Source organism: Pleurodeles waltl, chromosome 5, assembly GCF_031143425.1.
Source record: "Pleurodeles waltl isolate 20211129_DDA chromosome 5, aPleWal1.hap1.20221129, whole genome shotgun sequence".
NCBI lineage: Eukaryota > Metazoa > Chordata > Amphibia > Caudata > Salamandridae > Pleurodeles > Pleurodeles waltl.
This window is the reverse complement of record NC_090444.1, coordinates 1,851,595,407-1,851,667,495: the sequence shown is the minus strand read 5'-3', so window position 1 is coordinate 1,851,667,495 and position 72,089 is coordinate 1,851,595,407. Positions and strand designations below refer to the sequence as shown.

Below are 72,089 nucleotides of genomic sequence, written 5' to 3'. Positions count from 1 at the left end.
GTTTATGGCTTGGTAAGTACTTTTAAATGCCAAGTCGAAGTGGCAGTGAAACTGCACACACTGGCACTGCAGAGGCAGGCCTGAGACATGGTTAGAGGGCTACTTATGTGGGTGGCACAACCAGTGCTGTAGCCCACTAGTAGCATTTAATTTACAGGCCCAGGGCACATGTAGTGCACTTGACTAGGGACTTACAAGTAAACTAAATAAGCCAATTGGGTATGAACCGATGTCACCATGTTTTAAGGAGAGAGCATATGCACTTTAGCACTGGTTAGCAGTGGCAAAGTGCGCAGAATCTTAAAGCCAGCAAAAATGAGGTCAGAAAACAGAAGGAGGAAGGCAAAGAGTTTGGGGGTGACTCTGCAGAAAGGCCATTTCCACCAGTAAGCGTGTTCCATAATTTCTGCAGGCCTACTGCTGTATGATCTTGAAGCAAAATGTTGTTTGCGTAAGACAGCTCTTGAATTTTGCTTTCTTCAAGCCTCAGCTAATTTTTGATAAAAGGCTTCAAATGGAAGATCACTAATGAAATCATTAAATAAATCAGTAACTAAAAAGCAACCATAACTGACTCCCAGGCGTTGAGATGTAATTGTGAATAGAATATAACCAAATACTGCGGGGTCAAAAATCTAGTAACTTATCTCACAATTATGCCCTTGGCACACCCATTGCAGCCCTTGACGACATCTATAAAGCACAGTGCATTGGCACAGCAAGCTGGACATTTACCCCTCTTACCATCAGTGCTATTGCTCGTGCATTGTGCACTGCTGAACAGCTCTCCTTGAAACCATTCTTGTTCAGAGAAATGTAGTCATGCAAAAATGTTTGCTGGGGTATGTATTGTTTATAAAAGTCAGCAAATTTTGGAAACATCCCCTAGACTCTTTTTATGTATTATTAGCATTCTAAATCATTTCCAGCTAGCTAGACTACACTCTCAGTTTAGCACCATTGCAGGATGCTATATAAAGGAGAAACTTGCCTACTGACATCAAAAAATCTATGGGCTACATTTAATCCTAAAGACCAGAGGCACTAAATGTATGGCCTACTGCAAAGAGGTGCATTTGAAAACCCAGAATGTATTTTCAAGTTTAATCAAATTAGGATGCCACTGCACCAAAAGTGCCTTGTCCAACACCACTTTCGAAAACATTTGTCTTCAGAAATCTGAAAGGAATGTGAACAACTATAGCAAAGCAGTGCAAAAAGAGAACGCCTGGGACCTATAACTTTACATTAGTCTAATTGAGATAATGACCAGTCAAAAGAATGTGATACAGCCTTAATTTGATTAGTTTTACTGCCAGTTCAGTTCATAAGATATGTTTATTTAGACCATAGTTTGTTAAACAACTTTGTCGTAGTTTGGACTCTTGCTCTGAGCAAGACTGCTGGTTTAAGGATGACAGTACTTTTGTTTGTAGGCGACTACGTCTTTCCTACAGCAAGTCGCAACTGTTATCCCAACCTTACCGGCTCACTAGCAGCACCTCACCAGAAACACAATAGTAAAAGGTGATTTATGGCAGCCGTTTATGCATGGACTCAAAATAAGACATCTCAGGGAGTGTCGTGGTTAAACGGAGATTACCCTTTTCTCACAGATATATTATGTCTCATACAAACACAGGCAATGACACAGATGCAGTAAAGTTATAATAGCTTTTTATTTAACATAACTGCAATTTGCGATAAGTTGCATGGACTGCAATGATTAGGATAATGAATATAGCAAGTAACAGTATTGTGAAGACGAGAGTCATTGTTACGAAGACCCCCACCATTTTGCAATACATAGAAAAGATATATTAGATGTAATATGCCCTAATACCCTAATAAAGAAGGCCTGACCTTCTACCTAAAGGAGAGCTGGGTTTGTTAAACCTAATCTGCCAATGCCGTGTCCATGAGAGGAGCCCCCAACCGTCGTTACCTTGGAATGAGATCTCTATCTCAGACTCCGCAGGGACACGAAGACTGGGTCAGCCTCAAGACGACTGCAGCATCAGTATCAGCGATGGTGGCGATGCCCTCTGGTCGGAATCCCTCTGATTATCTGTCTAATGTGTGATGTATTTATACAGATCTACAAGGTCCCCTGACGTAGGTGTATTCCTAAACAATAGATAACAGGCATGCTTCGGACGGCAATTAATATCAACAATCCCTCGAAAGTATAGAGAGGGAAAATTCCTAAGTGTGAACACCTACTGTTTGTTTGTCTTTGGTGCTTGATCTTGACGCCTTGGCGCGGTGACACTGATAATGGAACTCATAACAAGTGGCCTAACTATAAACAGGGCAGCCATCTTAGAAGAAATAAATAATTAAATGGGCTAAGACAGAGCAAGCTAAGTAGGTTAAAAGTCACTAGGTGACGGGGGCACGAGTCTACAAGCCAGAGGCTAAGCTAACTCCTGTTATCCCATTAAAATGAACTAGGATTCACTACACCCTCCCCATTGCCGTAACAGGTATGATGAAGGTACAGGAACCCAAATGCTAAAAGTTGCTTCTGAACTAAAAGCTAAAAACAAAAAGAAGCTAAAAAAGCATTCACATGTGTTAAAAATATGTTAAAACAAATCTGTTTAAAATATATACAGAGATGTTAATGTCAACTATGACAAGTACAGCGTGCAACATCAATATGTCAATTTGAATGCATAATTTGGAATCGGGAATGGCAAGTCAATTCATCAAATTATTTGTTATACGCATGATCTTGAAGAATGTCATCGAAGTCACCAGTCAAGGATCTCAAAAATGAGTCAACATTGTCCGAAGTTAAGTCAAGTGCTGGACGGACAAACGGATCCACAGAGCAGAAGTGAGCCGTATTTCCTGGTGTATCGTTACTCGTTGCAGTGTCCTCATCCATGGTAGATCTCACAACGGAAGGCTCATAGATGGCCTCGCGGAGCAACCTCAGTCTCAAGGGGCAAGATCGTGTATGAACCCTCATCGGGGACATCAGCAGTTGGTGGTCCACAGGAGATGTCGGTGCAACAGCAAGACAGACCATAGGCAGATGTTCAAAGAGACACCATATGCAGAGGAAGACTGTCCACAACACGTAACGACCTTCGTGACCGAGATTGCGTAGGCAATTCCAGGTCACATGCCGCAACAGCTTTGATCGTTCAGTACCACATAACTTCCATTGGAAAGTACATGAAACACTGGCCGAATCAAGGGGACGGGAGTACCCTTCAGAAAACAGGCCAAATTCGCGACCCCCGCATTGCAAAGACCGTGAAGAGACACCTGTTTGCATATCATAGAATGACGAACAGCAGTCTCACATTCGCTTCCGCTAAGAAAGACCTCCCTTTCACTGTTCAGACATCTATAGTCAAAGGGCAACTCCCACTCTTCCTTAATAAAGCTTTCTCCTAGTTGCTCATATCGTCCCACTGCAAGATGTTTCAGGCAGCTCGAGAAACGAAAGGTCGAAATCTGTAAATGAATAATGCCGTGTAAGAGCCAGATAGTTGAAGGACTCTCCGGTACCGTGAAGGGCAACTTATCCAATTTCTCTACTTGAAGCAGGGTGAAACTAGCCTCCCTTTTAGCCATTGTCTCTTGTTCCCTGGAAAAATTAAAGCAGTGAAGAATTCACTCCCATTAATATACTTCCATGGAATGTGGCCACTTTTCAGTGTCTGTAATGTCCAACCTAGCTGCATGATGGAACGTAGCTATGTTTGCCCATGATATAACCGGGACAAGTCTGTCTGAGTGATATCAATAGCAGACTACACTATATTTGATAGTGAATAAATCCTGTTGGACAGTGTATTCATGCCATTGTCGACAACAGCTAATGTTTTTTCCAAATTTTCCTTATCTAGTTGCCTTAAACGCGCAGCAGCCTCAATCTGGGAAAGTTTCCAAATTTCATTGTACATAGCATATAAAAACCTTTTTGAGCGCTGTTTTCCAGGACCCAGCAGAAAATCCTGCAAGTCTATACTGTCAGAAAGAGTGTTCAGGTGTTTCTTAACTGCTGTTAACGTGTTTGTTTGCACCCATTGCTGGCACAGCTTACCCACACTGTATGTTGTAACTATACCTGTATGTTGACCCGATACAAAGCGAGGGTCTGGCCTGTTAATTGAAAAAACCCCTGAAGAGTTCAAGAAACGCTTTTGACACTCATTAGTGTCGGTGGGCCATACCAACCACCAGCCGGGATTGGAAAGTGAAGAATTATAGGTACCAGCCTTGACCATTGCATCTAGCCTGTTCTCTGTAACATTAAGAAAGTGTTGCCAATCTTTAAATTTTGCCGGAGTAGGGATACTGGGCGTGTTCAGATCTTTAATTTTTGCTAACCCCAGACAGGATGTCTGCTCAATAGTGTCATTTAAGAAAATCATTTGCACAGGAATCAGGCATGCTCGAAACAAAGCCTCCCTACCCTGTATCTGCCAATCTTGTGTTCCGCATACACTTTTCAAGTCAATAGTGCTCTTCCAATATTCGTATCCCTCAATCGAGAGCCGGGAAACAAAGTGATCTGAATAAATCAGTTTCGTATCTGTTAGCAAAATTTTCCTAATTTGTGCCGGAGGTATTTTAAAATAATACGACTCTGCTTTTTTTGTATCATACCCAGAAAAGTATGTAAACTTATCGCTATAATACTTTGGACTCCCCACCTGTGGTGTAGAACAGTGTTCCCACTGTGTGTAGTTCAAGAGAGGCCTATATCTAGTGGCACGGTGTAGGCAGTGATGTCCCCAATTGTTATAGCAGAACATTTCCCCATAATTCATTGTATAATCATATACATCATCACTTTCAAAAGCAGAATAGTCCTTCATTTCAGTTAGCATGGAATCAACTGTTTGGACATCCCAATCATCAGAGACAACATTGGGTGTAATAACATTAGACATTGAAATTTTGAACACGTATGGTATTTGAATAATCTCTGTAGGCCCGTATATATCGAATGGAACTTTGTCCCACACAATCCCATCAGTAATTGGTATTGCTGTAATATTTACAGGGGACAAATCTCTTCGGACCTTATGTGAAGAATGATGTGGTGTTAAAATTTAATCAACAGGCTCCACTGAAGAGTGATCAGGAATATAGTGACCATTTATGAGCAAAAAGAAAACAGTCACAAAACCAATCCATAAAAATAATGCAATAAATGTCAAACAGAACCACAGGTAGTTCCATGGATAGATCAAATAGATCTTTTTAAGCCATCGATACAGCTTACTACTTTTTGAAATATTGTCAATCACTGTAGAGGATGAATCCGAAGAAAAATCATCAATGTCAATGAAATAGCCAGAGGTAGTCTCTGCAAACACAGGAGCCGCTGTATTCTGATCCACCCCACGTGGAGGCTCTTGATAGACAACGTCATTAGTCGTAGAAGTGTTCGTGTAAAATACAGCCAAATCTTGAAGCAGGGTGGTCACTGAAGATGTGACTGAAATCAAAAAAAGTTCATTTTCCGCTCTCCCCATGGTCGAGGAAGTGTCTGGAACAGCAGTTGACATAGTTGCATAGTCAGTAGTAGTGATGTTCATCCTACTATGTAGATGGATGTCCTGTTGGGTAGTGAGAGGGGATCGGGAACCACCCAAGGGACCTCCTGGTCTACTGTGAAGGATCGGCCACATGGTGTAATTTGATGTCATCAATGGAGATGAATCTGTTCTACTTAGAACCAGACAGTGGTGGTAAGATGACAGTCCTGGTGCCTTGTATTCCCAAGACTGGTACAGGTGCTCAGTATGATGGACCGAACTCCTTTTTCACAGCGATCTTTTCACGAACCAGATCCCCAAGTTAGGAATCCAGCCAGTCGAAGTTTTCGCCAATTCCCTTATTCCTAAAGTGGCAGCACTTGCAGATGATTTATCATCACAAAATTGTTGAAGCTCCTGTAAAACAGTGAGACGTTCTTTTATGTCAAACGGTGTTTCTGCTGCCACCATACCAGGGGCATCAAGATCTGGGACATACATAGGTATCCCAAAGAGAACCTCATATGGAGAGCGTCCCCCCAAAGACCGTCTTGGCAGATTATTCAGTGCTCGCTGGACCTCATATAGGTGATGCAACCAACTGCGGCCTGAACCTAATACTCGAGCTGTTAAGGACTGCTTTAGATCACGATTCCGCCTCTCCACAACCGAATTTCCCTCGGGATGGTATGGTGAGGAGTAATGGAGTTCAACACCCATCGTCCCCATGGTGTCCCTGAATGCCTTAGAGGCAAATGCAGGGCCCTGGTCCGAATGGAATGCTGCAACGGCATTTGTACCGATAAAGATCAGCAAATCTTTTAGAACAGTCCGGGCGTCAGCCGACCGCTGTGGCCATACCCACAGGAATCTAGAACAGGAATCCACAGCCACTAAAATGTATTTGTATGCACCATCAGGCTGTAAGGGACCACAATGGTCTAGGTACACACACTGAAGTGGCTTGTCAGATACTAAGAGGGATGTCTGCGGAGGGCGTTTGATATTAGAGCCATTAATCTGCTGGCAAATGTCACAGCAAAGGACATACTGCTTAGTTCGTCTGCATAGACCAGGCCACCAGTAGCGTTGCTGCAGAATTGTTATTGTGGCCTGTATACCAGCATGTGCAGAAGCGACACCCTCATGTGCTGCTGTAATCAGCTCTAATCTCTGGTCTTCATTGGGGATCACTCAATCTCCAACCCCAGGAATCGTTGTATAAGCAACATTCTGTGCACTGATATGGTAAGTATAGTTTGTAGGATATCCTTTCGGAAGGGGCTTGCCTGAAGCCGAAGTTTTAACGGCAATTAGTATTTCATTATCCAATCTCATCCGAGAACGAGTCACTGCAGCCACAGAAGCCGTAGCTACTGATGCTTTGGCCGCTTCATCAGCCAATGTATTACCGGCAACGTGTATTCCTACACGTTGGTGTCCTAATGTATGAACTACATGGACACATGGTAGCTTATCCTTAAGATCAGCCACCCTCCCCCACAATATTTTGTGTTTAATGGTGTTCCCCCTTGAATCTCTAAACCCGTTCAGTTTCCAATGATTGAGATATTCATTGTATGACTGGGCGCAGTAATATGAGTCACAGACTATCAAAGTCTGGCTTCCTGTCTCAGTGTGTTCAAGCGCTAGAATAAGAGCTTTAAGCTCAGCCAACTGTGCCGTACAGTCCCCTAAGGTCTGCGTGTAGGTATTGTGAGGGTGGAAAACTCAATCTTCCATCACTCCGCACACGGCTGCGCAAGCTGCTGAGTATTGATGTTTAGTACCTACAGCCAGTTGTGCTGATCCGTCAGTATATATGATAGTATTGTAACTGTCTAGTGGCAAAATATTTAGAGGAGCGGGGTACTCTTGTTCATACTGGAGAAATTCTTGTGTTTGAAGTCTTGGATCGAATATATAATCGACATCAGTTGCGGTCAGAGACGTTGCCCATTGAATCCACCGTGGATGTAATGCCTTAGCGTTCGGAACGCTCGCTTTAGTGACAGCCTCTAAGGCCGGGACCGGGGAGACAACAATAATGTGCTTCCCCTGGGCAAGTGGACTCTCTTTTATGACGGCCATCTGAACTGCTGTCAGAATCTTTTCTGTAGGTGCAAAACGTTGTTCAGCATTTGAATATAAATGTGATTTATATGCTATTGGTATCGTGTCATCCTCATTAAAGGTGACATAAGTAAATCCAAGGGCACCAGCAATTATTCTGATGACCAAGTTTGTTTTATTGTCACGTGTGTGTAAGTGTTTAGCTTCTAGCATGTCCTGTTGCATGTCCCTAAGGATGTGTGTGTGTTCAATCGTCCATCGTCTACTAGAAAAATTTGGCTGAACTAAGTCATAAAGTGGCTTGATGCGTTCTGCATAATCTGGAATGTATGTTCTGCCAAAATTGAAGAAACCCAGTAATGACTGCAATTTCTTAAGTGTGTTTGGAGGCTGTAGTTGAGCACACTTCTCTAGAAAGTGCGGGCCAGGCTCTTCCCCTCGTTTGATAGATCAGATCCCAGGAATAATACACTAAGAAAGGCTATCTTGCTTTTCTTAAAATTAAATTTATAACCGAGGTCTGCAAATCCCAAAATGATCCAATCGACCCTCGTAAGATGAATGTCAAGGGGTCGTCTGTGAGATATATGTCATCCACATAGGACAATGCCTCGGAATCAATCTCATGCAATATTGATGTTACATGGGCTGAAAACAGGCCCGGGCTATTTTTATAGCCTTGAGGTAAACGACAAAAGCGTTTCTGAGAGCCAAATGAAAATGCACTTAGGTCCCTACTTTCATGTGCTAAATTCTGGCAGAAAAATCCATTAGATATATCTAATGTAGTTTTATATTTTTTACGCACTATATTGTTTATCAGTGCTGTGCTGTGTGAATTTTGTATAGCATACGTGCGTGTATGACTATTTGAGTGCCTATAATCAACTACTATTCTATATGAATGATCTGGCTTTACAACGGGGAATAATGGATTATTCTTTGCAGACGTACAGGGCTCAATTACTCCCTGGTACTCAAGTTGTGATAGGATCTCCTTTACCGCAGCTTTCGCTTCATGTTTAACAGGGTATTGTGGCTGCGGTTGGGGTGTAGACCTAACGGGAATAACATGACAAGGAGACTCCTTGTCCCAACCTACATGATTGCGGTATAGTGCAGGTGCCTGCGCTAAAGCCTATTCAGTAGCATAGGCTCCTTTTTCTGCTACCGGAACAAGATCGGAGAAAGAAGGCAAAATGACATCTTCCCCATGCGGGAGCTTGCGGACGTGTTCAGGTGGCCAGTCTCTCTCGGCCAATAGGATATCACTAGTAAGTTCATCCCAAAATATTACACTAATAGTGCGCTTCATGTCTCCCTCTATCTGAATTGTTAAATCATAAACCCTATCGGGGGAAGAACGCGGCCATCCGCTGTTTCAACCGCAATGTAATCGCTAGTTGCTGTCGCATCCAGTTGATCTTTCAGACTCTGGCGACATATCGTGACCTCTGCCGCGCTCTCTAACAGAGTCACTGCTCACCTCTTGTTCCTCAACAGAGTTTTCAATATTACTGGCATTTTTAACTGTCAGTGCTGCCACCTTCTTCTTTTTAAACTGTGGCTTTTGCTGAGGAGTCTTTTCTTCTTTTTTAATGGTAGACTGTTGTGAGTCTTTCTTTTCTTTCACGTATTCCGGACGTCGATCCTGACGGCCCCCTCTCTCGCTGCGTCTATCCGGTGCGTCCTGAAAGGAACGAGAGGGACGCGAATCAGTATATCTGTCTGGAGTTTTAATGTTCTCCCTATATCTGAGATTATACCTCCTTTCGGAGTTCTCCGGGTGTGGAGAATCAGCTCTCTTATTTCTTCTTTCTTTGAAATCTTTTTGTTTGTCCCAGCGCTTCTTAGAGCCCTCTTGTGCCTGCTTCATACCCTCCTTATAGGTGGTACTTTGTAACTCAAATTTTTTAGGTATGGCTCCCAAACTATCCCGTCCTATACTAGTATAGGTATCGGAAATTATTTTCGGTAGCTGTCTCTCCTGTTCCTGGTTTGGAGTTTCCCGGAGACGCTGGCGAATTGCCAGTGCTAACGCTTCCCCTTTAATATTACTCAGTATGATTGAGGATACGGCGTCAAAGTTACGCATTAATTTCATCCCCAGATCCAGGGCTGGTGCAGCCCCATGCACATTTTGTATTTGTTTTAACACTTCCGGTAAATTGGCAAGTGTCGGGGTACCATGTGTGGTAGTATATATGGCAGCGAAGACTGTACCCCATGTGGCACATTCATCCACCGAGGGAACCATCCCAAACAGCAAGCACATAGTGAGCAATCTATGTTTCTCCTGTGGTCCCATATGGGGAAACACAGCTTCCAGCTGATTCGTTTTCTGGGCAATCCAGAACGGTATTTTTTCCCATTCCGTGGGCACTTTACCCATAATAGTATGCACTGTTTGTGGATTAATCCCAGTAGCCAATTGATAACCACCAGCTACTGGCGGTGCTGGACGCGCAGCTGTTGTGTTCAATGTTCGCATTACGAACTGAACTAATCGTCTATATAATGCCACTAATTCATTATATAAAATTCGTAAATCTGCTATCAGCATATTCTGTATGCCTGGGTGAGGTGTATATGTGGCGAAGATAGGCCAGGTAGGTCCCTCATTACTTAAGGGACCTAACCTCACTCTTCGTAGTACATGTGGTAGGGCGCCTTCAAACCAGTTCTGATGCTCTTGGTATGTGAGCGATATTTCATGATACTGGTATGCTTGGTACCGTAAAGGTACGTTCGCAACGTCATATGTGTGAAATGTATGCGTTCTTTGGTCAACCTCAGGAAAGGTGACCCAACAGTAAAATGTTTCTGTTTGGTATGCTTCAGTAGCTTCTATTATCAGAGTAACATCCCCGCCCTCATCTGTAAGGCCATGCGTTAATAAATGTTGTGTTAATGCATGTCTAGCATTTTCAGGAATGTCTATGGTATCAGCCATAGCTGTTTAGAGAAATGGAACACCATATAGGGGAAGTATTTTCCTTTTATGAGTTCGAGCTCGAACAACCTACAGCTTAATTAGGTGTTACCTTTTCAGCTGAGGAGGATTCTCCCAAAGACCACAGACGTCTCCGTATAATGGTACTTAGGGTACCTGTTGTCTGTGAGACAGTGATAGGCAGGGCATCCGTAAATTAGTGCCTAAACACCATCGTTGGTGGCGCCATGTCGTAGTTTGGACTCTTGCTCTGAGCAAGACTGCTGGTTTAAGGATGACAGTACTTTTGTTTGTAGGCGACTACGTCTTTCCTACAACAAGTCGCAACTGTTATCCCAACCTTACCGGCTCACTTGTAGCACCTCATCAGAAATACAATAGTAAAAGGTGATTTATGGCAGCCGTTTACGCATGGACTCAAAATAAGACATCTCAGGGAGTGTTGTGGTTAAACGGAGATTACCCTTTTCTCACAGATATATTATGTCTCATACAAACACAGGCAATGACACAGATGCAGTAAAGTTATATCTTTTTATTTAACATAACTGCAATTTGCGATAAGTTGCATGGACTGCAATGCTTAGGATAATGAATATAGCAAGTAACAGTATTGTGAAGACGAGAGTCATTGTTACGAAGACCCCCACCATTTTGCAATACATAGAAAAGATATATTAGATGTAATATGCCCTAATAGTCTAATAAAGAAGGCCTGACCTTCTACCTAAAGGAGAGCTGGGTTTGTTAAACCTAATCTGCCAATGCCGTGTCCATGAGAGGAGCCCCCCAACCCTTGTTACCTTGGAATGAGGTCTCTATCTCAGACTCCGCAGGGACACGAAGACTGGGTCAGCGTCAAGACGACTGCAGCATCGGTATCAGCGATGGTGGCGATGCCCTCTGGTCGTAATCCCTCTGATTATCTGTCTAAAGTGTGATGTATTTATACAGATCTACAAGGTCCCCTGACGTAGGTGTATTCCTAAACAATAGATAACAGGCATGCTTGGGACGGCAATTAATATCAACAATCCCTCGAACGTATAGAGAGGGAAAATCCCTAAGTGTGAACACCTACTGTTTGTTTGTCTTTGGTGCTTGATCTTGACGCCTTGGCGCGGTGACACTGATAATGGAACTCATAACAAGTGGCCTAACTATAAACAAGGCAGCCATCTTAGAAGAAATAAATAATTAAATGGGCTAAGACAGAGCAAGCTAAGTAGCTTAAAAGTCACTGGGTGACGGGGGCACGAGTCTACAAGCCAGAGGCTTAGCTAACTCCTGTTATCCCATTAAAACGAACTAGGATTCACTACAACTTTAAGCAATTATTTCATTAAAACCATGCAATAATTTATCATACAATATGATTCTTCCTTACTTAATACCTATTGAGTATTATAAAACTATGCAATTATAACATTTGTCAAACTTTCCTTAATTGCAATTAAGAAGAACCCTAGTGCGCAAGCCACATAAAAAACTCTATCTTGGGTAAAAACGTCAATCTTTTTGTTGATCCACAACACCATATTTCAATAAAACAGGTTGTAAAACTCTACAACGCTCTACTCTAAAAAGGGAACAATCCAATAAAATATACGTATTCAAGCATTTCATTCCCGGCCCACAATTACAGAGGCCTTTGGATTCCTTCAACCAGCTTAGCCACCTCATTACATGAATACACCCAGTTCTAATTTTAAGAATTTCCTGCCTCAATGACATATTTGCCAACGCTGAAAGGTAAGGGAAAGAGGCACAGTCTTGCCAAGCATCCCAACTTAGGGAGATAGACTTCTTTTTACAAATATTTTTTACAAATATATGTAAGATATCTGATTCTGGACATAGGCCCTCATTACGAATCTACTCGCGGTGGCGGTTGGACCGCCACATTACGACCGTGACGGAGCCGCCACAGTCCGACTGCCTACACCGCAAGGTTGCCGCCAGTCGACAGCCTGGCGGTCTCGGCGGTTGTAATCCGCCATGGTGGCGCTGTATGCTGCGCCACCCTGGGGATTACAACTCTCCAATCCGCCAGCCTTTTCATGGCGGTTGGACCGCCATGGAAAGGTTGACAGAATAAAGGTGTTGGAGGCCCCCTGGGGGCCCCTGCACTGAACATGCACTTGGCATGGGTAGTGCAGGGCCCCTATGGATAGCCCTGTCGCGCTTTTCACCTCCCGAATTACGGGCATTGGAAAGTGCGGCGGGTGCTATTGCACCCGCCGTACCACCACATTGCCGCCTGCTCGATCATGAGCCGATGTCAATATAAAGGTAGTTTCCCGCAGGGCTGAAACACTGTTTTCGCCCACCGGCCCAGCAGGAAACTTGTAATAGGGCCGCACTGCTGGTCAGATGGTGGTACAAGTTTGGCAGGCGGCTTCCACCGCCCATCAAACTCGTAATGAGGGCCATAGTTTCCATTTCGGTATGCATTTCTTTTTTCAACAGATTAAGTTGCAAGTTCCTACCTGGAATGGTGCAGATAATACAGACCTTCTATCCTTAATAAAGTGCGTTGTAAACTAACCACCTAGTTCTGCTCGCTCACCAAAATCTCATCCCTACACAATGATATCTTAGCTTCACTAGATACTAATAGCTTATCCCAAATTCTCAATGCTACCCTTTTCAAGAAGCAGTACCATAATAGCAATCCAGTTTCCAACCTTATAGCCTGAACAATGGCGGTTCTACCTTTGTTCAGTTTCAATGTCAGTAAAAAAGTAAAATACATCTGCTAGACTTCAGGAATCTAGAGACAGATGTATGAACCTATTTTATGGTCACAGAGACTCTGAATCAGAGATTGTGACTGCAAATTAAGTTTTTGCTATGCAACAACCACAATTTTGGAGTCGGTAAACTTGTACTAACTCTTAAAATCTAATTGCAACCCCCATATCTATTTTGCTTTTTGTAAGGGATGTGTTATATGCCTGGGTAGGTAGTTTTTTTCCTGTGAGCATCAAGTGTCTCTGTACACTTGTAATACTATCTGTATTTAACATCAGTGACGCAGGGCTTTTCCACACTGAGCTTGTTTTCCACATAGAACGTGTTTGCACTTCTTCCCACCAACACTGGGGTGCACTGTGCAGGAACATAACATGGGAGATGTGGACAGTAGACCTGATAAGACAGTCTCACCATGGGAATGATTTCAATGTTTTCATTATAGAAAAGTACTGCTCCTCTGTCTCTGGAATGGGCATTGGGGCAGGGCCCGTTCCTTAGCGTGTTTTCAACGCAGACCGAGTACAGCCAGGGCTTGAATTTCATAACTTACTCGAAGCAAGGGGGAGGTTGCCAGAATCATCCTCTTGGGTTTCCTTAAGGTATATAAGGTGGGGAAGCTTGGTGCTGAGGCAGAAGGAGCTAATTTGGGGGTGGACACACTTCCCAAATCAAATCTCATTGGGTAAGGTTCTCATGTCTAGGCTGTTCAGGGTTCCTCAACTTGGTGTTGGCAAGGATGATGCTGGATTCGATCCCCATGGTGATGCATTTTTATTCTTAATTATCTAGCTTGGCTTTGCATATATATGTATATACATATCTATATATTCACTGCATATATTCAATGTTGATGAATTGCACTTTTATGCCTGTCATTGTTTAACTGCTGTATTTTGGCATTTGCACGTCTTTTACTCCATCCAAGTTAAATGTTCCTGTTTATATTGTTGTGTGCTTTTTTTTTTATATATGGAAAGTGTCTTAAATAATTCATTACTCAATCAATAAGTGCTGCATTCCTTGGCATAGTTTTCCTCATAGCTTGAAGCAAAGCAGAACTGCACTACAGCCAAGGCCATGTGTGTTGAGGACATTACAAATCACTATGCAAGTGAGCTCATACCACCATTGTTTTTCTTGCACCCGCCCTCCACCCGCTGTCCAATATGTTGCTGCACTCCACAATCCCACCTTCCCCCTTCAACCTCCCACCCTCCACAAAAACATCAAAGCCAAACAGCACTTGCATACCTGAGAGCTATTTAGCTTTGTCAATGCTTTTTTTAGTAAACTGCACAGCAGCGATGGCTGCTGTGCCACATGGCTTAAAGGGAAAAAAAGCGATATAACACAGTCAGTGGTGGTCATGTCATAACAAGTTTGTTCATTACTTTAAGTATTTTCTACTGTACAAAATGTCAAAGAAAACATTGACAAAGCCAATAGATCTTCCATAGGTGCAACCATTTATATTTGCCAATGTTTCCTACTGTAGCTATATATGCATCTTCAGGTTCGAACCGGGCAGCAAGTGCCCACCATTAATGAGAAAGGTAGCAAAAAAAAGATCCACATTTGATAATCAGGGCAGTTTTTACCATTTAAAGTTATGCTGTATAAGTGTTTTATAAGGTGTAGCAGACTGCATGCATTTGTGGTTGCTGTCGACAGTGCTTGTGATATTTTCAGGGAAATCAATAGAAAAAACATCCAAAAAACTGACCCAAACACTGGCCTGTGAGATCAGCCCATTGGGCACTACCTAATGTACCTCTAGACAGGACCAGTGTAATCATGTGGCAAGGGAGCACCAAATTATGCAGCAGGGTTGACTAAATTATGCAGCAAGGAAAGACAAATTCTATGTCAGGACCAGAGTCTTTGGATTATGCTTTCTCTCGCTTTACTTCAAACAAACATCAGCCAATTAAAACACTTAAAAACAAAAACTACATTTCCCATGAAACCTGTAGCCCACAATATACACCAATCACAGGCCTGAGACTTGTATATCTAACTCTGCAAACATAGTCCTTCCTCTTTCTTTGCTGCTCGCAGCCCTAAGGTAAGTGGTTCCTCCTTTGAATTTTTTGTTGTGACACAGTGATTTATCCCATTTCTTATATATTTAATATTTTGCAGCGTGGAGCGGGAGCGGGGCTTCTAACGCATTGTGGTGGTTCTTGCCCCTTTCGGCGTTGCGCGCGCGATCACTATTTTTATTTCAAATGTTCTTAATTATAGTTGCGGTGTAGCGCTCGACAGGGGGTTTCCCTTTCGGGCTTTTCGGACGCTTAGGGAAGCGCGCTAGTCCCAGGAGTCCCTCCGACTCCGAGACCACGCATGCAGAACGAGAGGACTAGTCCTCTCTCTATTCCTATCATTGCGCGTGCGTTTTTCCTCCTCATTAACGTGTGGTCGATCGGAGGAAACACAGCGCACTAGCTCGTTTTTGTGGCACAGGACAAGACAAAGTCTATTTTTAGCCCCTGAACGCCCGACGGGGCAAATAAACGTGATTAAGGCTCTGCCTTGGGGTTATAGCAGAATCTCCCTCCACACTCTAGCCTGCAATAAATATTGGAATTATATTCTATATATATTTTGATTGACTCTTACGAGTTTTTTCCTGCTGGACACTGGTGCCCCCATTGAACTTCTTCACTCATCCTCAAGGAAATTATGGCGTACTACGCCGAAGAGGATGAATATGAACAGGATCTTCCTGAATTAGCTGAAGAACAGCATATGGAGGAGAGATTAGTGGAAGCCTTGGATTACCATGTCCAGGATTCTGTAAATCAGGCACTTATAAAGTCATTAAAGCCCTTTACTAAATCACTGACTAGATTTGGGCAACGTGAACTGCAAGGATGTTCACTACCTGACACTGGTTCCCAACAGGGCCAGAATACGAATATGGGTTTTCCCAGACGACCCTCAAAAGGACCAGCCTCATCCGCAGAGATCCTAGCACATATGGCTGCGTCTGTTTTACAAGACCACGGATATGGTTCTCTTCCGACCCCGGAGATCCCAGAGATCGGTGTGGAACCCTCTATTCATACAGAGGGCAATCCATCATCAAATTCATTATCTTCTGATTCTGATCATGACCAAATGGAGCCCAAACCTTCTGGTAAAAGCAAACGCAAGTCACGTACCCCAGGGTAGGTCGCTCCCCTGTCCTCACAGCGCCACCAGATCCAGATCCCCTGTTCTGCCTTCTCTTTTGCCTGCATCGCTGCCTGTGCCCTGAGTGTCTGTGTTGCCGTGTGTCTGCGTTCGCGCTCCCCTTTTTTTCCTTCTGTATCCCCGAGTGCCTGTGCTGTGTGATCGCGCTCCCCTTTTTTCCTTCTGTATCCCCGAGTGCCTGTGTTGTGTGATCGCGCTCCCCTGGTTTTCTTCTGTATCCCCGAGTGCCTGCATCTTCTGAGTGCCGTCCCCCTTGCCCTCCCGCCGTCTACCCCTTGTTTTTCCTGTTTTTCTGCGCCTTTCGGCACTTCGCCATTTTTCTAGGCCTCCTCGCCTTCGGAGCCTTTTTCCCGCCGCTTTTTTGCCGCTTTTTTCGCCCTACTCGCTCTCCTCCCGCCTCCCAGCTGACCCCGCCTCCCAGGCTACCCCTTAAATGGCGGCCGCTGCGAGGCAGTAGTAGCGACCCTTGACCCCAGGGTAGGTCGCTCCCCTGTCCTCACAGCGCCACCAGATCCAGATCCCCTGTTCTGCCTTCTCTTTTGCCTGCATCGCTGCCTGTGCCCCGAGTGTCTGTGTTGCCGTGTGTCTGCGTTCGCGCTCCCCTTTTTTTCCTTCTGTATCCCCGAGTGTCTGTGCTGTGTGATCGCGCTCCCCTTTTTTCCTTCTGTATCCCCGAGTGCCTGTGTTGTGTGATCGCGCTCCCCTGGTTTTCTTCTGTATCCCCGAGTGCCTGCATCTTCTGAGTGCCGTCCCCCTTGCCCTCCCGCCGTCTCCCCCTTGTTTTTCCTGTTTTTCTGCGCCTTTCGGCACTTCGCCATTTTTCTAGGCCTCCTCGCCTTCGGAGCCTTTTTCCCGCCGCTTTTTTCGCCCTACCCGCCCTCCTCCCGCCTCCCAGCTGACCCCGCCTCCCCGGCTACCCCTTAAATGGCGGCCGCTGCGAGGCAGTAGTAGCGACCCTTGACCCCAGGGTAGGTCGCTCCCCTGTCCTCACAGCGCCACCAGATCCAGATCCCCTGTTCTGCCTTCTCTTTTGCCTGCATCGCTGCCTGTGCCCCGAGTGTCTGTGTTGCCGTGTGTCTGCGTTCGCGCTCCCCTTTTTTTCCTTCTGTATCCCCGAGTGCCTGTGCTGTGTGATCGCGCTCCCCTTTTTTCCTTCTGTATCCCCGAGTGCCTGTGTTGTGTGATCGCGCTCCCCTGGTTTTCTTCTGTATCCCCTAATGCCTGCATCTTCTGAGTGCCGTCCCCCTTGCCCTCCCGCCGTCTCCCCCTTGTTTTTTTCCTGTTTTTCTGCGCCTTTCGGCACTTCGCCATTTTTCTAGGCCTCCTCGTCTTCGGAGCCTTTTTCCCGCCGCTTTTTTGCCGCTTTTTTCGCCCTACCCGCCCTCCTCCCGCCTCCCAGCTGACCCGCCTCCCCGGCTACCCCTTAAATGGCGGCCGCTGCGAGGCCGCGCAGCGGACACGCGCAGCGGGCGCGCCTAAGGCAAGCCCGTCTGCGCCCGTCCGCGCCTGGACCGCGCACAGCGCCCGAACCCCTGGCCCCCGCGCCCCCCGCCTGACCTACGACTCCGCCACCCTCGTCAACCTCAACCCCGGCCGCACTCCGGGCTGCTACCGCGCCCCCCCCAAACGGACCCACGGACCCTTCACCTGCAGCAACTGTCACTTCACCTGCCTACGGACCAACACCGCTCCCGTCAAGAACGACTCCCCCGGAAGCAATCTCCACTGCATCCTGGTCAACACCCGATCCGTCCACAGGCACGCCATCGAACTGTGGAACCTCATCAACTCTACGAACCCGGACATCGCCTTCCTCACCGAGACCTGGATGAATCCCTCCTCGGCACCCGACATCGCCATAGCCATCCCCGACGGCTACAAAATCATCCGGAAAGACCGCACCAACCGCATCGGAGGAGGCATCGCCATCGCACACAAAAACTCCATCCGCATCTCAACCGACACCGACAACTCACTCCCCGACGCCGAACATCTCCACTTCACGATCCACAGCGACCCCAAGACCACCCTCAGAGGCACCCTCATGTACAGACCACCAGGACCCCGCACCAAGTTCAGCGAAGACATCGCAGACTTCGTCAACCCTCACGCACTCTCGTCCACCGACTACATCCTCCTAGGAGACCTCAACTTTCACCTGGAGAACCTCACCGACAACAACACCACCGCCTTACTGGACAATCTCACCAACCTGGGACTGAATCAGCTAGTCAACACCCCCACCCACTACGCCGGACACACGCTCGACCCCATCTTCTCCTCCAGCAAACACATCACCTTCAGCCACACCACCGAACTCACCTGGTCGGACCACAGCTGCGTCCACTTCATCTTCAAGAAGACCACTGTGCACCACCACACCCAGCAACCACCAAGAAGACACTGGAATCGTATCACCACGGATCAGCTCGCATCAACCCTCTCCCAGAACCGACCCACCAGCACCACCGACCCAAACGAAGCCGCCAACAACCTCACCAACTGGATCTCCGACTGCGCCAACCTCCTGGCCCCCCTGAAAACTCAAGCCAGCACCAACAACCACAAGAAAAACTCCTGGTTCACCCCCGACCTCAAGGACTCCAAGAAAGAATGCCGCGCCCGCGAGAAGACGTGGCGCCTCAACCAGACCGAAGAGAACATGTCAGCTCTCAAGGACGCCACCCGCCAACACCACCAACGCCTCCGCGCCGCACGAAAAACAGCCTACCGGATCAGACTTGACAACAACGCCCACAACAGCAAGGAACTATTTGGCATCGTCAAAGAGCTCTCCAACCCGGACGCAGAAAACAACTCCATCCCTCCATCACAGGACCTCTGCGACTCCCTCTCGACCTTCTTCCACCACAAGATCACCGACATATACAACAGCTTCCCGACCACCGACGCGAACCCCCCCCCGGAACCCGCTACCGACATCGCCACCATCCTCACCTGAAGCCCAACCACCACCGAGGAGACCACCCGCGTCATGAACTCGATCCACTCCGGATCCCCATCGGACCCCTGCCCGCACCACATCTACAACAAAGCCGACGACATCATCGCACCGCACCTCCGAGATGTCATCAACGCCTCCCTCAGCACCGCCACCTTCCCGGAGAGCTGGAAACACGCAGAGCTCAACGCCCTCTTAAAGAAACCCACAGCAGACCCCACTGAACTCAAAAACTTCCGGCCCATCTCTCTCCTGCCGTTCCCCGCCAAAGTGATTGAGAAAATTGTCAACACTCAACTCACCAACGCCCTGGAAACCAACGACTCCCTCGACCCCACACAGTTCGGTTTCAGGACCAACCACAGCACCGAAACCGCCCTCATCGCAGCCACGGACAACATCAGAGCCCTGACCGACAAGGGTGAGACCGTGGCCCTCGTACTCCTGGACCTCTCCGCAGCCTTCGACACGGTCTGCCACCGCACCCTGATACGACGCCTCAGCAACTCCGGCATCAGAGGCAAGGCCCTCGAATGGATCATCTCCTTCCTCTCCGGAAGGACTCAGAGAGTCCGCCTGCCCCCCTTCAGATCCACAGCCACGGAGATCATCTGCGGCGTACCTCAAGGATCCTCCCTCAGCCCCACTCTCTTCAACATCTACATGACCCCCCTGGCGAACATCGCACGCAAACACGGACTCGACCTAATATCATACGCCGACGACACCCAGCTCATCTTATCCCTCACAAACAACCCCACCTCAGCTAGGACCAGATTTCATGAAGGAATGAAGGAAGTGGCGAACTGGATGACAGACAGCCGCCTGAAACTGAACGCCGACAAGACGGAGGTCCTCATCCTCGGCCCCACCCCCACCGCATGGGACGACTCCTGGTGGCCCCCCGCCCTAGGCAGCACTCCCCAGCCCACCGACCACGCACGCAACCTCGGCTTCATCCTGGACTCATCCCTCACCATGACCAGACAGGTGAACTCGGTGACCTCAGCATGCTTCAACACCCTACGCATGCTCCGCAAGATCTTCCGCTGGATCCCCACCGACACCAGGAAGACTGTCACCCACGCCCTCGTCACCAGTCGCTTGGACTACGGGAACACCCTGTACGCGGGCATCACCACCAAGCTGCTGAGGAAACTCCAACGGATCCAGAACGCTGCCGCAAGACTCATCCTGGACATCCCTCGCCACCACCACATCTCAGGACACTTGAAAAAACTCCATTGGCTCCCCGTCAACAAGAGGATCACCTTCCGACTCCTCACCCACGCACACAAAGCCCTTCACAACCTCGGACCCAAACTCATCAACAACCGCGTCTCCTTCTACACTCCTCCGCGCACTCTACGATCCGCCGGACAGGCCCTGGCAGCCGTACCCCGCATCCGCAAAGCCACCGCCGGAGGAAGATCCTTCTCTTTCCTGGCAGCGAAGACCTGGAACTCTCTGCCCAGCCACCTTCGCGCCATACCTGAACACCTCTCCTTCAGAAGGCAGCTCAAGACCTGGCTCTTCAAGCACTGACCCCCCCCCAGCGCCTTGAGACCCTTTATGGGTGAGTAGCGCGCTTTATAAATGCGAATGATTGATTGATTGATTGGTAATACACAAGAGAGGGATCAGACTCTCTGTACTTTTGGCTGCTGTTGGTTTGCAGAAAAGAACAATCCTCGCCTCTGTGTCCTTAATAGAATTGAAAATTCTTGACGCCTAAGCTCGAATTTTTTTTATTGTTCAGCATAATGAAGCACATTTATTGATAGTATTACTTCATTATTTTGGCCTTTTTACACAGGGTAATACTGTCAGGGGGAAGCGATCACCTCATCAGTGCCATGACCAAATACAAAAATAAGCAACTGAAAGACGACCATTTAACCTTTGCGAAGGGCCTTTCACAGGTGAAGTACGTATAAATAAAAGCAATATACAGAATAAACTCAAGCAAGCAATGTCGGAAAGAGCTGCCCCTGGAGGGGCCCCAGCAGGATCTCGTGTGCACCGGAGCCCCTTCTCCTACACCGCACGCACAGACAGGTTCCTTCCACACTGATGAGTTATTTTCAAGCGCGCAGCTGAGGGAGTCCTATGCCAGGGTGCTCAAAACAGAGAAAAATAAAATGCATCGAGGAAAGTCCCCAGAAAAGCCTAGCTGTGTTTTTAATTATTGCTTGGACGAAAATGCACCGACAAACTAATCCTTTGCTTCTCTACTGCGCAGGCACACCCAGGCTCTATCGCTATATTTAATGAAAAATGTCCTAGCTATCGTGAAGGAAACTTTCAATTCTATTAAGGACACGTAGACGAGGATTATGCAGTCCTTTCTTCACTTTTATTAATGACAGCAAGTTCAAAGTAGAAAAAAATCAATATCAAAACTTCAACTCCCATGATGCCCACAAGTAACCATGACAACTCATAACCAATCCACAGTCCATAACGAGGAGTATATATATATAACTGACGGGCGCAGCCCTTCCTCTTCTTCACTGAAGGAAGTTAAGGAACTTGCAACTTCAATCTCCTTTAGAATCACCTCCTACAAGACAAGGAAGAGATCAGACACAGCAATAGACATACCTCAAACACAATGCTCAAATTAGAGTGATCATGTAGTAAGTAAGAAATACATACAGGAACATAATGCATATTAAGTACAGCCAAAATGAAGTATCAGAAGTGCATAAGTAATCAAACATCACAAAAGAAAAATTACCATAGACCTGCAAAAAAGGACTCCATAGTCACAATTGGAAGCTCAATCTCGGGTGGCAATACTGTTATAGTATATGGGCGGGATAATCCTCGCCTCCGTGTCCTTAATAGAATTGAAAGTTTCCTTCACGGTAGCTAGGAAATGTTTCATTCTATAGCAGGACCGGAGGCGAGGATTATGCAGGTTCAAAGCTTACTTACCACCAGCGAAGCGGCTTCATGGAGTGGTTTAAAATAAAACTTCTTAAAAACCGACTCTGAAGACCAATCAGCCGAACTCATAATGTCCTCCAAACGCCCACCGACCAAAATGGCCTTGTAGGCCATAGCACCTCTAGTAGATTGAGCCCCAAAATGTCTAATGTCAATGCCAGATTCCGACATAACCCAACAAACCCACCTAGCAATGGTGGGAGAAGACACTGCCTTAAACGGTTTCTTGACAGCAATCAAAAGCTGCCTCTTTCCGGGAGGTCTAACCTCCTCCGTGACCGCTTCATAGGTCTGTAAACATCTCACCACGCATAACTTGGGATGAGAATCAAAACTGGGATAAGATACAAACCTGGTACCTGTTTTAGTCCGTCGGGAAACAGTGAAAGTAACCTCGTCTGGGGTGAAGACCCTGGCGGACACATCCAAAGCCCGCATGTCGGAGACACATTTGCAAGAAACCAGGCACCAAAGCATCGCCAGTTTAGCGGAAAGTTGCTTCCTGGATAGATAACAATTATCTGGCCAAGAGGATAGAAAATTAAGAACCTTGTTCACGTCCCATAACCCCGAGTGACAAGGTTCAGGAGGTCGGGACAAACTAACCCCTTTCAAGAGTTTACTCACCCAGGGGTGTTCCCCCACCGGAACATCATCGATAGTATTATGTCCCGCCGAGATCGCAGAACAGAAAGAGTTAATAGTACAGTAACTCAGACCTGATGAAAAAAGTTCCGCCAAAAAACTGACTACCAACTCAATGGGGGCCCCCACGGGATCCACCTCCCTCTCCAAACACCAACAGGCCCATCTGTTCCAAGCCGATCTATATCGCTTGATAGTACCTGGGGCCCACACCTGTACGATAAGGGCTGTAGCTTCCTGTGAAAGGCAGACGTTTTCCCAATGTCCCCTGAAATCCTCCACGCCATGAGATCGAGGTGACCCTGAAGCACCAGAGGATGATGGCGACCCTGTGGGTCCTGGAGGACTCCCGGAACACAAGGGAGTCTGAGAGGAGCCATCCAAGACAACTCCAGAAGAGTGGGGAACCACGGCTGAGCCTTCCAGATCGGAGATATCAGGGATGCCCGCTGGCGACGCACCTGAGCCACCACTCTGGGGATCAACAAAAACGTAGGGGAAGCATAGCACTGATCGTTCGACCAATCCTGCAAGAAAGCATCCTCTGCGCTCGCCCCCGGATCGGGTTTCCAACTGAAATAAGTCGGAAGCTGAGCATTCCACCGGGTTGCAAACAGGTCCACAGAACAAGGACCCCAACGGTCCATCAAAGACAGAAATATCCCCGGATCCAGACGCCAATCGCTGGAATCCTTGAGGTACTGGGAATTCCAATCCGCCACCTGATTTTGAGTCCCCGGAAGATATTCCGCTTTGACCGAAATCTGTCTCTGAAGACAATAATTCCAGAAATCCTTTGCCAAGTCCACTAAGACCTTGGAGCGAGTGCCCCCCAGTCTGTTGATATACGGAACAGCTGATATATTGTCCACCTGAAGGAGGACACAACAGGAGATCCTGTCTCGTGTCAAAGATCGGATCGCAAACGACCCCGCCAGAAGCTCCAGGCAGTTGATGTGTAGGTTCAACTCCTCCGAGGTCCACCGACTTCCCATGGAGATCTGACCACACCTGGCTCCCCAGCCCAGTCTGCTGGCATCCGATTCGATCACCAGGTCTGGGAGAGAACCGAAAATGGCCTTGCCATTCCATGCATCCATGTGGTTCAACCACCACTGCATCTCTAGGCGAGCCTCCAAAGAGAGCTCCACCAGAGCTGAATAGGTATGCCCTTTCCGGAGGTGAGAAGCTTTCAGCCGCTGCAGGGCCCTGTAATGGAGAGGACCCGGAAATATAGCCTGGATCGACGACGACAGGAGTCCAACAATCCTGGCAATCTGCCGGAGGGAGGTCCCGTCCCTGTGTAGCACCTTGGCAATCTCATTCTTTATCTTGGAGACCTTGTGCTCCGGAAGACGCAGCGTTGCTGACATCGTGTCCACCACAAACCCCAGAAATGTTGTGGATTGAGACGGGCACAGAGAGGACTTCTCTGAATTGATCACGAAGCCCAGGTCCTGTAGTAATGCAATAGTCATGTTCGTATAAGACAGCAGTTGCGATTTGGACTGGTCCATCAACAGGATGTCGTCCAAGTAAATAATCAGTCTTACGACCTGAGTCCGCAAAAACTCGACTACCGGTTTCAGCAGTTTCGTGAAGCACCAAGGTGCTGACGAAAGGCCGAACGGGAGGCACGTGAACTCGTAGACCTGACTCCGCCATTGAAACTGTAGAAACCTGCGGTGAGGATGGTAAATGGGGACTGTAAGATACGCATCTTTGAGATCCAACTGTATCAACCAGTCCCCCTGACACAAAAGGTCCCTGAGAAGATGGATAACCTCCATCTTGAAATGACGATAAACCACCGATTTGTTGAACGCCCTGAGGTTTATCACCAGGCGAAACCCTTTGCCCTTCTTCTCAACCAGGAAAATGTTGCTCAGAAACATTCTCGGGTGGAGGAGAGTCGGGACAATGGCTCCTTTGCTCAGAAGAAGTCGGATTTCCGAATCGATCAAAAGTGAATCCTGTACACTGAACCGAATGGGAGGAGGGCGAACCGGTTGAACAGGTGTCCCATAGAACTCTATGCGAAAACCTGAGACCGTCTCTAAAACCCAAGGGTCGGACGTAAGCTGGGCCCAATTGCTTGCGAAGAGAGCAATCCTGCCTTGAGGGGAAGAAAGGGGGGTGCTCACCTGTACTTCCTCCCTGGGAATTGGAGTTGCCACGTTGGAAACGCGAGGAGCGTCCCCGGCCAGAACCTCTGTTGGGAAAGAAGGTTCCCTGAAGGCCATCACTCCAGCCGTTGTTGCGCTTGCCTTGGGTTCTGGAGGGGCCTGACTGTTGAGAGCGGCTGGAGTAGCGACCCCTTCCTCTTCCGGCCCTGCCGAAAACCTTCCCGGGAAAAATCTTGCGCATGGAGGACTGCGCTTTATCCAAGGTGGAGAAAGTAGATACGAATCTCCCAAGCTATTTCACAAAGGGATCCCCAAAGAGATTGCCCTGGGCTATCGCGCCAGCCTCAGATTTTGCCAGTTCCCCCAACTTAGGGTCGATCTTTATTAGGAGAGAATGCCGTCTCTCCGTGGAAATGGCACAATTGGCATTGCCCAAGAGACAAACCGCCCTTTGTGCCCATCCAGCCACCAGATCCGCCTGCAAGGGTTCCCCTGCAGCCTTGGCCGAATCTGCCAACTCAATAATCTTCGTTAAAGGACCCAACACATCCAACAGTTTGTCTTGGCACAACCGCCAAGAACGATCGATCCCCTTCTTGGGGTCAAGCATGTACTTCGAAAAGAAAGTACATAATTTAGGGTCCAACATGAGTGTTGCAGCCACCTTGTCCCCCAGCGCCGGCCGGGGACATTCCGCCCGCAAGCGGGCTAGAACCCCTTGCTCCAAGGGGTAGCGGATAGTTTTTGCTACATAGGCCGCCACTTTGGGATTGGAGACCCATTCGGAGGACCGAGGATGATAAATGTCCTCAGGGTCAAACATGTCCGAATCCCAACCTTCTTCCTCCACACTAGAGGTGTTCACAGATGGGCGCCAAGGTCTTCCCACAATGCGACCCTCATCCGATGAGCCCTCGTAATCGTAGTCACCCCCCCGAATGGAGTGATCCCACGAAGGGATCCAGTGCCAGGGCAGCAGAGCTGCCATACTCTCCGGGTAAAACATCCTCCCGGCAGGGTATCGGATCTAGCGTTCGCACACTCTTGGAAAAGGCCTCCCTTAACCCGGGCGAACCCTTCCAGGTGACCCGCGTCACACTTCCTGGAGGAAGAAGGAGCCTTAGATGTACTGTCCCGAGGGTCCGAATCCCCTAAAACACTCGTTGAGTGGGACACCTTCTGCATAAGCTTGTCCACCCTATCTTGCAGGGGGGCTAAGGCTTTCGCCACCGCCTGCTAAACTAGTTTGTCCATGCCCTCAGGAAGATGGCGCTGAGGAGGCGAAACTTCCTCCGACCCCAAAGATGGGGCGTAGGCATGGTCAAGAAAATAATCCACTGAGGGGGTAGAAGAAGACATCGCACCCAAAGTACACAACTCAGCACTAAAAAGTACAGGGGAAGGACCCAGGGATAACCAGAAGCAAGTCGTCACTTACCCCACCAACGGGCGTCAATAAAGAGGGGTGAGAGCACCAAACAGATAACGCCCAACCTAAATTCAATGGGCAGCCCCCTTGCTGTGCTCCAAGAATGAGTTAGCAGCACCAATAATATACAAGTGCAGAAAAACCACCTTAATAGCGTCCCCAAAGGGAAATACCAGTGCAGGAGGATCTGCTCCTACCGCTACGCGGTGTCAGCAAGGGTTGGGAGCCTAAAATGGCAAGAAACCCTGAGGGCGAGTGCTTGCCAGGCTCAAAACTATCGGGAAAAAAACAGCGTGCGAAGCGCTGCCTTTTCAGATCGGGAACGCGATAAGTGCCCCTAGCGGTGACAGGCCGTCACTGCACAACGCGCTTGGGCGAGAGCCTGCTGCGCGGAATGCCAAGAATGGAATGCGGAGGCGTTCCTCGCACCCGGCACGCACAGAAAAGCAAAGCGCTAAAGGCGAGGAGCGTTCCTCGGATACCCAAGCAAATCTAAGTGAAAGACGCCACAGCACAAGGCAATCCCCGATCTCCCCAGAACGAGTGAGGACTTAACTGACGGGCAGCAGTGAAGAAAGAGGAAGGACTGCACCCGTCAGTTATATATATACTCCGCGTTATGGACTGTGGATTGGTTATGAGTTGTCATGGTTACTTGTGGGCATCATGGGAGTTGAAGTTTTGATGTTGATTTTTTTTTAACTTTGAACTTGCTGTCATTAATAAAAGTGAAGAAAGGACTGCATAATCCTCGCCTACGGTCCTGCTATAGAATTAGATTACAGCTCATGCTGCAAAACCACAAACAAGTGTTATAAAGGGCACCAGCGTGCTTATCTGCGCATGCTCTGACGCAACTAAAGCGGACATTGACATTTGAGCAAGTTCAGCACTGCAGACACATTAGGCAGAGAGAGTCATATCTACGCATGCTCAGAAGTGGTTACACTCCCCAATCAGGTTTACGCATGCGCCGAGTTACGTACACGTGTTCTGCGGTACAGTTCAGGCAGTCTGCGCAAGCTCAGAGTGGCAGACACTCTCCGGTCGGAAGTCACATCGGGCCGCAGGAGACAGAGAGGGTCCTGCACGGCGAGATCCGCGGTCTGCGGTCTCAACGGATCTCTGGGGGACGCAGCCCTGGGAATCGGCCCCGCTTCAGCTGCGCCGCGAGTGATCTCCGCCGTTAACGGCGCGACCTTGACTCACCCTGAGGTCAGTGACTGGGGTGCCCTCGGGTCAGGGGTCACTCGTAGCTGCTCACATTGGTCCTGAGAGCGGGTCCGTTTGGCTGTTAGACTGCCGGGGTCTCTGGTGACACCAGGGTTTATTGTTCCTGCAATTTATTTATCACGATGTTGGGTATATGTGAAAGTTCTTCCCAATTTTTTTTGCGCCTTTATATAGCTCGAACTCGAGCCAGAAGGTATTGAAGCGCTTTACAGGAGCACCGGTTACATTACACAAAGACACATTCATCTTTGTAGCTACGGAGAAATCAAGTGATTTGCCCAGGGTCTCAGGTTGTTGAGCCGCTGCCGAGACTCGAACCTGGTCCCCAGCTCCAAAGTCAGCAGCACTGACCATTATGCCACACCCTCTCCCAGTTGTCACACTTGCAGCTATAACTAAAGTTCTCTGCTCCTGGTGCCCCACGGAGACCTGTGAAGTGCTGTCTCTGGTGCCTCGTTCCTGGAGCTGATAGGGTGGGCCTGGGATGCTTCACCTTTCTTCTGGTACCCTTGTTTGGTGCAGCGCGTGCTGGATGCACGAGACATATTGCGTCAGCACGTCTTCATTCTTGACCGTTTCCTGTTAACGTGGTGCAGACAGACTAAACAGATGTTCTTAAATTAATTCTAAATACTCCCCATGTAGCTTAAACGGAGTAAAAAAATAGGTCCCAAAAGAGATTGCGCAGGAGCGCACAATTTGGCCATATAGAAAGTCATGATTAAAAACTGTCTCTCCTGCTTCCATTTTTCGAGCTTAGGGCCTGATTTAGAGTTTTGCAGACGGGTTGGTCTGTCACAAAATTTGTCGGATATCCTACCCGCCATATTACAGTTTCCATAGGGTATAATGTAATCGTAATATGGTGGATAGGGGAGTAACCCCATCTGCCAAATTCTAAATCAGCCCCTTGGTGGAATATGCCACTGCTTAGGTGGCAGTGATCTTGATTGCAGGGCCAAAGGGGTGCTCCTCCAAAGCACTTATAGCTCTTTTGTGCACCTTGCCCACCTTTAGAATAGTGGTTATTGCCACCATATAAAATTGAAGCGGTGAAGTTGAGTTTAGATGTCAATTACCCTAGTTCCATGGCAAAAAGGTACTTACTAGATGAGGTCCAATGGCAGTATGGGGTCAGCGGGCAGTAAGTGTCTAGTAACGCTATATCTTACCATTTGGATACCAGTGTTTCTAAACTTGTTTAACAGATCTGCCATAGCAAGTAGTCAGATCACCCTTCCCTCAGATTCCTCCTACCTTCTCAAGTCCTCTCCTTTGGAGTTATTACTGTGCTCTGCATCATCATTAAACTGTACCATCATGAGGATTACTCATTTGGGACGATTTGGAACTCCCTCTGTGCAGACAAATGGAGATTGCCAAGGATATTCAACATTATTGTCTAGCATATCAGATCACGGTGACAGCAGAATATATTCCGGACGAGTGAACATTGTAGTGGATTGGGACTCTGTTCCTTCATGATTCCAGCGAAAGGAGGCTTCACCCTCACGTAGTCAACATACTAAAATGTCTTTGGGGTCCATGTGTAATGGATCTCCACGTCTCGCCTAAACTCTCCCCCCCCCACCCCTCTTGCAGAGGCTTCGGATGCATTTCTGCAATCCAGGTCAGGGACCCTGATGTATGCCTTTCCCCCCATTTGTGATGATTCAACGACTCCTTTTCCAGGTCAGTCAGCAAGTTGCAGAAGTGGTCCTGGTGACACCTTGCTGGAAGGCGCAGTTATGGTTTCCGACAACCATGCCACTCTTGTGCCCTTCCAGTTTAAATTTGTCCCTTTCCAGACCTCTTCCTCCATCGAATGAGGATCCCTCCTTCACTTGTGCTCTCAGGTCAGCTGCCTCTCATGGTTTGGAGACTCAGGAGACAGTGGCAAGTACCTAGAATTCTTTTTATCCCAATCTTGAGCTCCTAGTACCCACAAGAGATATGCAGCTGCATAAAAACGGCAGGTTTCTTTGGTGTGAACAGGTCATGGATCCCTTGGGGACCACAGTGCAAATGACTGTAATTTCTTTTTCTCGGCTTGCTTAACAGGGCCTTGTCTATAGAACAGTGAATAATTTTGGTTCCACCTCTTCGGCGGGGCATTCCCAGGTGAATGGTAAACCAGTACGGGAACTTCCTCCTCATAAACATCTTCGTGGCATTAGGGTGGTTCACCCACCAACTTCTAAATATGTGGTTTTGTGGGATGTTGATGTGATGTTACGGGTGTGGCTGGTAAATGAAGATCTTTAGTGGAAACAACTATTGGTGAAATTGGCTATCCTCATATCTCATTTCATGTAGACAGTGTCAGAGGTTAAGGTTCTGAGCATAGCAAGTAGAGTGCTTGCTCCTACTGGGGTTTCTTTTTGTATTTCTAAGCGTACAAAGACTAATACTCAATGTATCAGCTACCCAGCATTTCCTGAAAACCCACAATTGTGTGTAGTTTGTTGCATCAAAGCCTTTGAGAATTGCATTGAGTTCCACAGGGATCAGTCGGGTCAGTTACTCATCTCCTTTAAAGAACACTTGGGGCCTGTTTCTGTTGCAACCTTAGCTTGTTGGGCCAAATGGGTATTAAGAGAGCCTGGTATCTCTGTATCTATATTTGGGGCTCATTCTGTTTGCAGCGCCATGTCTTCCAAAGCTTTCTCATCCTGTTCTAGACTGGAAGAAATTATGTCAGCTACTGATTGGTCTTCTGATTCTACATTCAAGTTGTTTTTATCACAAACCACTTGTAGATGTTACATCTGCAGTGGTGGCTCAGTTTTGAACACGCATAATCCGAAGCCTCCAGTCCTGTCATAGAATAAAACATTTTCTAGCTATTGCACCAAGAATTTTCAATTCTGTTAAGAATACAGAGGCGAGGATTATCCCACCTGCAAACATTGTGTTATGTGATCGTTGTTTATGATGTGATTATCACTGTTTCTGAATATTTCACTGTGACGCTTTAACAATGTTTGTCGTCAACCCACCCAATGACTGATATTCGTGTTGGTGGTGTTTTGTTATGATTATTTTTCATTCACAGGCACGGATTCCAAATCAGTGTAGACTTTGGCTTGTACTGGCTAGCTGAGGTTGTAGGTGTTTCCATTTGGATCGGACGTTCCTGTTTCCTGCCTAGGCGTAACATTTATGTGTTCTAGTGGACCAGGCTTGTCCAGTAAAGGCAGAAGCGTCCTGCAAAATGCATCTCTCCCAGAAACTTTCAAGCCAAAAGCGAGAGGTGCCTTGAGAGGATCAGAGGATCAAGTTGCCCCACTGGGACTAGCAACAGATTCTGACGAAACAGAATCAGCATTGGGCAGGCACAAGTCAATTCAAGGACTACTGGAAACCATGCTTGGGCTTTCCACAATGGAGCAATAGGATCATCTCAGCTGTCTGACACCACACCTGGGAAAAGGACCTTGGGAATCATCATAAATGAGGGAAAGGAATAGCTTAGGAAGAGGGCCCAGTCCTGAAGGAAAGCTTGTTTGGCCAGCTCTTCCGGGTCCAGCTGCCAACTGAAAAAACACTGGGAGTTGCTGGATGAGATGAGATGAGAAGCAAAATGGTCCACCGAGTGAGGGCCTCATTGGTGGTGAAGAGCTTTACAGATCTTTAGATGAAGTCTCCAATCGTTGAAATCTATGAGGTAACAGGAGTGCCAATCAGTCACCATATTGCGCTTGCGTGGAAGGTACTCCGCCACCAATGAGATCCAATGCTGAAGGCAAAAGTGGCAAAAGTCTTTGGCTATCTCCTCCAGAGAACAGGATTTTGTTCCGCCCAATTTGTTGACATACCGAACTGCAGATATGTTGTCCGTCCGCAGAAGGATGCAACAGTCCATCTTCTCCGGGGAGAGGCACTGTATTGCAAAAGAACCTGCAAGGAATTCTAGACAATTGATGAGGAGGGAAAGCTCCGACCTGGACCAACAGCCATTCCAGTCTTCCATATGATCCAAACACTGTGCCATTTCTGTCTTGGCCTCATCTGATAAACTGACTTGCTCTGAATATTTGAGACCCCTGCGGATGTGTTGAATCTTGAGCCACTGAAGGACTCGGTAGTGAAGAAGGCCCAGGAAGATGGCTTGGATCAAGGAAGCTAGGAGCCCTACCAGCTGTGCTGTTGATCTCAGTGATATTGTTTGTCTGCACACAGCAGACCTTAACTTCTTTTTGGTATTTTGGACCTTCTGAGTTCGAAGCACTAGCTGGGCTAAGACTGAATTCACTTGAAACACAAGGAAGTTCAGGTGTTGTGAGAGCACTAGGATCAATCTCTGTACATAATGAAACCCAGATTTTGAAGGAGGAGAATCGCCCCTTCCGAAAGAGTCAAGACTGCCTAAGGGCTTTGGGCCATCAGAATGATGTCATCCAGGTAGATGATCAAGCTCACTCCCTTTGTGTGAAGGCTTTCTACTACCCGCCTCATAATCTTCTTGAAGCATCACAGTGCAGATGAGACCGAAGAGCAATCCTTAATCAAAGCGCCCAGACTCTGTGAGGAGCCCTGCAACCAGGATTTAAGGTATTTTGTTTAACAGGCCTAACTAGGCCCTTGTAGCCTGCCCATGCTCCTTCTGGGTTGGCCTTTACTTGTGACTTTGTCCTGGTCCAGCACAACCAGATATCCCAGGTTTGCGCTTTATGCTTTCTTGGACTATTATATAGTTTATTCTTTACAAATTTGTAACTCTGGTTCTACTAATAGGATTTTTGTGGTTTTGGTCTTGTTTTATTTAATAAATTACGCTCTTTTCTTCCTAACCTGGTGTGGGATTTTTTGTGTGGTATTTGTAATGTTTTGGTGTTTGAAGTGTTGCACAAATACTTTGCTCATTGCCTCAAATTTAAGTTTGACTGCTCTGTGACAGGCTACTATGGGGACTAGCACAGGTTGATTTTAGGTTTGCTTGTGCCTCACCCTGACTATAGTTGTGGTTGCTGCTTGACCAGAGCTCGCATTCTGTCCAGTAACCCAGTTTCTAGCACCTATGGTATGGTGTAGACAGTTGTAGGAAACCTCCCTTTTCTGTGTGAACACCCTGGATTTTTCTGGATGGTATATTTTGCTGACTTTAGAACTGTGAGCACTTCACCCCTTCTAATCCCTGTAGTAAAGTGCTTGTGTCCCCCTTTTTAACGTGGCAGAATTGGCATATTCCTAATTAATATATTTAGAAAGCACAGGGCAGCAGGGATTTGAATGGCTAGATGGACTTGGCATAGCGTCTTTCTTCAAAATTCAGAAATGCAAAGTTTACAATAATTCTCTGTAAGGATATTTAATATGTCTTAATTATGGTTCCTGGTTTTATGGTATTTCTTTTTTTAAACATTTCTGTCTATTTGTTTGTTGGCCATCTTATTGGTATTTATCCATATTTATTTTGTGTTTTCATAATATATGTAGCCTTAAAATGGTACATATCAACATTTATTTAACTTTTGGATGTGCACTCCTGCTTGGATGCCTGTCACATTTTAGCATATTAAGCAGCCACATATAACAAAGCACTACACCCATGGGTATATGTTAGCGATATATTACGATACGAATGAATGTTAATATTTGCCAGTTTTTAAGCGATTCTCACCCTGTTTTTTTTCCCTGTCCTTCTGCACAGCTTTTGCCTGGAATTCATGAAAAGCAGCAGGGAGAGGCTCCCATGAGAAGCACAATTCTCTGTATTGTTCCGCTTTTACAAATAAATACAGACAGGAAACGCCTTGTTTTCTTTCTGTATTTGTCTATAAAAACGGTTGTGGAGCAGTACAGCCAGCGAAGATCAAGAGCATCTTCAGTTCATGCAATAGCTGTCCAAAACCTCCAATATCAACATAAAGAGCTACCCTCTAGAGTCTTCTGACTCTGGAATTAGTGGATCTCCCAAGGCCTTTTACCTCAAAACTGTTCTAGGTGCAACATGGAAAACGCTGCTTAATGTCTAAAGACGGTATTATGCCTTTATAATATCCTCATGGTTTGGGGACTTTTTTGTCCCACCTCTTTGTGTAACTCCACAGTTTTCTCTTTCTGGACCACCTTCACTTTTAAAACCTTTAAACTGTTACTACTGGGTGTTGCGGTTTGCTATATGACCTGTGGGAGCCCCCGGATAATTAACAAGCACTGGCAAAGCCAATAAGTCCTATCTTTGGGTTCTTTTGGTGTTGCAGTGCTGCACACCATCAATAACATGCTGTGCAGCCTGTGGAAAAGGAACAAAAAAAGGGGTGCATACATGCTTACATAGTGACAGACACTTTATTAATGTACTTACCAGTCTGAGCTAGCACCATAAAGTCGTTTTTTTTTTCCTTATGGCGCGGGTGGGAGGGTTGTAATTTTTTTTTCTAGCTTTTGCTAAGTTCGACTCATACATGCAGTCAGTTTCTGTTTGTGTTTTCATGTGGATTATTACATTTGGGTTATATGTATTCTCATGAAATTCTGTTTTTTGTGTCCCACCCCCCATAGCTAACAGGTGCCTGGCATACAGCAAGAAAGGAAGAGCTGATTTTCTCTTTGAAGGCCTTTTGTCAATAAAAACAAAAGAGAGCTGAGACAGCGTGTACAGAGGAGCATCTTTCAATTGCAGTAATATTCACAGGAAAAATCATTCTTTGATACTTGTAGCTCAGAATGTGATTTGAAGAAAGCATACAACATTTAAAAAGTATCTGGCTTCCGTTGGTCATATTTATGTTTGAACGGGTAAATCTGCTCATACTGGACAGGCCTAAAGGAATTAAATGAGCAAACAGTTTCTTCATAGCTGCATTTTTATGTCATTGTATATGTAATGGAGAGATTACCCTTTAAAATGGAGCAGCAGCTAGTAGCACATCCAAGAACTTGCACTGATGAGCAAATATATAAGTGTCCTGAATGTGGCAAGGGTTTTAGGACAAAAAGATATGTAATGGTACATCAGAGAATCCACCGTGGGGAGAAGCCATATAATTGTACTGAATGTGGCAGGGCTTTTAGGACAAGTGGGGAAGTACTAGTACATCAGAGACTCCACTTTGAAGAAAGGCCATTTAAATGTACAGAATGTGACAAGGCTTTCAAGATAAAACAATTGCTAATGCTACACCTGAGAACCCACACTTTAGAAAAACCTTATAAATGTACTGAATGTTACAGGGGGTTCAGGTCAAACCAGCACCTAAAGGTACACCGTGCAACCCACTCCATGAAAAGACCATATGAATGTATTCAATGTGACAAGGCTTTCAAGACCAAACGAGTGCTGATGCTACATGAGAGAATTCACACTGGTGAAAAACCACATAAATGTGGCAAATGTGTTAAGGCTTTCAAATCAAAGGAACAGCTAATGCTACATCACAGAAATCACACTGGTGATAAACCATATAAATGTATGATGTGTGGTAAGGGTTTCAAAACAAGAGCTGAGCAATTGCTTCACCAGAGAACCCACACTGGTGAAAAACCATATAACTGTACTGTATGTGGCAAGGCGTTTATATCAAACGGTGCACGAATAAGGCATCAAAGAAGCCACTCAGATGAAAGACCCCATAAATGTATTGAATGTGATAAAGCTTTCAAAACAAAAGTACAGCTAATACAACACCAGAAAATTCACACTGGAGAAAAACCATACAAATGTACTGAATGCGACAAGGCTTTTGTAACAAACGGACAACTAATGGTACATGTTACAACTCATTCTGGTGAAAGACCATATAAGTGTCTTGAATGTGAAAAGGCTTTCAAATTGAAGAAACACCTTGTGTACCATCAAACCACCCACTCCGGTGAAAGGCCATTTAAATGCATTGAATGTGAGAAGACTTTCAAATCAAGAGACTGGCTAATGCTGCATCAGAGAATCCACTCCGGGGAAAAGCCATTTACATGTAGTGAATGTGACAAAGCTTTCATAAGCAAAGGACACCTAAATCTACACCAAAAAACCCACACTGGTGAAAAACCGTATGCATGTTCTGAATGTGACAAGGCTTTCCAGACAAAGCATGCTCTAATAGCACATCAGAGAACACACACTGGTGAAAGACCATATAAATGTCCTGAATGTGAAAAAGCTTTCAAACATAAGCAAGGCCTTCAGTACCATCAAAACACCCACTCCAGGGAAAGCTCCTACACATGCAAGGAATGTGACAAGACTTTCAAGGGGAAAAAATGGCTGGAGAAACATCTCGCAGCACACAGTGCTGAAAGACCATATTGAAGTACTGAATATGAGCAGGCATTCTGATCTAAAAGGGAGTTAATGCTACAATGGTTAATACAGTCTGGTATGTAATGAATAAGTAACTGCCATCAACACCAATACAGGACATATAGTGTAGAAACAAAACACTACACAACAGTGAAATTAATACAAAGTGTTCTGTAACAGCAGGCTACAAAAGGGGTCTGTGCCCTGGAAGACATGATCCTTACAACATTGATCATGGACTCAAGATACCTTAATTACATTGTGTTAAATCATAAACTGACACATTGGATAGGCTAGATCTATTTGCTGGGCTGCACCAGAGTTCACAGAGGAAAACCTTGTGTCAGCGATATGTTCAGTGCCCATGCTTTGAACAGCGAGGCGGAGTAGATGAAGAGCCCTTCAATTCTTTCATATGTTCATATACAAAGCAAAGGGGGGGCTGGATACATAACTGATTTTTGTTATTAACCCTTGGGAGAAATCACTGCTTACAAGATTCCATTTATGTTCTTTATGTGCTTCCCCTTAGGGCAGTTCTACTCGGGTGCCATAGCTACATGCCTATGTGATGAATCCTCTCCCCAAACACTTTTGCACTTTGTATTTTTTGCACTTTTCATAAACACTTAAACAGACAATTTTTAATACATATCTTTTAGAATAAATGTTTTAAACATAAATTTGCACTTTATTTTTTAAAGATGGTAAGTACACTATTTGTAAAGCAGTTATGAGCTTTTTCTGGTCTGCAATAAATTACAGTAAATCCTTGTTTTTTTAATTACATTTGGTAGATCATTGGTGACAATTCCTCCATTGTTATGTACCTGGCTCTGCACCTGTTTTAAAACTGCTTCTATCATTATTTCTAACAGTTATATAAATATTTTGTCATTCTATTTTTGGGGTTAATTCAAGTAAAAAATAAAATGATGCCCATCTAAAGTGCTTTAATTCTGAAATATCCAATTTCTTTTGTATCTTTTGAAAGAGTGCAGACGAGTGTAACCCACAGTTTTTGTTGTTGTATTACTACTTATTCACAAAGCCTATTGTACACTATCATGCTCATTGGTTGAACTCATGAGTAATTACAACAATGTTGTTAGTTAAATACATTGGGTTTCTCGTTCCAACACCTAACTAAAATGTCACTGTAACCGTTCTGTTTTTTCAGTGAATATATCTATGTATGTATGCATACATTCACTGAAAATACTAACGGTTAGAGTAACATTCTAGTTAGGTGACAGATTGAAACAAGAACTTAAGTTTGAAAAGAAACACTGAAATTCACCAGCTGTAGTTTAGAGAACTAAGTATAATTTGTGTCCTGTCATGCCCTGCTTATCACCACATGTTAAATTACATCATCGATGACCTTACTGATAACATCTTAAATCAGACCCATTCAAAGTGGTGTTTGGGCACATGACCTGCCCGTACATCCAATTCTATGCAGGCGTCCATTCTCACACTTGTGTACGCAATTTTTAGTTGTACACATAGGGGAATGGACAAAGGGTTTTGCCTCTTGCTAATTTGATATCTTATAGTTTTTGTGTTGTGTTTCTGAAGGGTTCTTTGTTTTTGATGGTGCTTAAAATGATTTTCCATTGCTTTTGCAACACCTTTCTTGTTCATTTTGCCTAAAGCCACAACTTGCATACATTGTTTGTTGTACGTTGCAAAATACTGCATGTTTTCACCCTCTCCCTCTTGCTACTGTTGTAGAACTTCCTAATCAATATCGCTTATCGTGGGGCTATCTTTTTCCTAAAAGAAACTCCGACCAGCATAATGGTTATCCCTCTGTAAATCTGTACCTTCTACGACTACTCAGTTTTGTGGCAAGGTTTTTTTAAGTTTCCTTTATTAAACCCAACTGATCTCTTTTGCATGTTCCAAGTTTAATCATTCAGACATAATACTTGAAAGCTGCTTAAACCATCATGGTTAATCAAGAATGACTCAACATGTAATGGCTCCATTTCTTCTCTTGGGGGGGAGGGGTATATTATAATTCTTTGGAGGTTAAACAAACAAGAAAAGCCACACCTTGTGACTTCGTACCCGCCTTTATACCGTACAAAACCAGCCAGCTTTATATCATTTCAGGATAGCGCTTTTAGTGATAGAACGTTTTCGAAGATCTGTAATAGATTTGATGTATTTAATGGAGTCTACTTTTTAAATTTGTTTCCTCACCTTAGCAAGAGCAGACAATCATCAGATTCTTCAATATCTAAATTAGATCGCTCCATCATTCTCATAATTCTTTATTAACTTACACTCCTTGTAGGATACATGCTGGGGACCCCACTCTCCTATTTTTGCCAATAGTTTGTTTCCTTTTCAGTAAATCACCCTTAAATGTACTTATGCCTTCAGGATGGGCTGATCTAATTCTGCTACTGCTTGAATTCTTGCTTGAACCACGTATAATTTGTTTTCTTTACCATCTTAAGTTGGACTTTATTCCCCCAAATTATTTTAACCTGGGGAATTGGTATCATTTAGGTTGGCTTTTTGCTCACACCGGTCTTGCTCAGCTGTGCCTTTTCTCAAGTATTTTGGAAAGACTTTCCCCATTTTGACGGGTCTCACTAGCCCACTTCAGGGAATATGATAACCCCAATAAAATATATAACCATCTCACCTGAAAGCAAGCACAAAATAGCTCAGAATAATATGAAGCATCATTAATACCATCACAGATGCAACTCCCTTAAGTGTAGCAAGCATGTGTTATGTGCTGCACTTCACAGGTAGCATAGTTCACATTAACAAATAACCACAGCTATTTGGGATGTCCACATTGCACAAAGTGTTGAGTCTGTATACATCTGTTCAGAGAAAGGCAAGTTCCTTAAAATACCCAACATATTTTCCAAAATGTATGCCTTACTTTTGATAGCTTTTATCTGTATCGATCCCCTCACAGTCCCCAAACCTACATTGAGTAATTAATTTGATATGAGTAGAAAAGTGGGTGCTGCAAACAGTGTTTACTCTATGGAGAGTTTAATATGTCGACCTTACTCTTTGCAGACAGTGAAACTATCATGAGAAAAACACCACAGAGTATTAAAAAGTATCTACTAAGAGAAGTGTGCACTCAACGCAATACTTGTAAAAAAAAAAAAAATACTATTCACTAAAATAAGGAAGGTCTGGAGGTGCAAAGGATTAAACTATCTGCAGACTTCCTTCTGTGGTGAAAACTGTACAAATGTCCCATCTTCTGAAGCAAAAAAAGCACATGTTCGTAGATGAGCATGTTATGTAAACATTGTCATGCTGAGACTGTCCTGTCTAATAACTCAATGCTGCTTACAGTACTTAGGCCCTCATTATGAGTGTGGTGGTCCAAGACAGGGCAATCCGTCCGCTCTATTATGACTGTGGCAGATTGGCCACGGTCCAACCACCGGCACCTCCAGGTTGCTGCCTGTCAACAACTTAGCAGTCTCGGTGGTCACAATCAGCCACCTTTCCGCCAGCCTTTGCATAGCAGTCTCACTGCCATGCAAAGGCTGGTGGAAAGGGGGCGAAGGAGGGCCCATGGGGGGCCCCTGCACTGTCCTTACATTTGGCATAGACAGTGCAGGGTCCCCCATGGACAGCCCCGTCACACATTTCACTGCCCGGATTACGTGCAGTGAAATACCCGATGGGTGCTATTGCACCTTCCACACCACCACATTGCTGCCGGCTCGATTACAAGCTGGCGTCAATGTTGTGGTGAGTTTTCCACTGGACCAGATGGCGGAAATGCTGGTTTCACCCACTGGCCCAGTGGAAAACTCCTGATAGGACGGGCAGCATACCGCCAGCAACGACTTTGGCAGTCTTTGAAAAAGACCGCCGAAGTCGTAATGAGGGCCTTAGTATCTACAATGTAGAATGTATACCATGTTGGAAGCTTTTTCTGCAGAACCAAAAAACATGCGTGGAACATGCTTGAACACAAGTCAGCTGGTACTGACACATGAACTTACTCTTAAGTGCAAACATTTATAATGTATTTAATACTGCTACACACTTACGATGCATGAGGAGCACATGTTTTGCACATATGTATTCTCATTAACTGGACACAGGCTGTACAAAATGAGGTAGAGAAGTAATATGGTAGTTACCTAAAACTATGTAAACTATTAATAAACTAGTACACTCGGTGCATGTCTTCAGTGTTCTCATAAATGATGTCATAGAACATGTCAAGAGTGATGTAAGATCATAATCATTGTGGGAATGGGGTTCAAGTTATACTTAGCTCTTGCTATAACTGGTGAATGTCTGTTATTTTTGTTGTTGTTGTAGTAAGGTAAGGTTACCACAACACATTCAATGAACTATAACGTTAAAGGTTATTTTTTTCAACAAAAACAAACCTAACTACAATGTTACTTTAGCCAGTTTTTTTTTTCTTCAATTTTATTGATTTTGTGTTGTTTAAACACGTAGGCCCTCAGGTCTGACTGCAACATTACGACTGTGGCATAACCGCCAGCACCGCCACTTTTCAGCCGCCCGACGGACTGGCGGTGCCAGCGGTCCCAATCCACCAGCATTCAGTTCTGCCCTGGGGATTACAACCCCTCTCTCCGCCGATGTTTACATGGCAGTCTCCTGACCACGGGAGTTTGGAGGGCGGCCTTTTCTGCCTGCCAAACTCATAATTAGGACCATAGTGTACTGTGCAATATTCTGATTATTACAAGAATTAAGTACATGTACGAAATGCATTAACAGGGAGAAACCGTGTACAACATTTGACAGTCATGCGAAGAAAGTTCTCATCACAATATTGTATGGAATAAATCAATACGTAAAAAAAAAGCCATCATGTGGTTTTCCGGGTAGTGCATTTGTAAGTTTAAGTCGACGAGTATCAGAGTCAATATCTCCTCTGTTGTAGTTGCATTGCCCCAAGGTAAAAATTGTGCAAAAGATTCAACCTTTTAAACCCAGTAGTAATGAGAACAGTTAAAAGAAAAACGATTGGAAAGGCTGAAATTGGTGGGAGCAGAGAGTAGCAAGGGGGGCAGAGACATGTTATGTTGGTTTAAGGTAGGGAAAAGGGGAGAAGGAAAGAGTCATTGGTGATAAGATCCAGAGAAAATTCTGTATCAGGCCGGGGAGTGGCAATGATGTTGCTCCAACAGTATGATGGGGACCTCAACAGTTTAACATTAGCAGCAGTACTGGGATATACTAAATTGTGTAGCTAGTAAAGCGTTGAGTCCCCTGTAGTGTGTACGGCATATCAGTTAGTGAGGGGATTCTGTTATGTCAGCAGCGTCATCTGATGATGTGCATCTGGGCAAGTGAAGGTCAGTGAGGATTAAGACCCAATTAGTCGCAAGCGGATATTTGCTTTTGCCTAAATTGTCTTCAGAGCCATTCCCTCTGCCTGTGCCCAATCATCTAGAGATTGTATCCACTACTCATAGGTTGGCGGGTCAGGTGAATGCCATCTGCGGGTGATGAGATGTTTGGCCAAGATTAGGCCCGGGTCAATGAAATGGGATGTGGCTTTGTGTATTTTGGCCCTGCAGAAAAGCCCAAGGAAGCAGGCCTCCCAGTTCTGCGGTATGGGTCGGCTCGCACAGTGGGACCACCAGTGTAGTATTGTGGTCCAGTAATGATGTAGGCATGGCCATAGCATATGTAGTAGGTCTGTATTCGTCAGGCAGCAGCATGGGGACTCAGCATTGATTCGGTTGTAGTATCTTAATTTTGTCAGGCGTGAGCTAGGCTCTTTGCGTGATATAGAATTTTATATTAAACGAAATTGCGGGATATGCGTGTGATCTTCTAGTAATGCTGACAACTTTTTATCTGTAAAGGGTATCCCTCTGTCCGTCTCCAGAGGTCTGCTGCCGCAGTGAGTCTGCTAGCCAGTGTACCATGTGTCTCCTGCTGCAAAGCGTGCAGGTACTGTAGCAGAAGGTGTATTGGGGGTTCATGCTTGCTGTAGCGCACTTTTAAGGGAACAGTAAAGTTAAAAAAATAAAAACTGCTGAGGGAGGAAGTAGACCAGTTCCGTCCATTAGGGTATTGTGTTGACAGTGTGCTGTTGTCAAAGAGGTCACCCAATGTATGGATTCCTGCCTCGCACCAGAGCATTATCTCTGGGAACGTGGTAACGTGTGTGCCTCATAGCATCCCCAGGACTTGGTCCAGTTGACCCATAGTCCTAATATGGCTGTGTACATAGTGAAAGTGGTTATTTGGGAGGTGGGATGAGTCTTTTATGTAGATGAGGAAATCATCACAGTAGAGTGACACAGAGTGGATCCCGTCACCCAAGGGTATACCCCAGTCGCAGCCCTACGTGTGCAACACAACAGCTTGGGGTTCCACAGCAAGTGCAAATAGGAGAGGCGATAGTGCGCAGCCCTGTCTCGTGCCTCTGTGGACTGGGCTTGAGATATAGGGGCTGATTCTTACTCAAGCCATCTGTAATGTTTACAATAGTCTTATCAGTCAGATGGAGTGAGGTCCCAATCCGAACCACAGTATGATGCTAAATCGGGAGTACCATTCTAACAGAATCAAACGACTTCTCCAGATCAAGCACAAGGCAACTCGCATGGTGCCAGTGTAGTGGTGCATATTGCAGGACTTGAAAAAAGCTTTCTATATTCAGGGATGTAGTACAAGCTGGCACAATGCCATTCCGATTGGCATAGACTAACAGGGAGCTAATTGGTTCGCTATGATTTTACATAATATTTTATAGTCTATTCAGGAGTGCTAGTGGTCTGTATGAATGTAGGCTAGTTGGGACCTTGTGTGGTTTGAGCAGCGAGATTAAAGTGTCTTGGAGTGTGTCGGGAAGTTGCACTGTTGCAAGAGCTTCCGTATAAAGCTTGTGTAGGTGGGGTGTAATCTGCAAAGAATATTCTTTGTAAAATTCAGCTGGCAGTCCATCCAGACCAGGGTTTTACCATTAGCAAGGGAACGGATGGCTTCCTGGATCTCAATCAGTGTGATCGGCTCTTCTAATTCCATCTTCTGGTCGGGTGTGATGCAGGGGACAGGTATGTCCAAGAGAAACGAATCAACGGCAGCTGGGGCCGGAAATTATGGTAGAGCGGTATAGTGTTGTATAGTGTAGGTGGGATTCTTCATGAATTTCGTGCTGTATATAGAGGAAGGGGCCAGCAGCTGAGAGAAGTGCCATGATTGGGTGTTGGGGTCGCTCTTGGCAAATTAGCCAAGCAAGGATGGAGCCCGCTCTGGCTTCTGTTGCATGCACATTGGCAGAGTGTCCTGTGTAGTTTTAACATCGCAATCTCTAGCAGTTTGGAGTGTTCTTTGCGTTTCGCAACTAATAGTGGCAAGGCTTTGGGGTTGCATGTTATATCAGTTTCGCAGTATAGTAGTTGACTTTCCACTGTGAGCACCTCTTTATCCAACTGCCTGCGCATACTCCAGGTGAGTCCCAGACTGGCCGCGGAGAGTTGCCTTGAAGTCATCCCACTCTACAGAGCGTGAAGTGGCAAAGTCTTTGTTTAAGTTGAAGTAACCATTGATCCTCTGCCCTGTAGAACTACAGAACTCAGGACCTTGAAGTGCCATGGGTTGTAGATGCCATGTGGGAATGGGGACTTGTGTCCCAATTTAAATGGAAGTATTGGGGGTTGTGGTCTGAATGTGTCAGGCCTAGATAGTTTGTGTGATCACAGGTATCCGATCAGGTGCACAAACCAGTCTATGAAGACAGGCATGGAGTCCATGTGGGGCTGAATAGAAGGATTACATCCTCTAGGAAGTATAATGGTATCGCCATATGCCCATTAGGTGCCCGTGGTGGGGCGAATTTGCAGAGTAGAGGGCGTTAGAGGTTGCGGCGGTGTGGGGGTAAGGGTGGGAAAGGTTGGTCCAACTGTGTATCCAATACACTGTTAAAGTCTCCCCAAGAGCCAGGGAAGGCTGCTCCAGCGAGAAAGCACCTGGGGGGTAGAGATCAGAGGGGGTGGGGGAACCATTTTGTCTCTCATATACCTGGCCATCCAATCTGTGCGATGGACAATAAGGAGCATAGGTCAATTGGCCATGGTGTGTAGTGTAGCAAAACAATTCTCTCACATGTTTAGATGTGTCATTTAAGAATTGTAGGTGGAGTCCTGGTTCAATAATGTCCTCTGCTATCTGCGAGGTGACGTCCGGTGGGACCAAGGAGCTCCGTCCAGAGGGCCAGGTGGCTACGGAGATTTCTGATGATTCTGAGTCAGAGACATCAGGGCTGGAGCAATGCAGGGTATCCATCATTGTTGCAGCCTGTGTTAGTGCTTTACTGCGTTCTACGATTATTTTCTCTAAGTCAGGGGCTGCTTTGCATTTGCGGTCATGGCCCTCCCCGTTCCCCTGGTACCGATTGCGTGGGGAGGTCCCTGTCCCTCATGTCCGCCCAGTATGGTCAGCCTGAAGTCTTGATACATCCAACCAAGTCCGTACCTAATCAGGGGCAGTGAAGAAGTGTGTGGTGCTCTTGGCGATGACACGGATCCTGGCCGAGAAGAGGATGGAGTACTTGAGCCCTAATTCACGCAATCTGCATTTGACTGCGAGGGAGGAGCAGCAGTGTCTCTGAACAGTAATCCGGGAAAAACATAATTTTGGCACTGCCCACCTTTAATTCAGGGAGTTGGCGCGTTACCCTCATCACCAAGTCTCTGTCCTGATAGTTCAGGAAGTGAATTACCATTGATGTGTGTTGGCACCAAGTGGAGGCTTACGCCCAGGAACCCGATGTACCCTCTCAATCTAGTAGAATTGTGAAACTGTAGCCAAGGGGGGAATATCCTGTAGCCAGGTCTCCACGTACTGCACTGAGTCACAGCCTTCAGTACCCTCCGGTAATCCCACCATGTGGATGTTAATTCATAGGATCTACCTTTCACATCTTCCGCCCCCTGTTCTAGGACTGGCACACGGTCTTCTAGCAGTTGTAGAGAATCAATCAATCAGGGATTTGTAAAGCACACTACTCACCCGTGAGGGTCTCAAGGTAATGAGAAGGGGAGGGGATAGAGGGGGGGTGTGCTGCTACTGCTCGACAGCCACCAGATCTTGAGAAGTTTTCTGAAGGTAAGGAGGTCTTTGGTCTGGCGCAGGTGGGTGGGAAGAGTGTTCCACATTTTGGCGGCGAGGTGCGAGAATGATCTACCACCGGTTGAAGTTCTGCAGACGCGTGGGACGGTTGCGAGGGCGAGGTCGGTGGAGCGGAGATGCCGGGTTGGGGTGTAGAAGGAGAATCGTCTGTTGAGGCATTCTGGTCCGGTGTTGTGCAGTGCTTTGTGAGCATAGGTGAGGAGTTTGAAGGTGATTCACTTGTTGACTGGGAGCCAGTGCAGGTTTTTCAGGTGGTCTGTGATGTGGCAGTGGCGGGGGATGTCCAGGATAAGGCGTGCAGAGGCGTTGCAGCCTCTTTTGGAGTTTGGCCGTGGTTCCTGCGTAGAGGGCATTGCCGTAGTCCAGCTTGCTGCTTTCGAGGGCTTGGGTGACTGTTCTTCTGGTTTCGGTTGGTATCCATTTGTAGATCTTTCGAAGCATGCGGAGGGTGTTGAAGCAGGAGGAGGAGTTGGCGTTGACGCTAGGTCATGGATAATGAGTGGTCCAAGCTGAATCCTAGGTTGCGTGCGTGGTCTGTGGGAGTCGTAGCAGTTCCGAGAGTGGCAGGCCACCAGGAGTCATCCCATGCGGAGGGGGTGGAGCCGAAGATGAGGACTTCGTATTGTCGGAATTAGTTTGAGGCAGCTGCTCTTCATCCATTCGACGATGCATTCATCCGTTCGTGGAGGTAGGTCTTGGTGGAGTCCTTGGTGAGGGAGAGTATCAGCTGGGTGTCGTCGACGTATGAGATGATGTTGAAGTTGTGGGATTGGGCGATGTAAGCGAGCGGGCCATGTAGACGTTGAAGAGGGTCGGGGTGAGGGAGGAACCCTGGGGTACGCCGCAGATGATTTCGGTGGCCTCCGAGCGGAATGTTGGGAGGCGGACTTTCTGGGTTCTGCCGGTGAGAAAGGAGGTGACCCAGTCCAGGGCTCTGTCGCGGATTCCAGCATTGCTGAGGCGTGAGCATAGGGTGTGGTGGCAGACGGTGTTGAACGCGGCCGAGAGGTCCAGGAGGATGAGGGCCGTGGTTTAGCCTCTGTCCAGTATGGTTCTGATGTCGTCGGTGGCGCCGATGAGGGCGGTTTCGGTGCTGTGAATGCTGCAGAATCTGGATTGGGAAGGGTGCTGTTGTCCTCTAGGAAGCGGGTTACTTGTCTATTGACAGCTTTCTTGGTGACTTTTGCCAGGAAGGGGAGCAGGGAGATAGGCCAGAAGTTCTTGAGGTCCTTTTGGTCCGCCTTGGGTTTTTTGAGGAGGGCGTTGATCTTGGCGTGTTTCCAGCTCTCAGGGAAGGTGGCAGACTCGAAGGAGCTTTTGATGATCTTCCGTAGTTGGGGTGCGATGATGGAGCTTGCTTTGTTGAGGATGTGGTGAGGGCAGGGGTCAGATAGAGAGCCGGAGTGGATGGTGTTCATGATTTTGATGGTGACGGGGGTCCAGGAGAGCAGGAGGTTGGTCGGAGGTGAATCTGTGGTGTTGGTGGTTGCCGGGGGGTCTGGGTGCCGAATTTGTCGTGGATGTCTGCAATCTTGTGGTGGAAGTAGGAGGCTAGAGAGTCGCTGAGGTCTTGGGATGGCGGCGGGGTGTCGTTGGCGCTGGAGCTGGGGTTGGAGAGTTCCTTCACGACATTGAAGAGCTCTTTGTGGCTGTGTGCGTTGTTGATTCAGTCTTTGAAGGCGGTTCTTTTGGCAGCTCGGATGGCTTGGTGGTGTCTGCAGATGGTGTTTTTGAAGGCTGTGTGGTTATCCAGAGTCTGATCTTGGTGCCACTTTCTTTCGAGTCTTGAAGATTCCATGCTGTGTGTCCTGCGTTGTAGTGTTGCAATAGTGTGCTCTGCAGCCAATACCCTGTCAGCTAGTTTTCAATATTCCGCATAGAAGAGTTCCAATGCAACCATATCTATTTTGGTCTCTAATGAGATCTTGGAGCTCTCAATTGCGAGGAGTACTGTATCCACTTTTCCTCCAGTGAAGTAGGGTGTCTATTATGGTCTCCTGTGGTTAAGGATGTCATTTTTTCAGGAGCTGTCTGGGGCTTCAAGGTGGCGTTTTGCCCCCAAGATATGCAGGTGACCCATCTCCAAGCTCACAGGGTCAGCGGGCAAAGTAGATAGCTCAAGGCAATGCAGCACATGTAGCTCTGGTGGTCCCTGCATGTATGTGCCTCTCATTGAATTGAAGGAGATATAGCCTGCACTTCGGAGCATGGTGGAGAAATACGGACGTCAGAAGTCCTGGGGTCAGCGTAGGGCCAAGACAAGGATTTAATTTCACCCCAACCGTCGTGGTCCCAGTGCCTCACTCTGTCTGCAGCCAAAGGGATGCGTTACCTGCCCTGACGTTAGAGCAGTTTGTCTCCATCTATATTCCTCTGCTGTGTATACATGCAAGTGTTCTGATGGGGGCACGGTAGCTACATGCGCCAGTTAGAGTTTACTGCAGTGCAGCGGTTTCCTGAGGCAGGCAGTTGTGAGGGGTATGCAGCAGAAGCAATTTGCAGACTTCAGGTGGTTCACATTAACCACTTCGCTGCCAGGCCTTTTCCCCCTCCTGTGCCAGGCCTTTTTTTGCCTATTTGGGGCAGTTCGCGCTTAGGCCCGCATAACTTTTTGTCCACATAAGCTAACCAAGCCAAATTTGCGTCCTTTTTTTCCAACATCCTAGGGATTCTGGAGGTACCCAGACTTTGTGGGTTCCCCTGAAAGAGGCCAAGAAATTGGCCAAAATACAGGGAAAATTTTGTTTTTTTCAAAAAAATTGGAAAAAGTGGCTGCAGAAGAAGGCTTGTGGTTTTTCCCCTGAAAATGGCATCAACAAAGGGTTTGCGGTGCTAAACTCAGCAGCTTCCCAGCTTTCAGGAACAGGCAGACTTGAATCCGAAAACCCAATTTTTCAACACAATTTTGGCATTTTACTGGGGCATACCCCATTTGTGCAATTTTTTGTGCTTTCAGCCTCCTTCCAGTCAGTGACAGGAATGGTCATGAAACCAATGCTGGATCCCAGAAACCTAAACATTTCTGAAAAGTAGACAAAATTCTGAATTCAGCAAGGGGTCATTTGTGTAGATCCTACAAGGGTTTCCTACAGAAAATAACAGCTGAAAAAGAAAAATATTGAAATTGAGGTGAAAAAAACATCAATTTTTCTCTACTTTTTACTCTGTAACTTTTCCCTGCAATGTCAGATTATCGAAAGCAATATACCGTTACGTCTGCTGGACTCCTCTGGTTGCGGGGATATATAGGGTTTGTAGGTTCATCAAGAACCCGAGGAACCCAGAGCCAATAAATGAGCTGCACCCTGCAGTGCGTTTTCATTCTATACCGGGTATACAGTAATTCATTTGCTGAAATATAAGGAGTAAAAAATAGCTATCAAGAAAACCTTTGCATTTCCAAAAAGGGCACAAGATAAGGTGTTGAGGAGCAGTGGTTATTTGCACATCTCTGAATTCCGGGGTGACCATAGTAGCACGTGAATTACATGGAATTTCTCAAATAGATGTCTTTTTTACACACACCCCTATATTTGGAAGGAATAAATGTAGAGAAAGACAAGGGGCAATAACACTTGTTTTGCTATTCTATGTTCCCCCAAGTCTCCCGATAAAAATGATACCTCACTTGTTTGGGTAGGCCTAGCGCCCGCGACAGGATATGCCCCAAAACACAACGTGGACACATCACAGAAAACAGAGCTGTTTTTAGCAAAGTGACTACCTGTAGATTTTGGCCTCTAGCTCAGCCGCCACCTAGGGAAACCTACCAAACCTGTGCATTTCTGAAAACTAGAGACCTAGGGGAATCCAAGGAGGGGTGACTTGTGTGGCTCGGACCAGGTTCTGTTACCCAGAATCCTTTGCAAACCTCAAAATTTGGCTAAAAAAACACATGTTCCTCACATTTCTGTGGCAGAAAGTTCTGGAATCTGAGAGGAGCGACAAATTTCCTTCCACCCAGCATTCCCCCACGTCTCCCAATAAAAATGATACCTCACTTGTGTGGGTAGGCCTAGCGCCCGCGACAGGATATGCCCCAAAACACAACCTGGACACATCACAGAAAACAGAGCTGTTTTTAGCAAAGTGACTACCTGTAGATTTTGGCCTCTAGCTCAGCCGCCACCTAGGGAAACCTACCAAACCTGTGCATTTCTGAAAACTAGAGACCTAGGGGAATCCAAGGAGGGGTGACTTGTGTGGCTCGGACCAGGTTCGGTTACCCAGAATCCTTTGCAAACCTCAAAATTTGGCTAAAAAAACACATGTTCCTCACATTTCTGTGGCAGAAAGTTCTGGAATCTGAGAGGAGCCACAAATTTCCTTCCACCTAGCGTTCCCCCACGTCTCCCGATAAAAATGATATCTCACTTGTGTGGGTAGGCCTAGCGCCCGCGACAGGATATGCCCCAAAACACAACGTGGACATATCACAGAAAACAGAGCTGTTTTTAGCAAAGTGACTACCTGTAGATTTTGGCCTCTAGCTCAGCCGCCACCTAGGGAAACCTACCAAACCTGTGCATTTCTGAAAACTAGAGACCTAGGGGGATCCAAGGAGGGGTGACTTGCGGGGCTCGGACCAGGTTCTGTTACCCAGAATCCTTTGCAAACCTCAAAATTTGGCTAAAAAAACACATGTTCCTCACATTTCTGTGGCAGAAAGTTCTGGAATCTGAGAGGAGCCACAAATTTCCTTCCACCCAGCGTTCCCCCACGTCTCCCGATAAAAATGATACCTCACTTGTGTGGGTAGGCCTAGCGCCCGCGACAGGATATGCCCCAAAACACAACGTGGACATATCACAGAAAACAGAGCTGTTTTTAGCAAAGTGACTACCTGTAGATTTTGGCCTCTAGCTCAGCCGCCACCTAGGGAAACCTACCAAACCTATGCATTTCTGAAAACTAGAGACCTAGGGGAATCCAAGGAGGGGTGACTTGTGTGGCTCGGACCAGGTTCTGTTACCCAGAATCCTTTGCAAACCTCAAAATTTGGCTAAAAAAACACATGTTCCTCACATTTCTGTGGCAGAAAGTTCTGGAATCTGAGAGGAGCCACAAATTTCCTTCCACCCAGCGTTCCCCCACGTCTCCCGATAAAAATGATACCTCACTTGTGTGGGTAGGCCTAGCGCCCGCAACAGGATATGCCCCAAAACACAACGTGGACATATCACAGAAAACAGCTGTTTTTAGCAAAGTGCCTACCTGTAGATTTTGGCCTCTAGCTCAGCCGCCACCTAGGGAAACCTACCAAACCTGTGCATTTCTGAAAACTAGAGACCTAGGGGAATCCAAGGAGGGGTGACTTGCGGGGCTCGGACCAGGTTCTGTTACCCAGAATCCTTTGCAAACCTCAAAATTTGGCTAAAAAAACACATGTCCCTCACATTTCTGTGGCAGAAAGTTCTGGAATCTGAGAGGAGCTACAAATTTCCTTCCACCCAGCGTTCCCCCAAGTCTCCCGATAAAAATGATACCTCACTTGCGTGGGTAGGCCTAGCGCCGGCGACAGGAAACACCCCAAAGCGCAACGTGGACACATCCTAAATTTTGGAAAAAAACAGAGGTGTTTTTTGCGAAGTGCCTACCTGTAGATTTTGGCCTCTAGCTCAGCCGGCACCTAGGGAAACCTACCAAACCTGTGCATTTCTGAAAACTAGAGACCTAGGGGAATCCAAGGAGGGGTGACTTGCGGGGCTCGGACCAGGTTCTGTTACCCAGAATCCTTTGCAAACCTCAAAATTTGGCTAAAAATACACATGTTACTCACATTTCTGTGGCAGAAAGTTCTGGAATCTGAGAGGAGCCACAAATTTCCTTCTACCCAGCGTTCCCCCAAGTCTCCCGATAAAAATGATACATCACTTGTGTGGGTAGGACTAGCGCCCACGAAAGGAAAGGGCCCAAAACACAACGTGGACACATCACATTTTTTTATAAAAAGCAGTGCCTACCTGTGGATTTTGGCCTGTAGCTCAGCCGACACCTGAGGAAACCTAGCAAACCAGTGCATTTTTGAAAACTAGAAACCCAGGGGAATCCAAGATGGGGTGACTTGCGGGGCTCTGACCAGGTTATGTTACCCAGAATCCTTTGCAAACATCACAATTTGGCCCAAAAAACACTTTTTCCTCTCATTTCGGTGACAGAAAGTTCTGGAATCTGAGAGGAGCCACAAATTTCCTTCCACCCAGCGTTCCCCTAAGTCTCTCGATACAAATGGTACATCACTTCTGTGGGTAGGCCTAGCGCCCACAAAAGGAAATGGCCCAAAACACAACGTGGACACAACATATTTTTTCACAGAAAACAGAGGTGTTTTTTGCAAGGTGCCTACCTGTGGTGTTTGGCCTGTAGCTCTGCCGGCCCCAGGGGGGGGGGGGGGGGGGCAGAAATGCCCTAAAATAAATTTGCCCCCCCACCCTCCCCCGCCGGGAGCGACCCTTGCCTACGGGGTCGCTCCCCCTGCGTGACATTGGCACCAAAAAACAAATCCCCGGTGCCTAGTGGTTTCTGCCCCCTTGGGGGCAGGTTGACCTAAACTCAGCCAATCTGCCCCCAAGGGGGGCAGAAATGGCCTAAATACAATTTGTCCCCCAGGGGAGCGACTTTTGCCTGATGGGTCGCTCCCCATCTCTAAAAAAAAAAAAACAAAGAAAAAAAAGAAAAATTCCCCTGGCGCCTAGAGGTTTCTGCCCCCCCCCCCCGGGGGCAGATCGGCCTAATAATAGGCCGATCTGCCCCCCGGGGGGGCAGAAATGGCCTAAAATAAATTTGCCCCCCCAACACCCACCCCCCCCCGGGAGCGACCCTTGCCTACGGGGTTGCTCCCCCTGCGTGACATTGGCGCCAAAAAACAAATCCCCGGTGCCTAGTGGTTTCTGCCCCCTTGGGGGCAGATTGACCTAAAATTGGCCAATCTGCCCCCAGGGGGGCAGAAATGGTCTAAATACAATTTGCCCCCCCAGGGGAGCGACCCTTGCCTGATGGGTCGCTCCCCATCTCTAAAAAAAGAAACGACAAAAAAAAAAAACACAAAAATAAAATTGCCCTGGCGCCTAGAGTGTTCTGCCCCCCCCCCGGGGGCAGTTCGGCCTAATAATAGGCCGATCTGTGCCCCGGGGGGGCAGAAATGGCCTAAAATAAATTTGCCCCCCCAACCCCCACCCCCCGCCCCCCGGGAGCGACCCTTGCCTACGGGGTCGCTCCCCCTGCGTGACATTGGCGCCAAAAAACAAATCCCCGGTGCCTAGTGGTTTCTGCCCCCTTGGGGGCAGATTGACCTAAAATCGGCCAATCTGCCCCCAGGGGGGCAGAAATGGTCTAAATACAATTTGCCCCCCAGGGGAGCGACCCTTGCCTGATGGGTCGCTCCCCATCTCTAAAAAAAAGAAAGAACAAAAAAAAAAAACACAAAAAAAAAATTTGCCCTGGCGCCTAGAGGTTTCTTCCCCCCCTGGGGGCAGAAATGGCCTAAAATAAATTGCCCTCCCCCCCAGGGAGCGACCCTTGCCTAAGGGGTCGCTCCCTTTGCGTGAAATTTACGCAAAGAAAAAACTCCCTGGTGTCTAGTGGTTTCTACCCCCCTTGGGGGCAGATTGGCCTCATCAAAATAGGCCAATCTGCCCCCAAGGGAGGCAGAAATGGCCAAAATATAATTTTCCCCCAAGGGGAGCTACCCTTGCCTAAGGGGTCGCTCCCCACCAAAAAAAAAAAACATGAAACAAAAAAAAACGTCACGGGGGGTGCGGGGGTGGAAGGGGAAGGGATTCCCCGGTCAGCCCTGACCTAGGGGGGTGGGGGGGCGGCCCTCGGGAGGAGCGCTAGCGCTTCTCCCGAGGGAAGCATTCAGGACGTAATGGTTACGTCCATGGCGCCACACGGGCGCTGCCATGGACGTAACCATTACGTCCGTGGCGGGGAAGGGGTTAAGTGAGGAGAGTAGGTTCAGTTCAAATTCGAGAGATAATGGTAGCAATCAAAGCAGGGTCAAGTACAGGAGTGTATTGTAGTCTCTAGTCTTGGCTGGATGGTGAGTCTGAAGCGCAACAGGAGATTTTTGTGTTATTGTAGCAGAGAATGGTGCTCATCACCATGAAGGACCTATGACATGCACTTATATATTATCAGCCTCCCAGGACTATGCTGCGCTTAGGCCTCAGCGCGTCGTCCACAAGTTCTGCCAGCTGGATACTGTTAGGAGAGCGATGCTGCATTTCCAGGTGATTGTAGAAAGGGGGCCCCTGAATGTTTGCAGATGTTTGGTGTCCTTGCCGCTCACCCTCTGTAGTAGTTGGTAGGGGGAGGCACAGGTCTTCAGTGGTAATGGATGCTTGATCTGAGCAACTCTAGATCTTTAAGAAGTCCACCCGGCAAGGCTGCCTCACTTGCGATCCTCAGAGACCCCGGCGGGTTACTTCAGCCAGCCAATGCGCATGCAGTGTCTGAGGTCCTTCCCCCCACCACCCCCCCACCCACCCCCAGCTCACCTCCTCTTTCAGTCTCTTTGGGTGGTGGGACATGCGCTGTGAAGTGCAATGGCAGTCAATAGCGGCAAGTCTAGCCTGTGTTTACTGGGCGGTGGGCAGGTGCAATATGTGGGCCAGGGCCGATGAGTCAGCACGTCTTTCCCTGTGCTCCGGAGTCCGCCAAACCTAGGGTGCAATGGCTTTCTGCTTTGGCTTGCCTTATGCGGAGCTATGAAGGATGGATGGCCAGCTGATCAGGATGTCTTCTCAGGATAACAGGGCGGTGGAGAAGAGCTAAATCACGTCTGCCATGTTGGCCACTCTAGCCACGCCCATCAACTTTACTTTAAACTTTGTTAGTGGGGGTTGCCCCTAGGTAGCTATAGTTGGGTCTGCTTTTATATAGCAAGAGTGTTTTTGGTTTGCTAATACCTTTGGCCCCGTTTGATGAATGTTCACAAAACTTTCCAAAAAGTTCATCCACCTCAGCTCCTTACTGGAAAGTTTGGGGTGATCTGTCTGGCACGGGCTGAGGAAAAAAATGGGGAATGCGGTCTCCAAACACAAAACCCCCCTGCGTTTTCCATAGACTTCTGCACGACAGGCTACAGGAAAAACTGCTGGACTGAATTACATCAAAATTGGCAAGAAGCTAGTACTTTGTCTGTAGATTGTGCTTTTTAGGTTGCAGCCTACCAGACAGTGCAGCTGTTTGATTTGGTAAAGACATTTTGCAGATTTTTGGAATTTGACCTAGGAATGCATTCAGCTCGAGGATTACCAGTGGCTGTGTAGTTTGTAACTCACACTTTCTAGCATTCCATTTGCTTGCTGTATTTGCTTTAGGCTTTCCAGGTTCAGTTTGTCCCTCCTATTGCCTAAACCATATTTTTGGTATTCTTCCATGAACTTGTTTTGTGTTAACAGGCCTTGAAATCTTGTTCTTATCTCGTCACATTTGCTGTACATTCAAAGACCGAGGTCAAATGTCAGGTGCAGTCTTCAAAGGGTGCTTATTTAGTTTTCTTTCTTTGACTTCAAATTGAGAGTATTTATGCCACAACCTTACAGGATACTGGGGGTAGGAAAGAGTTTTTTTTTTTTTTTTAGCACACAACCATGTTGAAATGAACTTTGTAAGTATTTCAGAATATATCAGAATTATGAATGAACAAATGAACACACATTTTTGTAATTGTTGCAGTGTGTTGGAAACAAATACTTTAATATATTCAAATTGAATCATTAAACTAGGTGATGCAATTTCCTCACCTTTTTATCTGTGCACTCTAAAGTTTTATTATTAAAAACTGTATGTCTGTGCAAATGTAATAGTCCTCTCTACTCTGCACCACTCCACTGTACTCTGCACCACTCCACTTTACACCACTGCCATATCTTCTAACATAGAAGCTTTTTCCTCCAACACTGGAAAAAAGCTAGTATTTTACCCCCTCCTTTTAGAATACCCAAATGAGGAGGGGGGGCTGTTTTTCTCATCAGATTTGCCTTAGTCTTTTGGCAGAATTGAGTGCCTAATGTACACCCTTGCCTCAATTCTTTTTGCTGTCACCTTTGCACCCACTGAGGAAGGCTACTGTCACAATAAAACCTTTGAACCCCAGGGGGTTATGCTCACAGGCTTCATGGGCCCCACTGGAACAAGCCCCAATCTGTCACTCACATAAAAATAGCACAATGATATCATGTTCTCGCACAATGGTGTATAAAGACTCTGCTGCTCCGAATTCTCCAAGACCATGAGCTTAAAGACTGCTTCAATTTGCTGTACCCGAAGGCAACATGGGCTACTTCCATCAAGCTGACTGCAGAAATGGCTTGGCTAAATTGTTAATAAGCAGACCATCAGTCCAGGTATTTAGATATAGTAAAAATCAAGGCTGAGCAGTGTACGCAGGAACCACGCAAGCTGCACCAAGACCTAGCTGGACTGCTTCTGCGAAGACCAGGCAAACACTCAGCAAAGGCTGTCTACAGTCACTGCCCTCGCCACTGCGTTACTACGTTTTTCTCTACTAACCACTGCCATATGTGCTCCTTTCACCTCTACCCCAATAGTACGAACGGCAGGTGCGGGCGAAACACAAGCGCTCCTGTGGCGCAATAAGGGCCCCCTGCCTTGCCCTACTACGTAAAGGCTCCTCCGACTACAAGGAAGAATCCAGGGGCGCTTTCAGTCTTTAAAGTACTAATAATGCACCTATAGCATATACTATGGCAGAATGTGACCCTAGACCTCAGAGCGCCGCCTCACCCCTTACACTGTCCTGCACTCCTTAAGCTAGGGAGGCACGAGCATGCTCTCTTTGAGGGTCCTGGCAGTTATGAAGATTCTTGAGCAGAGAATATAATGCTTATGGTTCTTGAAGAAAATATTGAAAGCCTTTGGGACTTTTGAAGTCGTTTTAAAGTCGTAAACACTGGAGGCCAGGTACTAGCTTAAGTTCTGGGGGTGGCCCTGCAGCAGTAGCAAGCTGCACCGGCCTACTGCTAGCCACTTCCGCTCCCCTGGCCGGGTCCGCGGCTCCGAGCCTATTCCCACCTCTAGCTTCACTCACTGCTCACCACGCACCCACCAGGATGCCGCTGACAGGAATCCCCAAGGTGCCTCCTGCGTTATCTGTCAGCATCCCCAGGGATTAGGGTTAAATCATATTTCTGTTCTTGGTTAAACCTTCATGTTTCTAAGTAAGCATAATGTGCTGTGTTACACAATTGGTTTTACCAATGCTTGTTTGCTAATGTGAGCAGGTGTAGACGTGCTTCTAATTGGGTGTGGTGTAGACATGTGCTTCTAATTGGGTGTGGTGACTCATCCACATGTGGAGACTCAACTGCTTTCCTGATTGGCTATAAATAGCAGAGTGAAGCATGCCTCCCTGCTTGGCTTTGTTTTGCTTCCTGATCTCAGCATCTGATTTGGCAGTCCAGCCCCTGCTGTCATCCTCGTATTCAGGACTTTTGAGGCAATTCTTTTCTTTGTTCCTGTACCAGCTGACACCAGGCATTCTTCCAGCACTCCGGAAAAGACTGCAGCTAAGTGACTAGTATTCTCCAGGAAGTTTGTTCTTTGAGCGCTGCGCTTTCCTAGAACAGCTGGTGTATTTCAGACCTCATATTTTGGCAGAGTGCTTATCTTGAAGGGACAAATGCATTCCTGAACATTCTACATTATTATTGTAGTTACTTGCCTAAATGTGCTTCAGGAAATCTGCTTGAGCTCAAGTACTACAAAAAGTGACAGTGCAATTTTAAAACAGCATTTACATGACCTTTCTTTCTCTAATAGCATAACTCTTGGATTTAAATTGTGTCATTCATGCCTGTGTTTCAGGTTTGAGGAATTCCCTTTTGAATGGTTTTTCACACATACAGTGAAACCAAACCAAACTGTGCCACTCTAACTGTTTAAACCCAGAGTGGAAATTTGTATTTCTTAGATTGTTTTTGTTCCTTTTAGTATGCATGTAGGAACGTTATACGTGATATAATTAATACCCTTGTTTGTCTTTCTTGTGCATGATAAGTGCATCCACAGTTCTAATTGTAGTGTGCAACAGTGAATCTCTGTGAAGCCATCCCTAGTGTCGCAGTACTTATTGCTATTCAGTTTGGGCTTTTGGTAATGCAGTGTTAGTAATTGTGCCAACAGTTATTATTATCCAAGAAAAGTGCTGGAGCATCCCGGTGTTCTTCTACCACTCCCGTGCAAATATCAGAAAGAGAGATTCAGTTTCAAGGAAGTTGAGTGCACTAACTCTACTATCACTCTGTCAACAACGACCACCCCCGAAGAAACAGGGTGCCTGGCTGGACCGGCAAGACGTGGCAGTGTTTTGTATCTTTCTCTTCCTCTCTCCCTTTCCATTTGGGACACCTGCAGGGTTTCTGTGTCCACCAGGAAGTGCCGAGAGGTGTTCCAGGAGGCCAGAGGGCATACCATTGCCCCTGCAGACATCCTGCTTTTCAGGTGAGTGTCCCCGTCACGACACATGCTGCCTAGTACATAGTGCAGCCTGCGTCCAAAAGGTCTCCTCCTCCTGGCCTTCAGCCCTTCCCCACTGCCCGTAAGAACTGTGGGGGCTCAGGGTGCAGGGCATGGCAAGTGGAATCACCAGCAGGGTGTTGAGGGAGCACTCTGAACGCTGTGTCTCGTTTCCCACTCCACTCTGCTCCTCCTTACACAACGTGCACAGTCAAGTCGTAGTGCAGTGTTCCAAGTGGGAAGCCAGTACACTCCACTCAGTGTGCACTCGGTGTACTCTGTAAACCCCCAACTCTATGCCCCTGCACTCTACGTCAACTCCCTGCAGGACACTAATCTACTCTGCATCACTGCACTTTACACCACCTTACTCTATGCCACTCTAGGCAACTGCACTCTCTCCTACACCACTCCACTCTATGCCACTTCACTCTGCTCTGAAACAATCAACTCTATGCCACTGCACTCTACGTCACTCTACCCTACTCTACTCTTAACCACTGCACTCTACGTCACTCTACCCCACTCTACTCTTAACCACTGCACTCTACACCAATGCACTGTACTCCACTGCACTCTGTCGCTGCACTCTACTCTGCATCACTAAACCACTGCTCGCGATGCCACTCTACATCACTGCACTCTTACACTATACTCAGCAACACTGCACTCTCCTCCACTGAACTCTACTATGTAATACTCCACTCTACGCCTTTGCACTCTATGGCACTATACTCTATTCTGTACCACTCTATGCTACTCTGCACTGCACCACTCTATGCTAATCTACTCTGCACCACTGTACGCCACAGCAATCTATGCCACTCCACCCCACTGTCCTCTGCATCACTCAACTCTATGCCACTCCACTCTGCACCACTGCATTCTGCCACTCCACTGTACTCTGTGCCACTCTATTCTGCACCACTCTACTCTGTACCACTGCACTGTATTATGCACTGCTGTGATCTACACAACTGCATTCCATGACGCTGTATTGTATGCCACTGAGGTTAATGTCACTGCACTTAATGCCACTGCACTCTACTCCTCTGTACTCTCCAACACAATGCCAATGCACTCTACACAGTCTACTATACTCTACGCCACTCCAGTATATGCTTCTTTATGTGCCTCCACACTGTGCCACTCCAATACACGCAACTCCACTCCACTCCACTCGTCACCATTCCGCTCTACAACACTCCATGCCAGTCTACTCTATGCTACTAACGTTTAGCCATGCTGAACAGCAGCCACGCTGGCGGACAATAAGGTTAAAAAACATAGGCAAAGCAAATAGCTCTTGCATAGGCAAGAAATGATGGGTAAAAAAATAATTGAATATTTTGGCTGTTGGGCTTGCAAGAGTCTCACAAGCTTCTTGCAAGAGCGCAAATTAAAAAATGGAGCCTTTTGACTGTTTGAGAGGCCCCCTTTTCCCATGAGCCTTCACTCTCTCATGGGAGCAACTGACTCCTGCAAAAGCGAGCGCTTTGATGGCCGCCATTACTGTTTACTGTAAAAAATTAGAAGTGTTGTGAATATAAAGTAAAAAAAAAAAGAAGCTATATAAGGGGGCAGCAGAAAGGCATGCAGTCCCCCTAAATTTAGCGAGGAGGTCTCTAAGGGATAACTACTGTGATCAAATTAAATGTATGTTTTTTAATATAATTTTTACGATCTTGCAGTATTGTCAAAAGTAGGAAAGAGTTCTTTTAAAATATAGGTGTTAAAGTTAACTAGAATCTTCCTCGGCTTGATCCTATTAGGATTCATCTTGAAGGGATCCCTATGTACCCTTGGATATCATTATAGATATTCAGTGTCAGGTATCTATGTTCCCATTTTTATTACCGTCATCACAAATGCTTTTAAATGATCTCCTTCTGCCCTTTTTGGAACATTTAACATTTGTAAATTGAGACGTCTTTGAGTATTCTCCAGCGACTCTAAATTCCTCTGATAGTCCTCTATTGCCTCCAGGCGGCGTATACTATCTTTATTGGCCATGGCTAGACTTTTCACCTCTTGTACTTCTACCTCCAAGAATGCCTTTCTGCTGGTCAAGTCATCGATTTTTTTCTCCAGATTGCCACATGCATACCGAATCTCCCTTTGATTAAGTTTGTATGTTTCAGAACGGCTCCTGATCTCTAACTTTAGGGCTTGGAGCAGTACTTCTACTGGCTCACCTCTCTGTGATTGTGCATGTGCTTCCTGTGCCTCCTTAAGGGACTGATGCGGCACTGCTGAACTGCTGGGCTGGGGGCTCCCCCCACAGAGATCTCCACACTAGAAGGTATCACAGTTGTCGCCAATTCAAGTTGTTGGGGCTGATTCAAGCTGTGATTGTTGAACATGCATATCTCCTGCTACTTCCTCTTCTTCCGCTAAAATCTGATATCGATTGGAGGTATTCCAATCCAAAGCCCCCCTGGCAGCAATAGTGACCTTTGAAAAATTCTTGTTGGGGGCCCCGAAAGCCCTCCTGCAGTTCTCCCCAGAGGACCTCTACAGCCAGGGCTTCTCTCTTGCTTAAAGTAACTGTTGAGGGCACAACTTTAAAAAAGTACGTAGTGAGGGGGTAATCGCCACTCTTTTCTCTGGTTTCCCACCACTTCTTCCCCCAACGTGTACCTTTTTACTCAATGAGGTTTTGTGATATCAGGGGGCTTTGATAAAACTCCTTCACAGTCTTTCCCAGGGCCTCCCAATACCCAGGAGTCAGAAGTAATTGCACTTCTCAGTGCGTACCTCATGCTGCGACTAAGGGCACTTTGACCGCCCCCTTACTGCATTGCCACACTCCTTGTGCCCCACCTCAGGTAAGCACATCCATAATCTTCCCCCGTTGTTAAATTCCTCCTCAGGGCAGCGTGGGCGGAGCAGACCTGTCGATTTGGCAGCTCTAATTCCCTTTGCAGTCAAATCAAATCAGATGTTTTACTGTTAACTTTAAATTGGCAATGGGAGTTGGGGAAAAGGATTGAGCCCTTAAAAAAGCTGGGGGCCACAGCTCAGCTGAAATTTCTTGCCAATTTAGGAGTGATTTTTAATAATAAGATGCAAAATTGTAAATGCCATAAGGAGGTGGATGACTATATTGCCAAAGTCAATAGAGCATGGGGTGAGGAAAATTGATTATCGCACTTACTGAGATGGTGGTTAATTTCTGGGTTTTCTGTGACTTTTCTGGGGTTTTTTCCCCCTCTTCAAGGAATGTGCTTTGCAGTGGAGGGGCTCCCTAAGGCTGCAGGCCATGAGGAAGCTGGTGGGGGTGGTCTCCTGAGGTGAGGAGTTGGAGATAGGTGTAGGGTCACAAGGTGGGGAGCATTAGGGAAAAAAGTTAAAAATATATATACCTCAGACATCTCAGATATACTAATAGCTTATCGGCGAGCCCAATGGATTATCACAAAGCACAAAATTGTATCCTGGAATGTAAATGGGTTGCGTATGAAAGGGCGGAGGGAGAGCCACTTGTAATATATGAAAGATTCTGCAGTGTGCATTTTTATTTTGTAGGAGACCCATTTGACTGGGAGAGAATGTACTGATTTATTTAAATGGAGGAGATGGGTCCAACAGTTAGTATGCACAAATCGTAACTTTAACATGCAGGGGGTAGCTATAACTCTGATTACAATGAGTGTAGTCGATAAAGCAGGAAGGTGGACCATTGATACATTGGTGGGATATGGCCAAAGATACACTTTAGTAGGGTATTCTGGACCAAATGTCAATGACCCTGGTCTTCTCAAAGATCCTGTTCTCCTGGAAGGAGACTTCAATGTTGTGTTAAATAGCTCCTTAAATAGATCTAGTAAGAATAGATCAGTGATTCCTTCGAAAATGCTGTCGCAAGTAAAATTGATTATGTCTCAGCTGGGGCTATGTGATATATGGAGGGAGAGAGTGGGGGCCAAAAAAGGCTTTACATTCAGCAACAAAAAATATGGTCACCAATCTCATATCAATTACTTTGTGGTACATCATAGTATTAAGACCCGGGTCTCAGGGATAAAACATCTGGGAGCCCAACCTTTCGGACCATTCAGGTGTGTTGTTATTGTTAGCTTTGATAGGCAGAGTGGGGATTAAGAGGTGGACACTGGATCGTACCCTCATAATGGATGAGGAGGTGATGGAGTTCTCCATGCTGAGAAGAACACATTTTTTCAAATAAACAGGAGCTCTGCACCACCGCGAGATATATGGGATGCCTTTAAGGCTTTTATAAGAAGGAAATTGATTATTATTGCTGCCTTTAAAAGGAAGGCTTATGCTACTGAGGTTAGGGCCTTGGAATATCAAATATAGGAGTCAGAGGCAAAGCTAGGTCAAATGGTGTTTGGGCAGACAGAGAAAGAGTTCTTACTGGTCTCACTACAAAACTTACAAGGAGACTTAAAAGGGGTTATCGATGAGAGAGTGAAGAAGAGGTTTGAAGTGAGTAGGGTGGCCTTTTTTTAACATGGGTAAAACTGCTGCAAATTGCTGGAGAGTCAGGAAATCGGGAAAGCTTTCTTGAATTGTTTGAGAATCTGCATTGTTAGGAGTTAGTGTCATTAGAGGAGGTAAAATCTTGGTTAGGACAAGGGGTTTAGCAGATATGAACAGGCTGAATGAGAAGAATAATATCACCCTTAATGGAGGTGTTAGGATTGTAGGTCATCTCTGACAAGTAGACACTGGAAGTGGATCGTAGGAAATCAGTTCTTGTATATATTAGCAGGAAGGCAGGTTCATCGGAAGAGAAAGCATCCCGACCTCCGTCTCACACCGCAACCGTCCACCTCTCCTCTCACATTCCACTCCTCGCGAACCCTCGCATTCAACATTCTTCAACACGCACAGCCATTCTAAGAACCTGGATATTACACCTCTCCCTCCCTTAATGCAAGATGAACAAAACATTGAAATCATCATCTCAAAAACTAATTACAACGGGTCATTGTTTTTGAGACATAAGCTCTTTACAACAGTTCATAGTTCTTGACATGAGAAGGTAGCTTGACAGGCCTGTTCCATCTCCTCACACCCACATCCCTTGACAAGTCTTCAGTAGTATTCTTCGGTCTCCTCAAGTCTGGGTTCTTCGAGGAATTATCACAGGCATTTTTATGTAATCCATCTTTATGCAAGATATGGTGATTACCATAATACTTGACAACTCTATTCAAGTTCCAAACTCTATTATCATCCGTTTTCACAGCATTGGTAAATAGTTCCACAACCTTCACAGGACCAGACAGTTTCCCTTTCATGAGAGGATTCTTGATTAGAACCCAATCACCAACCTTTATCACTGTTTTCTCCACAGCATGTGTCCTATCAAAATTAATTTTACTCTTCACCTTCTTCACAAGCTCCCTTTGCATACAACTATCATCCATCACCACTCTACCTCTACCATCAAGGAGATTATGCCCCATTGGGTTCCAAGCCAGTGTTACCACGCCTACCTCGAAACAGAGCAAAAGGTGTCTGGCCCGTAGACAAGTGAGGAGTGTGCCTATAAACATAGACCTTTTTCAACACTTCCTCCTTCCAATTCAACTGGTTGTTTTTAGCAATGGAGATGGTTTCTTTGAGGACTCGATTGCAACGTTCCACCATGCCATTACATTCAGGATGATACAGAGCACACAGTTTGTGCTTAATTCCACAGCCATTCAAAAAAATATTAATTTTCCCAGAAACTAACTGTACCCCATTATCCGTGAGAAGTTTAGAGGGGATGCCTTCTTTGATTATCAAATCCTTAATGAATTCTATCACTTTGCTCGTCTCAATACTCCTAGTAAAGCATACTTCAGGCCACCTCGAAAACATGTCAATAGCCACAATCACATATTCAGCTACACCACTACCATGAACGGGTCCTAAAATATCTAAAGCAATGTCCTGCCACAGACCTTTCGGTGTATCTCTAGTCACCATGGGTTGAATTCTAGGTTTCATGGCTTTCTCACTCACAGCACACAGTAGGCAATCTCTCACCACCCTCTCAGCCTGAATATCCATACCAGGCCACCAATAGGAGGAACGCAACCTTTCTTTAGTTTTTGAAATTCCTATGTGACTGTCGTGAGCCTGGGTTATCAACTGACCTCTCATCTTCAAGGGAGGAACCAATCTTGTACCCCTCAATAGCAGATCATCAACACACACCAATTCGTTCTTTATATTCCAAAATTCACTGCTTCCACCACTACCCTGATTTTTCGACTTCCAACCATCTCGTAACAACCTGATGGCTTCTTGCAACACAACATCTGCCAAGGTTTCTTCACGCCATTTGGCCTCTGAGATTATTTCAAAGTTAACCTCACACACATGATCGAAACATTCTGAATCATCATCCAAATTCTCATCTCCTTGGTTCTTACTTTCTGCAGGAACTAATCTTGATAAGACATCAACCGACAAGATTGTAAGAGCCAGGAACATATTCTACAAAAAAATCATATTCCTGTAGTCCAACAATCCATTTCGTGATCCTACTAGACACCCCATCAATCCCCTTGGAATAAAAGACTTGACATAAAGGCTTGTGATCAGATCTCATGACAAATGTGCGTCCCCATAAAAACTTTTTCAATTTCTTAATGGCCCAAAAGACAGCAAGAGCCTCCCTCTCAATCACGGAATACTCGGTTTCATCACCTTTAAGACTCCTAGAAATGAAAGCAATGGTGTTCTCCGAATTTAAACCTCCTTGTTGTAGGACAGCTCCTAAACCTTTACCACTGGCATCTGTGGTCAAAAAGGACCGTTCGTTTGGATTAAAATTCTTGAGAGCCGGTGCCATCGCGAGAGACTCCTTGAGGTCACAAAATTCTCTCTTGCATTCATTATTCCAAGTAAAATCAGCCCCTCTCTTTAACAACCTCCTCATGTTAAAACAAGAACTGGCAACATTCATGACAAACTTACTGTAAAATTCAGCCATGCCAAGAAATCGCATCAATTCTTCCTTCGAAGTAGGAGAAGATAAGCAACGAATGGACTCAAACAGCTCTTTCTTGGGCAATACACCTTTACCAGAAATGGTGTGCCCCAAATAATCAATGGCATTCACACCGAACTTGCACTTCTCAGCCTTTATGGTCAAACCGCATTCAGTCAATTTCGCTACAACTTCTTTAAGTTTCGCCATATGTTCCTCAGTATCTCTGCCATATACCAGTATGTTGTCTTGGTACACACACACACACCACACATCCCTTTCAATACACGTTCTATCAACCTTTGAAATAAGGAGGCAGCAGAAATTAGACCAAAGGGTAACCGTACAAATCTAAAAGTACCACACGGAGTAATAAAAGCTGTATAGTTCCTACACAACTCATCTAATTCGACTTAGTGATAAGCTGAAGTGAGGTAAATCATAGAAAAGACTTTAGCTCCTGAGACCATGGACAGTAACTCTGAAATGTTGGGAAGAGGATACCTGTCAACCACAACACACTTGTTGAGTTTGCGAAGATCCACACGAAGTCTAATCTGGCCATTGGCTTTCCTTGCAATAACAACAGGGGCCAACCACTCCGTGCTTTCCACTTCTTCGATTACCCCTTGATCTTTTAATTTCGCTAGCTCGGCTTGAAGATCATCCCTCACAGCGAAAGGCACATTCCGAACCTTAATGCAGAAGGGAACGGAGCCAGGAACCAATTTAATCTTGCGGGAATATCCTTGCATACAACCTATTATGTCACTGAAAAGATCTCTAAAGTCATGATGAAGGGCAGACACTAAATCAGAGTTCGCCACCACATTTCTCACTTCTCTAATAGGAATCTGTTCTTTAAGAATTATAGGAGGAGAATTGTTAGGGTCAAGGATCACCCCCCAAGTCCTTTTGATGCCGCCAAGTAATTATGCTGTCCCCTTTTTTTGAGACATAGATCTTGCCTGAAGCATAACGTTGACCAAACTCAAGCAAACCTAGAAAGTAGCCATGCAACTCTATCGGTTCTCCACCATAAGCGCATGGTCTGATGTCAGGTTTGAATAATTGAATCTTCCCTCTTAGATTTTCCTGAAAAAAGTGGTTAGATACTATTGTGATTTTGGCACCAGAATCAAAGAGCATCAAAGTCTTTTCCTCTTCCACCAAAACACAATCTAAAGGGCCCTTAACACTGCAGCCAGATATTTGCAAAACAATCTGACCACACTGAAAGTCATCAACATCAAGACTCTCACTCTCGTGATCCTCAATGGAGTTGACTGCCTGTTTAGACTTCCGCTGATTACACACCGCAGAGAAATTACCCTTCTTGCAGTAAGAACAGGAACTATTAGTAGCTGAACACGTCCTATCGTTAGCAAAATGGCCTTCTTTACCACACCTATAACATCTTTTCTTTTTGGTGATATTCTGAGTAGGAATTTTAACCTTACTGTCCCTCACTACAGACACTTCCTTAGCATCATGTTTCCTCATAACTTCAACGCACTTCAAGGAGTGTTTGATTCTTTTTGCAAGGGCAATCACTTCATCTAGATGGGGATCATCCAACGACCATAACTCATCACGCACTCTATCAATTTTACAACCCAGCATAAATTGGTCACAACTTCGTTCATCAAGAGATGCACCAAACTGCATGAGGAAGCTAAGCGTCTCAAATCAGTTACATAATTCTCAACAGCTTCTCCTTCAACTTGTAGTCTTCTACCAAAATAGTCCCTCTCTAAGATGGTGCTGACCTTCAGTAGATAATGCAAATCCAATTTCCTAATGCAGACTTCATACTCATTTAGATTGATGGCTTCACTGTCAGGAATATCAGGGAGGTGGTCAAAAACCTCCTGACCCTCCGTACCTAGACAGTGAAGTAATAAGGCAGTCCTCCTTTCGGTATTGAGTGAAGTGCCACAAACTCTAGCATATCTCTCGAATACTTTCTTCCACTTGCCCCACTTGATAGGAGGATCACCAGGAGTAGAGAGAAAGAAAAGAGGAGCAGCAACATTCTGCATTATTAGGAGAAAAAAAATTGGAAAATTGTGCAGAGATAATACAGTGTCCCCAAAAGAAGTATGTTAGCCGCAGAGAATATTGTGAGCCTGTCGCAGTAGAATGAAAGCAGCAGACTGATTCCAGGTAGATACGAAGACACATGCATGAAATGTACAAACAGGAGTGTTTCAATTTGTTTTCCAGATGCAGGGCGCGCTGGAGTAAGAGCGCGTGACGGAGTGAAGGTTGCGTTGGAAACGAGCTATCCAGGCGCGTGGTGATTGCCGGGGAAACTGGGAGATCAGAGGGTGCGCTGAAGTTACGGCGTGAAGGTTCCGGTGCGCTGGAGTCCGAGCGCATAACGCATGGTGGTTGCCGTGGAAACAGGGAGATCATGGAGCGTGCTGAAGTTAAAGTGCGAGACGGAGTGAAGGTTGCCCTGGATACTGTAAGCTCAAGCGCGAGGCAGGGGCTCGAGCGGAAAATACGGCAAAGACCATGAAAGTGCAAAGTCCAAATAAAGAAAGTTTCATTCCAAAGGATCACCACAGCAATGGTAACTCACAAGTACAGTCAAACGGAAGGCAGCGCGTCCGCCCCTGCCAAAGGTCACCGGTTACTGGGTCAGGATGCCTTCCGAAAGACACGTAAGAAAGTCCCTCATCGCCAGTGTTAGGATTGCAGGTCGTCTCTGACAAGTAGACACTGGAATCGAATCGTAGGAAATCAGTTCTTGTATTTATTAGCAGGAAGGCAGGTTAATTGGAAGAGAAAGCATCCCGACCTCCATCTCACACCGCAACCGTCCACCTCTCCTCTCACATTCCACTCCTCGCAAACCCTCGCATTCAACATTCTTCAACACGCACAGCCATTCTAAGAACCTGGATACTACACCAGGTATAACTCTAGTGGCAGTCAAGAAGGCTGTCCAATTGGATAAATTAGGTAAAGCAGAAGGGCCGGACGGTCTTCTTGATGAGTTGTATAAAGTTTTGATTGATTCCCTGCTGCCTGGGTTGATGGACTTATTCAAAGAGATATATGAGAAAGGATCTTGTATTCCTCTATCATGGAATGAGGCCACTGTTACACTGATCTTGAAGCCAGGAAAGTGCCCTAGAACTTGCCAGTCATATAGGCCAATCTCCTTATTAAACAGTGGTTATAAGATGTTTACTAAAATTCTGGCAGAGAGGCTTAACGGGGTAATTGTCTCTCTCTTACATGCAGATCAGAAAGGATTTCTTAAGAGTAGGTCTCTCCACAAGTTAACTTATGGCCTAATCGGATCCATTGATCTGGCTAAGGCACACAAAGTCCCTTAGGCTATTATTACACTAGATGCCATGAAAGCATTTGCTCGCGTTAAGTGGGCTTATCTATTGTCTACATTAAAATTATAGAATGTAGGGGACAGCTTTTGTAGGGCCCTAGCGTCAATATATCAACACCCCTGCACCAAAGTTCATGTAAATGGTAGTTTGACCCCCTCTTTTAACATAACCAGGGCACCAGACAGGGCTGCCCTCTAGCCCCACTTCCTTTTAATTTCTACGTTGAACCATTAGCTCAGAAAATTAGAAATATGCTGAATATACCTCCTTTCACCTGAAACGTCTGGACAAAAAAAGTTGCTCTCTATACTGTAATCTTATGATCTTTACCTCAGATCTTCAAAGGGCTCTTCGGCAGTTGAGTGGTTGAATTCAGATTTCGGCAAGATAGCGGGCTACTCAGTTAACAACACCAAGACAAGTAGGGGCTTGGAACATTTTGGAAGTAGACATCCGAGTTAAAAAACAAAATGAGGTATTTAGGGGTAAAAATTATGCAAGATATAGGGTTACAATTGGAAGAGAATTTTCAAAAAGTCAAGATGGAGGTATGCGCGCTATTGTCCAGCTGGATGCACCTACCCCTCTCTACATATGGAAGAACGAATCTAGTTAAGATGTTTATTGTCCCAAAACTCACTTTCTTATTTAATGCAGTCCCACTTCCTTTTAAGAAGGAAGGGTTAGGGAGGCTGCATGGAATGATGTCAAGCTTTATCTGGACCGCAAATGGGGTGTGCATAGCGCAGAGGAAACTGCGGCGAAAGAAGGATGAGGGTGGGTTGTCTTTTCCAGACCTACAACTTTATGCCTGAGCCTTTATGTTGAAAAATGGCAAAATGTTACTCCAAACCCAGGTTTACTCTGAGATAGGGCTCATGTTTAAAGCCATGCTAAAAGATATCGAGGGTGGTGACAGTGGTTTTCTGTATAAGTTTGCTGACCCCAAGTTTTTTTAAAAGGTCAGACTCAAAACTTTACAGGGTATGGCTAAAATGTGGTTTCATATTAGGCAGACAGTACTACAGCAAGTTTGCACCACTATAGGGTTCACCAGGGACCCCTGACTGACTCAAGGATCGATTGGCACTACCCCTGAAAGAGGTGGGTATTTCGAAGTGGGGTCAATTGTTCGACGAGGGAATGCTTGTATCTTGGGATCGGTTTTGTGAACTTATGGATAACTTGGTTTCTAAATTCAAATATCCCCAAATTAACTGTGGTTTCAAACTTTGGCACTGGGGACAGGTAGATCAAATGACTTGGAGGAGGCCGTAAATATTGGGGTTCCCAAGAAAAAGAAAATGTCAAGATAGTACTGGCTCCTGATTGACATGGCAGATGGAGATTTTAAGTTACCAGAGGAGTTCTGGAAAGACAGTTTTCCGGAGTTCCAGCTGGATCATTTATGGCAAGTATCTTTTAATCTTTACAATCTTTATATAGTACTGTTCAACCTGCCAGTTTAAGGAGGAACCATCTTTTCTCCTTCCACAGAGCCTATTGGACCCCTTTAAGGATGGCAAAGATGGGGAAAGGTGGAACTCCGAGATGCATGAAGTGTTACGACTCGGTCATCCCATCTCTAGGGGGCGCTGTACGTGGACTGTCAGAAGCCTGGGAATCACCTTGAACAGTTATCTAGAGTTCCTTGCTGACTCCGGTTTGTTTCTCTTTTGGCCACGGTATGCTTGTGTAGTACTACATCTGCCTCCTGGGACTGCAAATCCCATAATGCACAGCCTGGTAGTCAGGAAAGCCCGGATTCTGTTTCCCATTGTTTTCTATGGGAGAAGTCCAGTTGCTCCTTTTCACCAGATTCTCTCCTCCAGGACTTGCAAGTGTCTGAAACTACACACACCTGAGACCTCTCCTGTGCAGCCCAGCTTGGAACTGCTTATAAGCAGCCATTTCCTCAAGATCCCTGTTGTGCATTGGAGTTCGATTCCTTTGTGTTACAGACCCCTTATCGGATGGTGTTCCAGTTTTGTTCCTGTTCTGTTCCAGCTTGAACCTGTTTCCTATTTCTCTGCCCTGCTCCTGATTGTTCCAGCCAGAGTCTGCTTCCTATCTCTTAGCCTTGTGCCTGTTTGTTTCTTCCAGAGCCTGCTCTCTGTTTCCCAGTCCTGTTTACTGCTTATTTCTACTCCCTGTATTCCAGCCCTGTCCTTGCCTGTTCCAGCCAGAGCCTGCTCTCAGTGTCCCAGTCCTATCTCTGTTTGTTCCAGACAGAAGTTTGCACCCTGTTTTCAAGTCCTAGTCCTGCCTTTGCTTCAGCCTGAGCCTGTTCCCAGTTCTTGCCTCTGCCTCTTAATTTGTTCCCTTCTGTTTCTGTTTCTTTTTGGTTATTTGTGTCTGGTAAGTGTTCTATCAGTCTTCACCAGTGTATAAGTGTCCGCCTTTGTACTGGGGTTGGCTCCTGGTTTCCAGGAGGCAATTCCAGCCCCCATCCTTGTCTAGTGTTATACGTTGTTTTTCGTGCCTGACAGTGTGCTATTGCTGTTTTCTCAGGAATCACCACTGTGTTTCCAGTTGGACCCACAAGAGCGTGTCCTGTGTATGTAAGTACTATCCTTGTTTGTACTCTAGGGTCCAGAGACAGAATCACTTCTGCTGCCTCCTTTCTATGGGGCTGGCAGGGTGACTATCTGTAAGAGCAAACTGCACAGAGGCATTGACCTTCCCTGTCACTGTGGGAGGTTCTGCGCCTTACTCTGTGTACAACCCCAGCGTGTTTGTCCATTAGTAATCTGTTTCCTGTTTGTTCACACAAGGGTTGCTCTGCTTTTACTTTCCTGTTTCCTGTGCCTGTCCATAGCTGTCCTTTCCGTGTACGCATTTAGCTGCTCTTCTGCCCCAGTACACTACCTCTTTAGGATATTCGGTGGCCTCAAGGGGTGTCCCAACCAGAGTCCTGATCAGACCCGCCCGAATCCGTGACATGAAGTGTGGTTTAGAACAAGCAGACGACATCCATATGTTCGTAGAATGTCCGGTAATATGTAAATTTTTGGAGGATGTACGTAAGGTCTTAACAGATATCTTTGATATTACTATCAAGGTAAGCTTCTCTCTTGTCATCCTCGGTATTGTGGAGGGGCACCATTGATTAAGTAAGGATGATCAGAAATTAATCTTCGACATGATTCCTTTGGCTCAAAGAGAGATATGTAAGGAATGGATAAACAATTCCCCCCTGATGAGTGTGGAATGGGTGAAGATCATTGAGTGCAAAATTAAGATGGGCACAAAAGATGGGGTAGTAGAAAGAGCAAGGTTTGGTCTCTGATGATAAAGCGGCTGGAAGGACAAGGGTATAGAAGGGGTATTGATTGAAGGGTACCCTATGGTCATCCTTGCCCTGTGCTTACATCTTCCGGCACTACTGTACTTCCTTACTCGGCATTGTCTGTTTTGTTAATAAGAAGAAAGCAGTATAAGTGCTGCGGGTAGGGAGAGCACTTTAAAGTAAGGGCTGTGTGCCGGGTCAAGCCTCTCGAATCCGAGCCATCAGAGCCCCAGGGGCGCCGTCGTGAATCAGGGGAATGACCAGGACGTGATTTAGCCACAGACCAATCTCACACACGGACGGCAGAGCGAGGCAGAGGAGCGGAAAGCTGCCTGGATGGGACCATCGGCTGGTGGATTCCCGCGACAGGAGGAAACGGAGCGAGGACGCGAAGAGCGGGAAGAGCGGCTCCACCTTTGTGAAGACGCCCAGCTGAAAGGCCCGGAGGCGCTAGAGCGCACAGACCGGCCACGCTCCGGGCACAGCGTGGCCTCACCAGGGACGTCCTGCCAACAGAAACCAGGGGAAGCCCAGAAACGTGAAACGAGGACCGTGGCAGGAGGCACAACTCAGCCAGAGGAAAAACGTTGGGGTATTTACGTTCGTGTTCGTTTGTATTTTGTTTTTACTTTATTTATTTTTTCTCCCCCCCAGAGTGTGGGGATATTTAGTCTGATTTGATCTCTTTTTTTCTCTTTTTACATATTATCAGTAAATTCAAAAGAGAGAGAGGGGGTAAGACAGAACAGAAAACCCCAGATCAGTGTTATGACCTACACATAACAAGACCTAGT

At 46.2% G+C, this 72,089-nt stretch overlaps 1 protein-coding gene across 1 annotated transcript; it reads left to right on the top strand.

The window, feature by feature from the left end:
* The first annotated feature begins 27,625 nt into the window (after positions 1-27,625).
* On the top strand, positions 27,626-39,214 carry LOC138296862 (zinc finger protein 84-like). The gene is made up of 2 exons (XM_069236346.1): positions 27,626-27,814; positions 34,340-39,214. The coding sequence occupies exon 2, from the start codon at positions 34,665-34,667 to the stop codon at positions 36,084-36,086; it is 1,422 nt and encodes a 473-aa protein (XP_069092447.1). The 5' UTR covers positions 27,626-27,814; positions 34,340-34,664; the 3' UTR covers positions 36,087-39,214.
* Positions 39,215-72,089: the final 32,875 nt, after the last annotated feature.

Excerpts from the sequence above, each read along its gene's own strand:
- LOC138296862 (XM_069236346.1), top strand. The coding sequence starts at position 34,665 with ATGGAGAGATTACCCTTTAAAATGGAGCAGCAGCTAGTAGCACATCCA.